General features: G+C 40.6%; 6 protein-coding genes across 9 annotated transcripts; 1 reads left to right on the forward strand and 5 right to left on the reverse strand.

Annotated features, from left to right (window-relative positions):
• Positions 1-3,005: 3,005 nt before the first annotated feature.
• zdhhc18a (zinc finger DHHC-type palmitoyltransferase 18a) lies at positions 3,006-15,483 on the reverse strand. 2 transcript variants are annotated; one of them, XM_047361777.1, is made up of 10 exons: positions 14,850-15,481; positions 14,594-14,754; positions 14,203-14,352; positions 12,029-12,166; positions 11,881-11,932; positions 11,182-11,284; positions 10,989-11,101; positions 10,804-10,909; positions 8,073-8,143; positions 5,662-5,799 (listed from the first exon to the last, which is right to left on the reverse strand). In XM_047361777.1, exons 1-9 carry the CDS (start codon positions 15,080-15,082, stop codon positions 8,102-8,104), a joined length of 1,098 nt encoding a protein of 365 aa, XP_047217733.1. In that variant the 5' UTR covers positions 15,083-15,481; the 3' UTR covers positions 5,662-5,799; positions 8,073-8,101. The 2 variants fall into 2 exon arrangements, with proteins under 2 accessions (XP_047217732.1, XP_047217733.1); XM_047361776.1 differs by lacking the exon at positions 8,073-8,143 and having other exon boundaries at positions 3,006-5,799; positions 14,850-15,483.
• A 2,029-nt stretch (positions 15,484-17,512) lies between these two features.
• Positions 17,513-21,219, forward strand: LOC124863724. 2 transcript variants are annotated; one of them, XM_047358178.1, is made up of 8 exons: positions 17,513-18,012; positions 18,124-18,194; positions 18,910-19,071; positions 19,163-19,227; positions 19,318-19,371; positions 19,461-19,520; positions 19,604-19,734; positions 19,819-21,219. In XM_047358178.1, exons 1-8 carry the CDS (start codon positions 17,753-17,755, stop codon positions 19,823-19,825), a joined length of 810 nt encoding a protein of 269 aa, XP_047214134.1. In that variant the 5' UTR covers positions 17,513-17,752; the 3' UTR covers positions 19,826-21,219. The 2 variants fall into 2 exon arrangements, with proteins under 2 accessions (XP_047214134.1, XP_047214143.1); XM_047358187.1 differs by lacking the exon at positions 18,124-18,194.
• An 82-nt stretch (positions 21,220-21,301) lies between these two features.
• Positions 21,302-24,664, reverse strand: pigv (phosphatidylinositol glycan anchor biosynthesis, class V). Its single transcript, XM_047358167.1, has 3 exons — positions 24,010-24,664; positions 22,336-23,490; positions 21,302-22,244 (listed from the first exon to the last, which is right to left on the reverse strand). Exons 1-3 carry the CDS (start codon positions 24,139-24,141, stop codon positions 21,957-21,959), a joined length of 1,575 nt encoding a protein of 524 aa, XP_047214123.1. The 5' UTR covers positions 24,142-24,664; the 3' UTR covers positions 21,302-21,956.
• A 563-nt stretch (positions 24,665-25,227) lies between these two features.
• Positions 25,228-52,610, reverse strand: arid1aa (AT rich interactive domain 1Aa (SWI-like)). Of its 2 annotated transcripts, none has more exons than XM_047358154.1 (20): positions 51,399-52,610; positions 47,503-47,721; positions 45,774-46,370; positions 45,596-45,691; positions 41,874-42,114; positions 38,291-38,380; positions 38,019-38,189; positions 35,103-35,424; positions 34,291-34,436; positions 34,109-34,194; positions 33,789-33,998; positions 33,477-33,681; positions 33,195-33,330; positions 32,933-33,102; positions 32,659-32,827; positions 30,902-31,018; positions 30,415-30,505; positions 29,468-30,305; positions 29,241-29,371; positions 25,228-28,418 (listed from the first exon to the last, which is right to left on the reverse strand). In XM_047358154.1, the coding sequence occupies exons 1-20, from the start codon at positions 52,314-52,316 to the stop codon at positions 26,538-26,540; spliced, it is 6,834 nt and encodes a 2,277-aa protein (XP_047214110.1). In that variant the 5' UTR covers positions 52,317-52,610; the 3' UTR covers positions 25,228-26,537. The 2 variants fall into 2 exon arrangements, with proteins under 2 accessions (XP_047214110.1, XP_047214102.1); XM_047358146.1 differs by having other exon boundaries at positions 33,195-33,348.
• A 7,216-nt stretch (positions 52,611-59,826) lies between these two features.
• Positions 59,827-63,254, reverse strand: gpn2 (GPN-loop GTPase 2). Its single transcript, XM_047361266.1, has 5 exons — positions 62,413-63,254; positions 61,591-61,747; positions 61,306-61,466; positions 60,261-60,391; positions 59,827-60,034 (listed from the first exon to the last, which is right to left on the reverse strand). The coding sequence occupies exons 1-5, from the start codon at positions 62,830-62,832 to the stop codon at positions 59,962-59,964; spliced, it is 942 nt and encodes a 313-aa protein (XP_047217222.1). The 5' UTR covers positions 62,833-63,254; the 3' UTR covers positions 59,827-59,961.
• Positions 63,255-63,668: 414 nt separating this feature from the next.
• gpatch3 (G patch domain containing 3) lies at positions 63,669-67,994 on the reverse strand. Its single transcript, XM_047361356.1, has 7 exons — positions 67,554-67,994; positions 66,310-66,767; positions 66,012-66,186; positions 64,484-64,543; positions 64,254-64,375; positions 64,038-64,165; positions 63,669-63,930 (listed from the first exon to the last, which is right to left on the reverse strand). Exons 1-7 carry the CDS (start codon positions 67,966-67,968, stop codon positions 63,747-63,749), a joined length of 1,542 nt encoding a protein of 513 aa, XP_047217312.1. The 5' UTR covers positions 67,969-67,994; the 3' UTR covers positions 63,669-63,746.
• Positions 67,995-69,608: the final 1,614 nt, after the last annotated feature.

Here is a 69,608-nt window from a genome sequence, read left to right on the forward strand (position 1 = left end):
TAACTGGCATTTTATGGGATAAACTAACTCAAAGAATTGAATAATTGTGAAGTGCAAGAAAAATGATTTTTGGTTTTCTAAATACTTTACAAATAAAAATCTAAAATGTGTGGCATGCAATTAGATTCAGCCTTTCCTGAGAATTCATTGTAAAACTACCTTTTTCTGCAATCACTGCTGCAAGTATTTTGAGGGCATGTCACTGACAATTTCACACATCTGGAGACAGACATGTTCACACAATGTTGCTTACAAAATGGCTCAGTTTCACTCAGATTGGATGGAGAGTTTCTGTGAACAACAATTTTTAGGTCTTGCCACAGATTCTCAACTGGATGAAGGTCTGGACTTTGCTAACATTGCTATTGAGACAAATGAAAAAGCTTTGTTCTCAGCCATTATTGTAGCTCTGGGGTATCTTTAGGATTTTGTCCTTCAATAAACCTCTGACAGCTTTTCTTCCAAGATTACCCTGAGTTTAGCTCTGTCCATCTTCACTCTAGCTGACCAGCTTCCCTGTGCCAGCTGATGAAAAGCATCCTCGTGTCATGATGTTGCCACCACCATGTTGTACAGTGATTACGTTTTTCTTTTTGCCAACTCTTCCAGTTAGGACAGATTTATAGAATTCATGATTAATAGCTGTCCTTTCAGCAGATTCCCCCACCTGAGCTGTGGATCTCTGCACCTCCTACAGAGTTACCGTGGGGCTGTTTAGCTGTGTCTCAGATTCCTAGCTTAGGTCGAGATAGCTGTGTTTTGGTAGGTTTTCAGTTGTGCCATACGGGTCCTATTTTCAGATGAAGGCTTGAAGATTGCTCAGTGAGATGTCCTGTTATAAACCACTCCACAGGATTAACGAGGACCAGAAACATGCCAAACCTTTCAGATTTGTTTTGTAAACAATTTTTAATCCATCTATCGCCTTTCATTCAGTGTACAGTTATATACTTTGTGTTGGTCTGTTACATAAAATCCCAACAAAATACAATACATTTTGTGACAAAGTTCAGGAACTATAAAATCTTTTGCCTGGCACTTCAGTTTCATTTCAGTATTTGGGTGGTAAATGTTTCAGTGTCGACAACCTGCACACTGGTTAATTATGCCCAGCCCCAATGCTCAGCAGAGAGACACAGTTTTAGCTCAGCAGTGATGCTGACAGCAAGCTCTGACTCTGAGTCACCTGTTTGGTTCAGTGAAGAGCTTCACTTCACTTCACTTCTGCTCTGCTCAGACCAGAGCCATGAGAAAAAGACTTGTGAGGGTGTGACACACAGCTGAACACATGACAGCACCGCCGAACGGGTGTCAGGCCAGAAGAAAGCAGTACAGTGAGTCATGTACGCAGCGGATGGCAGTCAGAGGTAAAGGGACGGTGTGTTATTTCTTTGAAGCGCTGGAACGTGTTAGTATTCTAAGAGATGGCTTTCCCCTGCAGTAGGGGTGCAGCTTCATGCATTCATGGGAAATCTGGATCTTTTATTGCAATAGCATAGCTCACACTGAACTTTCTGAAAAATCCAGTCTTTCATTTGAGTATTTATTCAGGTTTATTGAGGAAGGATATCAAATTTCAAGAAATATTTGTTTTGTACACAAAGTCTTGTGAACCAAACTGGTACCAGAACTTTGTAGAACCCTCTTTTGACAATAGGACATTGCTTAGTCTTCTCCTACAACATTTTCACAAGGCCGGGACATAAAAAGAAAGAGATCTTTGACCACACACCATTTGCAAAATCTTTCTGCACACTCCGATCAGTATAGCATAAATTAAACAGAAGCCTTGGTTTCCTCTGTTTTTTAGGAATCGAAGGCGGTGCCAATAAGTGTTGCACCAGTGATTCTGTGAGTTACTTTTAAAATAATCTTTCCATTCAATAAATGTGCTCAAATTAAAGTTTCTATGTAAAAGATTACATCTTTACCACGGGTGCTGCTCGCTGGATGTATTGACAACACAATGAGATCCTGCAAAGCTTAGCTTTTCTTTTTATTGATATATTATTTTCTTGTCTGGAAAATAACCTGGAGCAGCCAATAAGAACCTGATCTCCTTAAGTCAAGACTGCTTTCAAATAAACCCCACTTCAAAACACTTCTAACTGGGCTCTGTCCTTGTAAAACACAAGTCTTACACTCATCTTTTTCTCATTCCCCTTAAAAACAGTTCTGAGGTCCCTTGTGCGATGACTGGCTCTGTTTAAAATCCAACACATCTGCTGATGTTGTGACGCTTTGGCTTTCTTCTGTCGATGAGACGTTGAGCCAAAGGTTTGACCATCTGTGTTTTGCTCGTTTGGAATATACAGGTTGTCATGCTGACATGCTTCAGGCCTTTTAAGTTATAATGATTTAATATGTTCAGAGAAAAAGAGGAAATCCATTGTTCTTTTCATGTTTCAAAGCAGACTGAAATATGTTGAGTATGTACCTTGAAAGGTGGGCATCCTTTATCTCAATCCAACGCAAGACGTAATTTATACCAACATACATCTGTTTCTTTCTGTTCTTCTTGAATTCCTGTTCCATAAGCCCTGCTGATGAGTAAAAGCTAAGTGAAAATAGGTGTTATTAAAATGTCTGCAGGTACGCAACAGCTTTACAAATACAAGTAGCTTGGCATGAAAAAAACAGAGTTATCAGCAATACAAAGGAAAGAAATCATCCCTGTATGCAAGAGGGTATTTTGCATCCTGCAATTCTCCTTTGGAGCAGGTGGATGCATTTTTTATTTCCTGCACATGACTTGATGTTTTATGACCTTGTGGTGCATGATGCATTACTGATCTTTATTTCTGTCATGAATTTGGTGCATGACTGTTCTTCTTTACACTGTGCATATCCGATAAAAACACTTCTCGTACTATTTTTTATCACACAGACCTTGACAAGGGTGACCCTGATGAGTGAAAAAAATCAAGTCTATGACCCGGACGCTTGTCAATTGGTTTCCATCAGTGCATTTGTGATTGGGAACATGTTTGGGAAATGAATAAACGTTCAACAAAAACGGATGTTTATTGGTCACATGATACAATTTTACTGCTACACTGCAAAATACAAACAAGTCTGTTCCTACAAGCACTGCTTGTAATCGTATACACAACCTACAGACCTTGCTGCAGACTGATAAATGAGCTACACCAAAGAGAATCTTTACTAACTCACAAGAAATGAACACCTTCAAAGTTCAAATACAAAAAAATCAAAATAAATAAAACAAAAAAGGCATTCTGCTGGTGATGTCCACATGACTAAATTAAGACTGAAATAAATATGTTGTTCACATCCTGCCCCCTAGTGGTGCATTTCACTTCATGCCATTTACTGTAAGATGATACAGTTTGAGATTTCTGAGACAATGTTTATGTTCAAAATTTGGGTCGGGTCTGTGCTGCAGCCAAACTGATAAAAAAAAAAAACTGATAAAAAATACTCATCCCTGCAGAATACATTAAACATGTACTGTGTCAGAAATTATATTGCTATATGAGTTCCAAACAAAAAGTTGCAAACATGACTTAAATATTCTTGTTGTGATCTCCAAATTTTAGACACAGGGAACACAAAAAAATGCTGTACATTCCATCCTATTCCACATGGAAAATCTGAACAAACACAGTGTAGTTTAAATATTATTTTCTAGCCTTAGTTTCCTTATGTACTGAGCCCAGGGACACAGAAAGGAAAAATAAAATATAGTTTTAAAAGTAAAGTTTTGCAACAAACAGAGTTACATTTTGCGAGATGCTGCAGACGTTTTATTATTTAAGAGCAAAAGCAAAGTATAACATAAAAAGTACGAATAAAAAAAATGTCCCGGTTAGATTTTGGTCTTTTGCAACAGTAAACCATTAAGTTGAATAGTGAATGACTTTATAATTATTGCACAGGTGTAGTTTCACTAATATTTGTTCACATCTATCAGTGTATGATTCAGAACTAGATGTGCAACTTTTCCCAGTGTTTGCTATTTTAAGGCTCTTGTTATAAAAAACTGAGGTTAAGCTTAAGCTATGTCCGACAGATTACATCTGCTATAATTTAAAATGTCCTTCTTACTTACAGTTTTAAGCATTTGCCCTTTATTTGAACATTGCTAGAGTTGAGCATCTTTAACATACTATTAATCCCTGAAACAAACTACAAGAACTAAACTTCTAATGGTGGAGATCATGCATTTACACCCATGGTCTGCAGCTTGATGCTCTTGCGAGAAAACCTTTATGAGGTGTCATAAAAGTAACTCAGCATCTTGCAAAGATTTTGCGCTGTCCAATAAAAACACCTTGAGATCTCGCAAAAGTACTTCAGAATCCTGCAAAACCTTTGTGGGATCTGATGAAAGTAATCTGGAATCTTGTGAAAGCAACTTATCGCCTCACAAAAACAAGTTAGGATCCCTGAAAAAGTTGTATGATTAAAAACAAAATTAACTTGGGATCTTGCAGAAAACTTTTGGGGGTCTCAGAAAACGTCTGCAGGATCCTGCAAATAAAACTCTGACAAAAGTGACTCAGGATCTCGCAAATCTTCTGGAGGATCCTGCCAAAGTAACTTGGTACCTTAAAAAAATTTTGTACGGTCTTGCATAAGTAAATTAAAATCTTGGAAATCTTTTGCAGGATCTCGTAAAGCTTTTGCAGAGTCTCCAAAAAGTAACTCAGGATCTTGCAAAACTGTTGCAATATTTAGCCAAACCAACTCACAAAACGTTTGTTGAACCTCTTAAACATAATTTGGGATCTCACAAAGGCAGCTTGGGATCTCACAAATCCTTTTTGGGGATCTCACAAAAGTAACTCTGGATCTTGCAAAACATTAGCTTCCTTACAAAAGGATTTGCAAAATTCCAAGATCCAAATCTCAAACCCTGGTTACAAAACCTGAGCAGCAATCTCCTTCAAAATACTTCAATAATCAGTCCATCAAACATAGACAGGACAATGTAGATGATCAGAAACTTGGACAATGCTAGAGGCTCTTCGTGTTAAAATGGCTCACTATCCAAAGAATTTAACAAAGTCCAACTTTTGTTTTTGGCTTCTTACATTAACAACCAAAATCAAAAGTGTGTCCACATTTAAACCTTTGTTTGCATATGACATCAGCAGGAACTTAAACACTGAGGTGCTGCAGAAAAAGGTGGCGGGACATTTCCAGCGTCCTAAAAAAGATGTGAAAAAATATCTCTATATTGTGCTCTCAAGTGTTACTAAGATTCCCCTCCATTTTGAAGGATGTGTACAGCTGGACACTAGTGACTGAAATTAAGCATAATTCCCCACAAGGACATCTTTAGACACCAAAGTCCCACATGCTTCATGATCGCTAATCTGACAGATAGTCTGTGTGTCCAAAACCACTGCCTGATGACAAACAGCAGCAATGTGTGCAGCCTGAGCAGCCTATAGTCCACCATGTCTGCCTCTCTGCTCTGATGGTGACTGAGCAATATCAATGCTGTGGCATAAAACCAATGGCACGTCCATCGCCGAGAACCGGCATGCTGCGGCTAAACGTCGGCGAGGGAGAAGCCAGGCGGAAGGCCGGATTGATCGAGTGCAGCGAGTCTCTTCTGTTGCTTTTGCTGAACGGTGGGCATGGGTCAACCACAGCCTGATGGGCAAGCTGTCGTGAGCAGCCAGAAGAGAGTGAGGGCTCTGCGGTTGCTGGGGTTCTGGGAACCTCCTGGACCAGAGGGGTGGTCTTTTGGATCCCTGAAGGGCACAGGCCATGAAAGTCAGAGGAGTGGAGCATCCTCTCCAACACGTCCTTTGTGCTCTGAGTGCACTGTGTGAAGAAAAAAAAAAAAAAAAAAGAGCAAATCAAGAACAAAAATAGAATTTAAAGAGGAAAGTTGCAATTTAAGATTTAAAATCAAGCAGGATTAATTCTGAAGACATTTTCACAGTGAAAGCAATGAGAAGCCTCAGGACAGGACTGTGAAAAAAGGTGCACATGGAGAAGCAATGGAGGAAGGGAATTAGAAGGATAGAGTGACGTTAGAGGGCACCCTCAACACAAACCATAATCTTCGTGAAGTTGGGAAGTTATTTCAAATGCTAAAAACTTAACCTGAAATCGGTTTATTCACAGAAATATAAAGAAATTTCAGTTCCTTCCGACCAACTTGTTGAAGAGGCTTTTGACAAATCTAGAATTAGGCTTCCAAAATACAAAATTAATGTACAATCAATGTAAAATGACAAGTAATTTTTATATTTGAACATCCACACTGTAAGTTTGATTGAGTTAAATTTAAGAGTTCAAGCATTATTTAAATGTAAAACCTACATGAATCCTGAACAATGACTTAAAGTAATAGCTTTTTGAATTATTAACACTTGTATTTAACCTTAGTGTTTTATAACAGTATACAGTAAGCTTCATAGCAATCACCTAATATAGCTGCTAGCTAAATAATGAAGTCCCTGTTTTCAAGACTAACCTCACTAAATATTCAGCATTATGAGTTATTAGTGGATAATGGAACAAGAACACACAATAAACCAGTTCCAGCAGGAGGCGGATGCATCTCAATCAATTAGAAAAAACTTAATTTATTTCAGTAATTCAATTCAAAAAGTGAAACAGAAATATTTATAAATATATATTTATTGAACACAGTGATATTTGTTAGGACTTCTGTCTGTTAATGTATGAGATGATTTACAGCTAACGAAAGCCCAAAAATAGAATATTACATGAAACTATCAAAATTTGGCTTTTTTTTTACACAGAAATGTCATCCTAGTGAAATGTATGTCCATGTACTGTACAGTATATGCGCCCAGTGCTCATTCTGGATATAATTACTGCATAAATGCAGCATGGCATGGAGCCCGCCAGCCTGTTACTGCTGAGGTCTTAAGAAAGCCCAGCATTCTGTAAAAGCAGCCTTCAGCCTGTCTGCAGTGTTAGTTCCTGGTTCAGGAATGGCCTGAACGCACAAGGAGTGCGATAGCTGCAGCCCATGTCCTGGACGTGTCTGTCTGTGGTTAATCGTGTTGCTTGTGCACCTTTATCTACCAAACTTTTTTCTTCCACTCAAATTTCCATTAATTTGCTTGAATACAGCACTCTGTGAACCTTGTGACCTTACCCTCCTTGTGGAGAGTATCAATATCTGCTAGACTATCAAAACAACAACCTTCCTTGGGATTGTGAGGCTATAAAATAACATTTCTGTATCGAAAATCCTTTTTTTTTTTGGCTCCTATGGTGATATTCTAATTTATTGAGATGTACCTCTAATTAAAGAACTTGCATGCAAAATTGCTGACATATTTAATACTTTGAAGGTCTAAAAATAAGATCATCAAATTAAAGAGTTTTTAAGACCTCGCAGAAACACTGCTGAAGTGATAATATTCAGGGGGCTGAAGGGAAATCTCGGTTTCTAAAGTACAAGGCTGGAAACCCAAGCAACGCTTAAAACAAAAACAATACTCAACAGGAGTCACAGCTGCATTAATAAAGGTGACCTAAATCTATACTTTGAAGGGAGAGTGCTATATGGGACCGACAGATGGACATGAGCTCATTCAGATTGTTCGTATATTAGAAATAAATCAAGTTGGTCAGTGAAGAAGCTGAAAAACACGTTTTTCCTCATAAGGTAGGATTAAAACTAATTCTAAATATATGTTTATACAGATTTAAGCTTTGTTGCATTTTAAAAAACGTTCTTGGGAGATGTGGTTTGTGTTTATAAGCTGATTCAGGCAGTGCTTCTGGTTTAAAGAGTAGACGTGGTCGTACATCCACATGAGCAAGTATCATTCAACTAGATCAGCAGCCCTAAACAGCAGATTCATCCTGTAATGAGTGAGTGAGAAAACGTTAATGAGAGGAAACATGATTGGCTGTGATGATGCATGCAAACTCACATTTAGACAGTCATGAGTAATCCACACCAACATCCAAAGAGCAATCACAAAATCTGCACAAGCTGCATCCAGCACAGTTAGGTTGACAAATAGTGTAGGCAGTATGAAGAAACTAACAGTAAATGGAAAGGGTTGAGATGTAGTGATTGGTTTAACAATGACCCCTACTCTTACCATCGACTGTCTACCTGCAGCACTACCCTTCAGGCTGTGCAGGACAAAGAAAATTCCTGACAGTTCTCCTCCTGGCAGGGTGGAACGGATACAGTACACAACATAGTGTAAGAGGTTCATGTTTCACAGGTAGTCATGGTAAAAAAATAAAAACAAAAACGTACAGCCTCTGTCATGTCAGTGGTTTGCTTTACAAATGATCTGTTCCTACCAGCTCCTAAAATACATTTAAATCGAATTAAACAAAAGAATGGAAATGTTAGTGAAAAATAAGTACACCCAAAAAACCTGAATATATTGAGTTCTAGTAAGAAGTTTACATACACTCATCTGCATGAGATTCATAGTGATTTGGGGCTTTTAATGATGCATTTGCCCTATTCTTTTATCTGGAGAAATGACAACAGCATGCATCTTCAATGAGTTTTTAAAACAAAGAATCGGTGCACAAGTTTCAATACAGATTTGTTTTTCCAATCTACACGTGTAAAAATCATACAGATCTTAAAATCATGTGCTTTTTCTTTTCAGGGTCACCACGGCAAATCATCTGTCTCCATCTAAACCCGTCTTCTGCATCTCCTCTTTGGCCTTTCGATAGGTCTAATGTCTGGCAGTTCCAGCCTCAGCATCCTTTTACCTCATAATCTCTCCCCTTTACATCTCAGTCTGGCCTCTCTGGCTTTATCTCCGACACATCTCACATGGGCTGTCCCTCTGACGTACTCATTCCTAATCCTATCCATTTTCTTCTCTGCTACCTCCTGTCTCTTCTTCAGTGCCACCATCTCTTAACCATACATTGACACCTCTAAGTTTGGCTGAAATTTACAGCCAACCCCATGGAGATGCCAAACGTCCTCTGGAGAAATCTCTATGCTCATATGAGACAAAGATTGAGCTGTTTAGGAACAGCAACAAGAGGTTTTTGAAGAGTCCAGATAAAGCTTTCAAATGTAAGAGATTTCAAGCATAGTGAAGGTAGCATCATGCTGAGGGGCTGTTTTACTACCAGTGGTGAAAATGAGTTGAATAATTGGGTGGAATAGCAGCAGTAAATCTGATTACATCAGCCCTACTGAAAATGTATGAACTGTGCTCTGATTCAAAGCAAGGAAAACCACTTGAATGAGCCTTTGCCCTAACAAGTGCTCCCGTGTGTACTTACTCTGAAACCTGCTAAGGAAAATGTATCCAAATATAAGTGGGAGTGTATGTATATACTTGAGCCTGTGTGTGTAATTATGATCCTCTATGGATTAACAAAACTTATTCCACCCTGGGAAAAAACGGGCATAATTAAAAGCAGGGCTAAACAGCAAGACGAAAACGAGACATTGTAAATATCATAGCTCAATACTGTAACAAGATCAATTTGCAACTAACCCAAATTTTGTCTTTCACTTCCAACATTTAAATGTTTCCATGAATCTCCCTGACTTTTAGGATTTTGGTGACTAAGATCTAGACCAGATGTGGGCATAAAGTACATTAAAAGGCCCTCCAGCAGGTCAAACATATTATCTGCAAGCAGATATCAAATGCAAGGCACCCGAAATATAATAACCAATCAAATATTGCATCCAAGATGTGCTTTACGGTTGCGATTTTGTAAACATTGATTTGGCTAGGACTATAATTCAATTTATAACAACACTAATCAAAAGACTCAAAATGAATAAGACATGTATGTCAATGAGTGAATAAAAACGTCTGAGCCAAAGTATACGAAATATATAAAACCTTAGAATGTAAAAGGGGGGTGTACTTACTTTTTACCGTAACTGCGTTAAAGTTATACAAATGTTTACCACATCTAAAATCGGTAATCAATAACAGACTCCTGATGAAAGGTTAGAAACATACCTGCAGTTAAAATAGCTTTGAATGCAATGTGCAAAAAAAAGACTAAACTCAAAATACAAAAAATTACATTTATTCAACAAATAAAAGAATTCCTTTTTATGAAGATGATAATAATAAAGCAATGGTCACAGAACATAACAACATTTGTTTTGCTGAAAATACTCAAGACAAATGTATTCAAGGCATATGTAAAATGATTCCTGATAAAGTGCCGATAACCCAACAAATATCCACTTAAAGGGCCTGCTAATAAAAACTGATAATAGAATACTGCAGTGCATAAACTATCATCACAACATAACAAAAAACATCAGTAGTTAAGTAACATGGAGCATGGCAGAGAAATGTGCTAAAAACAAATAAATATGAACAGAAAGAGAATTAAGGTGTTTACTGTCCAGTTAACATCTTCAATGCTGTCTGACAGTCTGTCAGCTCACTCACTCTAATCTTAACAAATTATTACATTCCCAGCTGTAAAAAGCAAAACTTTAACTACTCTGCTCGTGTTCAGCTCCAGTAACCGGATAACCTCTACGCTGAAAACTTGACCTCATGCGGTGCCTTTTCGGAGCAATTTAAACTGAGCTCTGATGAAATTATTGAGTATTTCGTTGTGCATTAACCGAGAAAAAAAAAAAAACATCTCTTACACACAACAAAACATTATTGTGCAAAGTCCATAACAAAAACCAACAGATGGAACTGCTAGTGGTTAACTAGTCGAAGGAGGGACGCTGGAGGTCAGGAGGCTGAAGGGGGGGGGGACACAGGGTGGAAAAGGCACACAGTGGGAGGGCTAACAACCACACAGCAATATGGGGCATTCAGGACTTGGGAGGGACCACAAGTTGTTTCATCATACCATGTTTGCATCACTCTTGGGCGTGAATGGAGGCAGTTCCATCTCTAAGGCCGAAGCAACAGGGATCACCTCATCAGGTAGATGGAACCCCCTTCGATCAATCAGGCTGAAAACAAAACAGACGGTGATGCACGGCTTGAACGTCATGAGGGGAAAAAAAAAAGAGGGAAAAATTCATTACTCACCTTGGAGGCATAGGACCGCATAATGTTGCACAGCAGTTGGTTATAATGTTGTTATAACTGTAGGGGTTTCCAGACTCCTCTGCTCCCCGTTTACTTGACCAGGACCCCTTGATCTATTATTCAACACAGACCAATCAGCACCCAGTTCATTAATCACAACCCAATTCTGTCATATTGTACATTTAATACTCACATCTTCATTTGTGGTGAGGTTAGAGGCTACTAAGTAGGTATGGAAGCCTGAGAGGCCCAGAATAGACCAGATTGAGAAAAAACAAATGACCAATTCCACCACAGTGCACAGGGAGGAGTCAAGGCATAATTTATGATTTCATATTAATACAGGGCACAAGTAACAAAGGTTAGTTAGAAAGTCAGCTCATCTGTTTTTATCAATTTAAATAACACTGAAAAGTAACATTTAGTGACTCTATTCAAAAAGAAGAATAAATATAATATATAAAAACAATACATAGAGTTCACTCTCAGAATTGAATTACTGAAATAATATAACTTCTCAATGATATTCTAATATACTGCGATGCACCTAGAATGAAATTAGATCTTATTATTGTTTAAATACTGAATTTAATAGGACAAGCCCACCAACACAAACCTTCTTGCCCTGCATACTACATGTAAAATAATCTCAAAACCTAAACGCATTAAACTTCTCTGGAATTACTTATTGGACATTTACACTGAAATCATCTCAAAGGGTCATAAAACAGCAAATCCTTTGCACTTTTTGGTTCACACATGCTGTTCCTAATAGGTCAGAGTGTAGCCTAATGAGCTGTGAGGAATACCATATTGGTGCCAAATTTAAACAGATCTGATTTAGCCAATAAACATTCTTATAATTCAAAACATTTGCCGAAACAAAGGATATCTAGCAGGGCTCTCCTGAACAGCTTGTACGATGCTTTTACCCGTTTGAGAACCTGTAAAGAAAAATCAGAACATTTATCTTAAAACACGTCTAGATAAAATAACATAAGTGATAAACGCCCTGCTTTTTAAATGGTGAAACCACTTACGAAGGGTGATGTGTGTGATGACACAGCCAAATATAAAAGATGTCAGAAAAGACAGAGAGATGATGAAGCTGTAGAAATAGCGGTAGTTGCGTTTCCCAACACAGTTCCCCACCCATGGGCAGTGGTGATCAAACCGTTCTGATGGAGCAGAAAAATAGAGAATATATCAAAGATTTGCAGCGTGTCAATAGTAGGTTGTAAAATGGTTAACAGAAAGGAAAAATGCTTGGAAGTAAAACTCGTAAATGAATCATCGTCTGGTATAAAAGCTAATTCTATATTTGTTTTAGTCAGTAATAATTTTTGTTATTAATCTACTGACTAATTTTATTATAAACAGATGAACATGAAGATGATTTTTGGCAACCTGTTACCAAACTGCCAAAAGTTTGCACTGACAGCAACACTCTTCAATGCTAAATTTACTATTGAGGAAAGAAGACTCGGATGTATTCAATATCAGTGAGGTGTTTAAATTTGTAATATGATCCTAAAAAGAAAACTATTTTTTACAGAAGCATGCCAGCTGATGCTTCATGCTACCAGTCCTCTTAAGCAAGGAGGTAGATCTCAACAGATAACAGTGAGGGAGAATGTTTTACAAGAACGTTGCTCTGTTTTCTCCTTTTAAGGATTCCAATTTTATCTGCCATTGAATAAGGTGGTTTTGGGAAAGCTGGCTGTGTTTTGGAAATCTCTGACTTAAAGCTGCTTTAGAGTTCTGAGAAAGCCATGGAGCGATCTGCTAGGCTACAGCCCTCCCTCCACAGCGGAGCCTGCGGTGAACACACAGACTAGTAAGCAAGGCCACCGAATGGGGCTGATTGTTTCTGAACCAGAGCAGTGCATTGCTGCAAATATTCTACTGTCAGGACATAGTGACAGTTTTAACAAATATGTAAAACAAATTTTTAAAAAAATACATTTTCAAAACGTTACCTACTGCAGCTTCAAGGTGAGGTTCCACATTCTTTATAAAGTAGGGATCTAGCTGTGCTCTACAGAGGTTGTCGTTTACCATTATCAATGCTAATATAAAACACTAAAAGACAATTAAAAATGTCACCTCTGTATGTATGCTTTCTGTTAGGTATTATTTAGTCAACTCAGAGGCAAGAACGATACAGTCAGTTTTACTTGCAGCAAGGATAGCTCACTTTGCAGTGCAGACTACAAAGTTTTGACACCTTATCTCTTTATTTATATGCACAGTTCAACAGACAGTTCAGACAGTGTGTGTGTGTGTGTTTGAGGCTGAGAAGAGGCTGGTTCTCACAGAATGTGATTCAGCCTCTGGTGTGTGTGTGTGTGTGTGTGTGTGTGCGTGTGTACAAATAGATAACGGAGATCCCACACACACAGGGAGGACTGCATACCAGAGCATGATACAAAGCAGAGTGCAGCTGCACTACAGCACAAAGTTTTTACATGAGTGATAAGTTTTCGCACCCATCCAACACTTTCCATGCTTTAAAATGGTAAAACCCAGTCTAACTGCAGAGCTCTGTAACAGACTTGTCTCCTTGACTCACATACAGTGCTGTGTGTCACTTCTGGTCCCAACGTAAATAATTCATGATTGATCACAGGAAGGTTGTTCTGTCTAGTTACAATAAACGAATGAGTGATAAATCTAACACAAAGCAGTAAATCAGAGCTTTGTCCTCTCAAATCTTAAAAAGGTTCATTGATTTTGCAGAGAAACTTTGACCAGCGTCTGATAAGGTGCACTTCTGCTTTGTGGCACCTAGGTATAAAATACATAAAACATAATGGTGCAAATATCTGTTTTATATAGGAGTAAAGGTGATACCTTTTTAAATTGGGTTTCATCTGCATGAAGGCCTCGACCTCAATCTACAAATACAATCAAACTGTACAACAGCCTGAGAACAATTGAACTTCCTGTTACTTGGTCACAAAAAATAAAGAAATAACCTTGTGCAATGCCCAACAAAATATTCCCAAAACTGTTTGTTCTCTTTGGAGCAAGTTAGAAATCAGCAGCTAATCTGAAAAACAGGAACTAATAGGACATAATGAGAATGATCAAACTGCGATACAATTCTGACAAAACTTTTAAACAAAGACTGAAAGCTTTAAGCAACAAAATGAGTTAATTCAATAAGAGAAAAAAGCAAAAGAATAAGTGATTAGTCCAAAAATATTCTTACCGACACAATTGTCACACAGACTGCAGTGGGAGGTCCGAGGAGGCCGGAACATCTTACAAGTGAAGCAGTACTTGAGCTTTACCACCTGCTGGTTGATGAGGATCTCCTTGGTTCGAGGAGGGGGGCGATATGTTGAGGATCCTGAGGAATCTTTGAACAAGGATGTACAATAGGGAACTATTCATTTTAACAGGACATTTCCTTCAAGAAGCTAAAGATTGATCAGAAATAGTAACAGATAAGGGTACGTGTAGCTTTGCACCACTCCAGTCATGACACAGAGCAGTAAGCTGCTTAGATCTTGGTCTGTGTTTCCACAACAAACGTGTCATCCATATGGCAAAAGCTCTTTTGCTCCATCTGCCCTATTGTGTTCAAGCAAGGGTCTTACCTATCTGCCTTTCAATGTCTGCAGCTTCATCTGCAGTGGCCCTGGGTAAAATGCCTGGGTCTGTAAAGCTGGTTCTCAGCAGGGAGGTAACCACAAACACAAAGAGAACCCCTCCTATCACAGGTATAAAGACGGTCAGATGCGTCACCAGGAAGGGGCAACTGTTGAAAATAAAATACGTTCATATTTTAATTGTGTTAACATGAAACACGTCACGCTTTATGTAAGTCCGCCGAACCGTCTGCAAGTTACTCACTCGAAAACAAAGAAAAGGCCACTAGTGACGAGAATAAGGCCCAGTGTTAGAGGAAGGACGCCGTTCTGTCTGGCCAGGATGAGCCGCCCGTCGCAAAAAAACCTGTTCTTTCCCGGGAACACTTCCCATTTTCTTCGCGGGCGCTGCACTTTCTTCTCGGCGTGGTTCTGAACCGACAGCGGCGAAACGGACAGCGCCCGTGGGTCGATCTGCTGGTACTCGCAGTTCTTCATCGTCTACACGGTTCAGAGGTAGCTAAAGGCACTCACAAAACTCCCTTTACACTGAGGAGACGGTGCTCTCAAGATTCATTCACAGGACATGTATGTGTTACTCCTTCAATTAGCACTCAGCTGTCCATCCTGAAGCTGAGTCCAGCTAGCTAGCTAGCGTAGCAACAAAAGCATCCTATCCGTCGGTCAGTTTCAACAGCTGAATATACTCACGGCCTGACGACGAATAAACCAGCATGTTTGTTTGTTAAATTAGAACCGCGTATAACTGTCGACAAAACATTTTGCGAAGCAAACTCGAGTGTTATGAAGAACTAACACAAATAAGAGACGGCAGGTCAGGTTAACTGGACTGGTTCTCCTTTTTCTGTTACTACCCGTCGACGTACGTCACAGTGAGCATAGACATAGAAAAGTAGACGCAGCCGAAGCGTTTGGGTCGTACTCCGACGTGGCCGCCATATTGTGAGTGGCATTTTTTGTTGAAGTACCAATTGTTCTGTGGCTGGGTAACTTTGTGTGACTTGTGTCTTATAGACCAACATGAAGTAGTGCATATTTGTAAATTAGAAGGAAAATATGTTTTTATGTTTTGTTTTTACAAATGAAAATCGGAAAAGTGTGGCATGGATATAAATGCATATATACTGTATATATATATATATATATATATATATATATATATATACATATGTACTTGGTCAATAAATGCGGAACCATATACACATAGTAGATGGTTCCTCTACCAGCATGTACATTGAGATACAGGAATTTTTGCCAATCCGTATTTTATAACTTTTCTGGGCTTTGACTGTGCCATTCTAACATGAATATGCTTTGAGCTAAACCATGCCATTGTGGCTCTGCCTGATTGTTTAGGGCCGTTGGCATGCTGTTAGATGGAGCCCTGCCCCAGTCTCAAGTTTTTGCAACCTGTAACAGGTTTTTCTTCCAAGACTTGCATGTACATACCTCATTCATCTTCCTGTCAACACTAGACATCTTGATATTCCCAGGTGGAAAAAAGCATCATTACAGCATGATGCCATCAACACTATGTTTTACCATGATGATGATGCTTTCTGGATGAGGGTTGGAGTTAAGTTTGGCATTTTGCATGTAGGCCAAAATGTTAGATTTGCTGTCATTTAACCAAAGTGCCTTTTCCACATGTTTGCTACATTCCCTTTATAGCTTATGGCAAGTTGGGCACAGGACTTCTCAACAATGACTCACTTCCTCTGAGGCTGGACTGAACAGTTGTATTTATACTGAGATTAAATTATATCCAGGAGGACTCTGGATTTTATTTAGGAAAATGGGATTAAAGGGGTGGGCTGAATATAAATGCACACTGTACTTTTCAGTTTTTAGGTAGGAAAAATGTTTGAAATCCTTTGTGAATTTCCCTTCCACCTCACATGTATAGGCTACCAAGGTTTTTCTTTCACAAATAATCCCAGTAAAATCCATTAAAGTTTGTGGTTGTGGCTTTTATCAATTAAAATAGTGACGTCATGATTATAATCTCAACAAACAGGCAGTTGTTTTCTTTAATCAACTTCAATTAAAGCTATAAAGCCGCTTTTAGATCAACTAACAAATGGTTTGTTAGCTAAATGTAATATTTTCACCTTAAATTACAGTTTTAAGGCCATTGAAGGCCACTCCGCCTGAGCCTCTGCTGCACTTTAGTGTTCTTGTGTTTTCCAACATCTCACCTAATCTTTGCTCCAAATCACTACTGTAATAAATCTAGCAGAAAGCGAAGGGAGTCTGACATTAGTTTGAAATTCATTGCGTTACATTTTTAGTGGTATCAGAGTAAAAGAGGCTGAATCCAAACACATGTTGCACTTTTCAGTTTTTTGTAGGCTCAAAAAATTTCTGAAAACCATCCTTCATATTTTTCCTTCCATTAAATAAATTGTGCACTGTACTGTATTGGTCTATCATACAAAATCTAAATAAAATATATAGTGGTTTGTACTTCAAGATTTCAAGAGGTATGGATACTTTTTGCAAGGTACTGCATTAACGCACCTCTTTTATTCCAAACAAGAGTATTCCTAACAGGGTTGGCAACTGGATAATACAGTTTTGTAGTTCTTCTTCTTTTTATTGTTATTATTGTTATTGTTGTTGTCATCTTAAATAAGATTATATGTTCCACATCTACCGCTTTAATACTATTTTTATCAAAATAGAATAAATGAACTAGATATTTTTTGGTTTATAAAACAAACAGTCTAAACTAAATTGTTATGGCATATCCAAGGTAAATTAAAGAAAAATAGCATTTTTCCGAACATTTTGTTTCATAGTATCTTTTCTGTCATATTTAGATTTTCAGATTGTTCATTCTGTACCCATTATTTTCTTTATTAGAAAAATAACATGCATTTTTCTACCCATACTAGAACTGGTTTTCAAGACGAACCTGCCGCTCACAACATAACGGAAGCAACCAACGCAGCATCTACTGTTTTATATCTATGATGGCGAGAACGTAAAGATGACGCACGCCTTACGTACATTTGTAAGGACAATAGGGGTATTCCGAAAAGGAGGTTGCGATTCCACAAACTCTGGGTCAGTGTGTAAATTCTGAGTTAACTTACTCCGAGTTGGGGAAACCCGGGGTATCTGGGACAAGAACAGCTGATTTCAATGAGTTCAGTGGACTCGGAGTTTGTTCACCTGGAGGTAAGCGCTTGCACCAGCGCTATACGGAGCGTTCATGAGGATGCTTCCAGTGAACGCGACAACCACTGCAAAAAGAGATCCAGCTATTTCACGGCGCTGGAGCAACGGGTTCTCCTTCAAGCGTACGAAGATCATGCTCATATATTTCGTAAAAAGAGCAATAAGGCGGCAGCAGCTAAAGCGAGAGAGGCTGCATGGAAGAACATTGCTGCCCGAGTCAATGCGTGAGTTTGAATGCACCACACTGTTGATTTAATATTTTTTTTCTGCATTTTAAAATTGTGGCAGATAGGTGGAAAAAGTGGTGGGCTGGATAAAATCTGGTTTCCATTTAGGTGTAATTCATCAGGGGAAAAACGGACTTGGATCCAGCTGAAAATGAAGTATAAAAATATGATTCAGAAAGGTAAGACACGAATGCCTATAATAAATATTATTATTCATTCAGCAGTTGATTTAACATGGTATAGACTTTATTCAAACCACCACCAGAATACTTTATGGACACAGCTTCAGTGTGTAGCAGAAGTATTTGTAGCTCTTGAAACTTTTCATATTTTCTCAGGTTTCAAGCAAAAATCAATGCATTATACTGGGATCGTATGTGACAGATCAAGGGGTACTGGCTTTTCAAAGATTTTCTACAAATACAAATCTGAAAAGTGCGGTGTGTATTTATAGTCTTGGGTCCCTTTACTCTTATACCCCTTGATAAAATCCAGTGCACAAATTGCCTTCACAAGTCCTCTTAATATTTTCTGTTCCCCTACTCTTTGCAGCTTAATTTAGTTTGCAAAGAATTGGCAAAAACAAATTCAGTATCTGAATTCAAGGCACATTTTTATTTGTAAAAACATTTATCTCTTTCTTTCCACTTCACGATTATGCACTACTATGTGTTGGTCTGCCACATAATAGGCAGATAAAACACACTGAATTCTGTGGTTGCTGTGTGGCAGAATGTGAAAAAGGGGTATGAATACTTTTTTAAGGCATGGTAACATCCGATTTAGTAAATTACCATTTCACACAATTTTAACAAAATACATATTTATGTAGCAGTCACTGATTTGCAGATTACAATATAATTTAAAAAAAGATTAATTCTCTGTCGCACCCAGCCAACAGAAAACGAGCAAATGCCCGCAGAACCGACGGGGAGTTACTAATACCACCCCTGACAGAGGTTGAGGGGCTATCCATCAGCCAAATCTCCCCCAAACCTGTTTCTGAGGTCATCTCTGAGGACGCCTCACCTGAGCCAGGCACCATTCAGGATGCAAGTACGTATGTGTGAGGCGAGCATACACAACCGCCTATGTTTAGCTCTACATGGAGTATTATGTCATTCATCCACTTTTCTCATCCCAACAGTTACAGATGGCGTTGTTTATGTTGTTGAGCCTCCAGCCACCACAGCAGAGGAAAAGCTTGCCAATGTGAGTACTCTGTACTCTTTTTTTTTTTTTTTTTGCTTTATGGGGCACTTTAAAGGTTACTGAAACATGATTTCATCCTTTGCATCACAGGAGGAGGATGTTCTGCCTGTTGCCACCAGGAAGGATGCAGAGATTCATACTGAAGTAGATATTAGTAGTCTGTCTAGTTACTACCATCAGCTCTCTACTCATCTACATTCTTTTCCAACTTTTACATTGTTGTTCTTTGACAGAGAAAGGTTGGCCAGCACCAGGATGGGGTTCCTTCAGCCTCCACAGCACAGCTTCACACAGTAGGTTTTTTATTATCAGTAAGCACTCTGTTAATTCTGCATTTAAAGCTCCAAAAATCAATATTAATTGATTTGTTCCCCAGTTACCAGTAAATGAGTTATACAAACACCATCTCCTTAAGACTATTGAGAAAATGGATAAGGAAATGATGTATTTGGACCGCCAAATCAGGAAAGCGGACCTAGAAATTCTGTTACTCGAGCGCCAGTTAAGGTGGGTGCATTTTCTTCACAGGTCAAACACGTACATTATGGGAATAGTTGTAAAGATTCTAATATTAGTACATATTTTTTGTAGGGAATAAAGAAGACTGTGAATTATTAATATTTTGTGGTAAAACTTGCTTGGAGACCGTCTTTCCACCTGGGACGTCTGCAGGAGGTTCTCTATTCGTTGCAGCATAACGGAGAAATCGTGCCGTGTTGTCACATGATATATTGGTAGGTAGCCTGAGCTTAAAGTGGAACTGAAACAAGAATCTAGGGGCTGGTCATCTGAACCTGAGCTGTAGTGCTGCAGTGTTGAAGGCCCAGTTCACGGGCAGGCTGAGAGGATTGCTATTTGTCAAATCCTCCTGTGACTACAGTGAATACATTTGAGCATGGAGTAGCAGGAATAGCATGTACAAAGCTTTAGATTTCTTACTAAATGCAAATCTGTGGCTTAGACTATACATGCAAGTTATTTATTGTGTACTATTATTTAATGTCAACTCATTATGCACTCACCGGCCACTTTATTAGTTCAGTTGCTTAACGGAAATCCGCCAAACTCATGGCAGCAAAACTCTGCATTTAGTCATCCAGGTGTAGTTAAGAGGAAGAAAGGGGATTTAAATGACTTTGAAATTGGCATGGTTGTGTTATCATGTTTCAAAAATGTCTGATTCACTGGGATTTCCTTCTCTCTGGTTTACAGAGAACGGTACAGAAAAAGAGAAAATATCCAGTGAGCAACAGTTGAGTTCATAACAATAGCTTGTCAGAGGTCAAAAGAGACTGGGTATACTGGTTCAAGATGATAGAAAGGTAACAGAAGCTCAAATAACCCGTTGTTACAACTAGGATATGCAGAATACCACCTCTGAACACAACACGTTGAAGCTGAAAGCAGATGGCCAACAGCAACAGAAGACGACAACGAGGGGGGGGGGGGTATTCATGTCAGCTGAGAACAGGAAACTGAGGCAATACAATTGGAAGGCACAGGCTCATCAAATATGGACTATTCATTTAGTGCATCACTCAATGCATCAAAGGAAAATAACCAAGCCTAATTTTGTCAATTTAGACAAAAATCGTCAGAACAGAAATCTACAAAAAGGAATTGTATGATTAGGAGGTTCAAAAGAAGCAACATCTTCACTACAAGAAATATTTAAAACACAACCAAATGGTGCTTGAATCAGCCACTGCTGAAGATTGTTAATATTTACACTTGGGCTAAATTTATATTTGGAGTTCATGCAAGTTGTTTTTTTTTTCCTCAAAGGTTGGCTTTTTTTTTTTTTAAACTAAAAATGCGATTGATTTGCATATATAACACTATCAGAGCTGTAAGTACACGGTTCAGGTATATTAATGTGTGGATGGGAGTTAAAAATAGAAAGCTGGTTTGTTTATTGCTTGCAGACTGTGTTTTATTTACGAAAAAGTGATGGTTCAGCTTTCAGTATTAAAGAAATGCCTGTAAATGTCATATGATGCATCTCGATATGTTTACACTGTAGTCAAAAGTGAGTTTAACGGGTAAATTGTTCAAGGCAGACGAAATGTCAAGGTCATTTTTGGAAAAAATGTTTTAATAATCTAAAATTTAAAGCCAACTTGCCAGTGCAACTTTTGAAAACAAATATTTTCTCCCAACAAATCACATTTCAAAGATTTACATCAGTGCCTCAAAAAAAAAGTTAAAATTTAAATAAAAAAATATAAGCTGAGAAAAATAAAGCAAGCTTTTATTTTTGACATCATCAGCTAAGAAATAAATCATACGGGGTTAAGACTGAATATTTGTTTTAAACATGCAGTACAGGAGCAGAACAACAAATCATTTTAATTCTGGTGCAAGTTTCAATAATGTTTTTCAAGTAATAACCATGCAATCACACTCTACTATTTGCAAACCACATCTGCTCAGATTGCTAATAATGCAGAATATTTTTTTTTTTTTATCATGAAGCATCTCAAACTGGTTGACAACATAAATATGAGAAAGTATTTCCAGTTTGTTCTACAGTATTTTTTAATCAGACATTCATAAAAATATTTTCTTTCCGATGTCCATTTTTTCAAGGCAAACTGTACCATCATCATTTTATATTCAAAGTGAAAAATATTTCTATTGATGATGTTCCTCAGCAACATCCATCATAAATATCACAACCCAGTCCTAGACAGAAATATTGCATTTTACCTTCAGATTATTGCATTAAATCAAGTCCAAGGCAAAAAATTGCAATGCAAAGCGAGGCCCAGTATCCAGTAAGAGAGGAAGTAACCCAGGATGCTCTGAGTGGTGGGAGAGCAGGCTTTAAAATGTGGCAGCAGTGCAAGGAGGGGGTTCTGAGGCATGTGCTTGCAATAGTTTTTGGGGTCAGTCTGAAGCTGCATGTTGGGGTTGGAGGTTTTCCTTCGATGAAGAAGTGGCTCGTTGAGGAGGAGGAGGTGAGCGCTTATCCAGAAGGGCACAGGAGATGAGGAGGCCATGAATCTGGTGAGAACCTGCAAAGCCAATTAAAAAGTATTGGCATTATAAACGGCCATCATATAAAAAACGATTAAAAAGATGAACAAGACGTTCTGATTTTCTCACCTGCACGTGCATGCACAGGGTTCCAAATATGAGGAGTACTGTGGAATGAACAACATACACGAAGACCTTGGGGTTAAAGAAGCCTGGTGTAGGTTTCTCCAATGCAGTCCCCCAAAGTCCAAGCCTCAAACACAGCTCAGGATTAGCCTGGAAATATGCATAGGCAGCCATAATGGCGAGTGTAGCCATGGGCATAGCCAGAATAAAATTTGGTATCTGCCTCAGCTCAAAGTAACGGAGGAAGCCCACATCCCAGTACACATCCTGAATGTGCGAGTAAAGCAAGGGGAGGGGTCTCATGCACCAGAGTGGCGGTGGGCCGTTTTCATCTGGAACACGGTAGCCCCTCCGCTCACCCAGGGATAAAAGAGCCGGATGGATCTGCTCTAGGGAGGTGGACGGGGTGCAAAACGTCCGGTAGCCATAGTACTGGAAAGCACAGAAGGGGAGGGCAATGACTGCAGTTCCAAAGAGGGAAGTAAGCAGAAGACGGAGGATGACCCAGATATAGTGGAGGACTTTACTGTGACCTTTAGTTGTTGCACGATACACACGAATCTGTGAAATGGCATGCAGTGATGGGAGATACAAAAGAAAACCTATATTAACCAGCCCGTTTGACCGTGCCGCCGTGGCTATGCTGAGGGCTAAGCAGGCTCTGAGTGTGAAGCCTTTCTCTAGGAGGAACAGACCACCGAATGTGAGAGCCGCAAAGAGACTCTCTGAGTATCCGGCTGTCATGAACACGTTGGCAGGTGTAGAGCAGTACAGGAAGCTGGAGAGCAGAGCAAGGCGTCTGTCCTGAAGAACAGCTCTGCTGAGGGCATAAAAAGCAATCACACTCAGCAGGAAGAGGGCGCTGTTCCCCAGAGCAACAGCCAGAAGCAACCGGCCCCTCACACTGAGCCAGCTGCTGAGGGGCCACAGCAGAATCTCTGCAAAGCCCCGCAGCACAATGGGGAAAAGGGGGAAAAAGGCAAAGTTGTGCTCGTAGAGATATCCTTTCTCTGCAATGAAGAGGAAATGCTCAGCATCCCAGTGGGAGAGGCCACCAAATAACCAGTCCACCACATTGTCCAGGTACATGGCCTCTTCTGTCCGGGGGGGCCTGAAGGCATCGGCGTCATGATCGGGGATAGCAGCATTCAGGACAGCCTGAGGAGCAATAGTTCCACTGTATTAATACATGTACAGTCAGACACTGTAATTAGACGTAGACAGTGATGCCTTTTTTATCTGAGAACAAAGGTTCACCACCTGGGGCGCCACTACATCAGTGGTGGCTTGAGATTTTAATTATACAAAATGTTTAAATGTCAGTCGTGCATCAGACAAGTTTTCTACAAGTTCAGTCAATATGGAATGGATGCCTCCTTTTTTCACACAGTTTAACACCTGTCAAAAATGTAAATGGACTAAGTTGGTATCCGATTTGTAGTTTTTTTTTTTCTTAAATTTGGACTAAATTGGATCAACTCAAGCTAGTCGCACTGATGATACCAGAGGGAGGTCAATGTGATCTGAACAGTGATACTCTCTCTCCCGATCCCTCTGGACGCACTTTATGGAAAACCCGCCACTGTGTATTATTATACCTCGCAATAGTGATATACAATTACATTAAAACGTGACATAAATGTATTTAAATTGATCAGTTAATGACTTCAAACGTACCTGCAAAACCAGGGAGAGACCCCTAGTAACTGTGGCGAACCCTACAACTGCTTTGACATCCATAGTCATTGATGAAACGGACAAATTGTGGATAAACCGGTTCCGACATCCATCCGCACTGCTACAAACCATTCACTGTCCCCATGTTTTCTCGGAGACATCACTGAGGGCAACACAATGTCCGCTAAATAAACTAGTTATAGGTTTCAATTATTTATCCAAACAGACAGTCGGAACAAATTCAACCATTTCTGTATTCATGTAGGAGCTATTATTGTTTGTCGGTTAGCTGTAAATCTTTGTCCTCAGTCCCCACACTGCAGTAGGATGCTTTCTTTTCCAGTGTCATGTCGACTTCCGGAACGCAGCAAGAACCTCAAAATAAAAGCTTAGGAGATCGATATGAAAACTGTCAGAAAGGATTTTCCAGTTCATAAATTCTTCCAGATTATCGCTTTCACGCCCTAGCCTAAACACGAACTACAAAGGGTGGAATCGTGAACCAGAAGAAAACTACTCAAGCTTTTTCTCCCGTTTTTGTGTATGCGCCACCCGAATGCATGAACCGGAAGTTGTTTCGTACCGTAAGGGCCCTTAAGTGGGGTTAGAGTGGTGATTTTCTAGTTACCCATCTTAGCATAAGGTTGTTTTTGTTTTTTTTACACAACTACACTGAGCATACTGTTGATTTATTCGGTAGTTGTAAAACAACAAATATCACTCGGGCTGATTGACATACAATTTGCCAGCGTGTTAATAAAACCTGAGGATCATCTCCAGCAGGAGGCGCTAAAGGTTCATAGCGACTTATTGCTCCATTGTAAATAACATTTCTACACATTTTGCTTGTTTTGTACACCCATAATCAACCTTGCTTGAATAAATATATATATATATATATATATATATATATATTAGTATTTCCCTAGATTTTCATCCTTATATTGCCCTTTTTTCTGTAATCTGTTTTCTAAATTCACACATCTGTTGAACCCTGAGAAACACTAGTCTGCTAGTAGGTGAACAACAAAATGAATGAATAAACTGATCCAATTAGTATCGTTTTTGTGCTCTTCTGCAGCCATGTGCTTTAAATATATAATACAGGTACGACATACCATCTCATTTAGTTCAAACCATGACAGCACAAAAAAGATAAGAAAGTCTAAACTAATTTTGTGTGAAATTTTCAAAGAATAAAACCATGAAACAGCTTAAGAAGATTTGATGTACATTTATTCTTACCACGTGGAACATATAGTATAAAGATTTCATACTGAATAAATGATATTCCTTGAGCCAAAAAAGGGGAAAGGGAGAAATTTACATATTTGTCTGAGCTACATAGTCTGAAATACAAATGCATACATATGCAGAATTCATGACTGGAGAAAATTTGTCAAATGTGTACTTCATCTAGTTTATTCTCGTTTGTACCAGGATATAACAAGTTTGAGCCGTGTCAACCATACTATGGAGCTGTGGAGGAGACCAGGGGAGTGGGTCTAATTGGTGGGGGTTGGAGGTCACTGACAAACCTAAGTCTGCCTCCATCTTGCACCGGTAGTAAGTGTGAGAATAGTGACACAGAGACAGACAGAAAGGAAGGAAGTATAATGTACAACATTATATATACACCACAGCAAAGCTGTATCTGAAGTTGAAAACCAGTCCTAAGAGGTGATTTCTTTTCAAAAGGGCATTCATACAATCAAGGGATTAGAGGAGGTAAGGGTGTTGTAGGTTCTTGATACTTTGGGGAAGAAAGTCATTTTCTGTTCAACACCAAACTAAAATGACCTCAAAACTCTAGCTCATCAGCTTCTGTGTGAAACATAGTTTACAGAATGCTTACACTCACAGAGCAGTACAGCACAGAAAATGTCCTACAATCTACTGCACACTGCACAGGCCTCCCCGGTGAAGGTGTTTATTGACAGCACAGTCTACTGTCGGGCAGACTGGTGAGGATCCAACTACAGCAATTACAACCAGTAGGTCACTTATCAGTCTGTTTCACTTGTTACAGACTCACTGTGCCCTCAAGGGGAGAGCTAGGGCACACTGCGTCCCCCAAACTTACTGTAAACGAGACAGCAACTTTGGTTACAGTTTTTGTTTTTCAGCTATTTATTTATTTAATCATTTATTTATCTTTATTAAAAAGTACTCTCACCCAAACCCCCCTCCCCAAGTGCAGAACAGTCTCCCAACAATGGCGCTCTCGGCTCCGTGTCGTCCATTTGGCATTTGGACTGCGAGTAATGACCCCCTTGTCGGCACCTCTGGTTTGCAGTCCACAGCAGCTCCGTGATACCCTCTCTTAAGGAGGGTTGGCCTGTGGAGGGCACGCTGAATGGAATCTGAAGGATTTTTTTTTTTTTTTTATAAATTAAAGCCAGTGACATGAACTGTCCTTGCCCAGTTTTACACGCACAAGCCAGGTTGTTTTCTTTTTTTTCCCCAGGGAGGAGGTGGATTGGAGAAGAAACCCCTCAAAGAACTGGAGCCACAGCTCCCTACAGCTGTCATGACTGGCCGATCAAAAAGAGTACATCACAGATAACATGAGAAACCAGCGAGTTCATTAGGGGAGACACAGAAAGGTCGAGGAGTCGCGACTCGTGTAGTGTAAACTCCGAGTGGTTCTCCTCCACCTTGGCTAAGGCATGCAGAGCCCGGGCTGCTCGCCGCATCATGTCCGGGCTGGTTGGCTCGAAGGGCATCCCTTGTAGGTGTAGCAGAGAGCTCTGGCTTTGTTGTAGCTGGGTGGCAGCGAGAGAGTCCTCCAGGAAGCTGAGCAAGTTGCCCACACTTCCCTTCTGGACAGCGATTGCTCGGGCTGCAAGACTGTCACCCTGGGCCAGGTTGGCCAGTAACACGACAGCCATCTCCCTGCAGACCGCAACCTTCCTGTCTCCGATTAACCGCACCAGGTTCCCGTACAGCTTCTCCAACCGACTGAAAGGGGGAGTGGCCAAGATTAGGTCCACGTTGTTATCTTGAATGCTTAGTTTGCTTAGAGTCTCCAGAACCAGTCTCTGAGGTGACAAAGCACTATGGGGGCCCAGGGTAGGGAAGGGGTCCTGGGCCTCTGCTGAGGGGCACACCGCCCAGTGGAGAAGACCATCCAGCAGGGGCAGGCAAATGCTCTCAGGGTACGTAGAGAGGTCCAGTTGACCTGAAATGTTTGCCATGGTGACCAGCGTGTTCTCTCTGAGGATTTCCAAGCAGTCCCACCACCACTCATCTTTCTGGCCCACTCCCTCGTCTGAATCCTCATCCTTCTCGTAGGTGAGGGGGGCCTGCTTGCGCTCAGGGTGCCAGTGGTGGAGCAGGATGAGGCGCCCCAGTAAGAGCAGCAATCCGGGATGCTTGGACATCTCGTGGTCATTTCCCGGCACAAAGGAGAAGCTGCGAACAATATTAGAGACACAAATGCAGCGACGCGCCAACGAATCCTGCCAATCGGACAGCGTGACGAGCGGCCCTTCGTCTTTACTGTGAGGCTCATCTTCGAGGATGGTCCCGGTCTGCTGTGCCTGTTGGGTAAAAAGACTTCCAGAAGCCAGAACGGGTCTATTGTTCTCTTGGTGACTTTTAGGCCCTCTCTCAGCCGTCTTTATCTTTGTCTCTGAATCAGACTGCCGCTCCTCGTCATCGCCAACTGTTAAGCCAGCTTTCTCTGAGTCTGTTGATTTTTCTGACAAACCACTTTGTTTTGACCTTTCTTCTTCATCTTGATGCTTCATTCTCTCTTCTTCAGTTGGCAAACAGCTCCCTCGTATGTCTTCGTCCAGCAGCCGTCGCTTCAATAGAGCTGAAGGCACAGGTATCCGTTGTCGTTGCTCCAAGAAGTTTTTCCGAGGCTCAAAGAGGGTCTGGATGTGTTCTGTTGAGTCTCCGCCTCCAGCGCTCCAGTGAAGTAGCCCACTGTCAAACTCTTGTACGCTGCCATGATTACTCAACTGGGCAGCCACAAATGGGTCTCTCTTTCGTACCACCTTAACTGGAAACTTATCAAACTTGCTGGCCTGTTTAGGTCTCTCATTGGCAGGCAGAGATTGCATCGAGCCTGTCTGTTCAGACGAAGAACCCTTGCTCTTCTTCTCTTCTTGCGTCTTATCATCCCTACTTTGCAAGCACGGCTCTTGGTCTTCCTCCTCCTTCACGGAAACAGACCGCTCTATTTCATGTTCCTCCTCGTCTTCGTCATCTGTTTCCTCTTGTTCCATATCCTCAAAACGCGGTTGCTCTTCTTCCAGGTTGTCCAGGTCTCGTTTCAAGGCATCAGGATCAAGCAGAATCCTCTGACCAGGGTCCCCAATTTCATATTCCCGCAGAATACCAAAGATTTCGATGAGGCAGCGCCTGAAATACTCCACCACTAATTCTAGCAGCCCAGGTAACTGCATTGAAAACACAAAGATGGATAATTAGAGTAGATGGTCACATAGCCAAGGAAACAATTCCTAAGTAGAACAAGGTATGGGTTTCAAAACCAGAGCCACTACACCCACATTTTGTGGGTATTTATTCTATATTTATGCTTTTCTACTTATTGAAATGAAAATAACACCGAATGTTATTAGATCTGTAACTGTCAAAATGAAAACCATATTTTAGCAGCAATAGGAACAATTGTTGCTTTTTTGTTTCTAATTAAAGAAATTGGATAACTTTTCACAAATATATTGAATATTATTGTATAAATACTGTAAAATCACGATGTTTTCACTTAAGGTTATTATACTATGAGGATTTCTAGTGTTCTTCACATTTTACATGTAAAAATTCGGTCCTTTATGTTCATTTTCAAATATACAACTTCGGGTATTTTCATAGTTGTCAGGCTTTAAATATGAAACCTGGAAAAGCAAACTGGAAGAAGGGCGTGAGGAAGAACTGGAGGTGTAACAAGGAAGGAGAGAGGATAGAGAGAAGTGAGGTAGAACACAAGGATGGAAGGAAGGAGTGGCAAGTGGAAGGGAGGATGGGTACAAGGAATAAAGAACGGAAGGATGTAAGAAAGGAAGGATAGAGGGAAACAAAGAACAACATATAGACAATGACATAGTGATTCAATTCTGGAAATACAAACGTCTTTCCATAATCTTGAATTTCTTTAATCAGTTATCTAGACCAGATATCAAATTCCCTAAGAATTGCGTAAGAATCGAGAATTTCACCTGACCCATGCCTATCTATAAGAGATTGATGATAAGTCTCACCGTGTTGAGATCGAAGGTTGCTATACTGTTGTCATCGTACAGCAGAATATTGATGGTATCTAAAGCCCATGTACTTTCAGCCAATAAACCAGATTTCAAAGACATCATGACTCTCCAGGCCTCTGGGGTTCCTGAAAAGTTTGGAAAAAAGTTTTATAAAAAAATTTTTTTTAAGAAAAACTTTAAAGCAAAGTGGTTGAACTGTGTTTTGGCAATCATTGTCGTACCGATATCTTTCATGGTGAGTCTCCGTCGTGTTTTAAGGACAGGTAGTGTTGCTTCAACAGAGCCCGGGGGGAAAGGCATATCTCGCCTTATTAGAGGCGACTGCACCGGAGGTGGCACTATGTGGGATGCAGGTACCGGGGGGCCGGCCTTTTGCATCTTCATTACTCCGTGCATGTAAGGAGATTTGCTCTGTGATGTCCCGGCCTCCATGGGGCGGGGTATAGAGGCGGGGCTCGACACCTGTGGAATGTGGTTCTGCACGCCCTGAGGGGGCTGGTAGTTGGACTGGACTGAACGAGACATGGGCTGTCCAGGCCCGGCTGAAACGTATGGAGGCTGCCGAGGGGCTATCTGGCCCCCCCACTGGCCATCGTGATTCATCCGCTGGTCTGATTGCATCATATCGTCAGGGCGGTTCATGCCATGGTAACCGGGTCCCTGCGTTGGCCCCCCAGGACCACCCTGTCTAGGGTAATTCTGATAGTTAATTTCTCGAGGTCCTTGCCACATGCCCCCTTGAGGACCCTCAGGCCCTGACTGCATAATCTGAGGAGGCATGTTAGGCTGAGAATTGGGCCCAGTTGGTCCCTGCATCCGTTCTCGACCAAAGGGAAATGGGAATTGATTGCTGGGGCCAGGTGGACGGCGGTCAGGGCCAGGGTAGGGCCCACTACCGCTGTACTGATTGTACGGCTCCTGTTGTCCTGATGATGGAACAGAGGTTCCACCCTGCTGCTGTTGCTGTGGTGCTTGCTGTCCACCAGGGAAAGAACTGCTGTACTCTGCCTCGTGACGTTTTGATGGGGGGTACCCTCCTTCTACAGGACGCTTATAACCCTAGATATGAGGATATTTTAAAATAAGCTTTGGTACTGTACATTTAATTTATTTGCTTATAGCATATTGACAATAGTCAGAGTTTGTGTAGTGCAGATGGACAATTTACCTGTTGTGGGTACATTCCAGGCTGCTGATTTGGGTAGGAACCAGTAGGGGGCGTTCCTTGTCCAGGATACTGATTTCCATAGGAATCATGCCTGTAAACATCAGTGCTTTGTCAACATCTTTTATAAAAGACATTCAAATCCAAAGTCCAAATCCAATTAAATATTTAATATTAAATTATATCCAAGAATGACTACTGAAAAATGTTGATTAATATTGGCAGTATTAATAATATAATAGTTTTTTTTTTTTCAATTAAAGAAAAACAAATATTTAAATGAAAGAGAAATAGGCTAAAATAATAAACAACAAACAATAACATTTTATATTTCTATAATATTTCCCTACATTTCTAAATCCACTTCGGAAGAGTCAATGTATTGCATTTCAAAAGTCTTTTGCATACAAAAAGGTCAGCTTTCAATAAGTGCTTGTTTGAGGCCAGAAAGTCTGCCAAGCATCCCGCCTCAAGTGTTCTTTAAATTTACCGTGGTGGGAAGCGATTTGGAGAATACATCCCCGTGTCGGCGTTGGCAGGCATCATTGGGTTTGGCTGAGGAGGTCCAGATCCCATGTTGCCCTCTGGGCCCATTCCTTGCTCCGGTCTGGGAAAAGCAGGACAACATGGTAGATTTTTGCTTTCTCCAAATAATTGTTTGTGCACGTATTAAATGGTCAGCGGTAGCAGTAGGGAAACTAAATGTTAGCCTGGATACTTATCCTGAAACAAACACCAGGTCTAGACTACGGCTATTGTATGTTTAGAGCTGCTCTGATAAATGTCAACCCAGTAATTGGTTTCAATTCAACAGGTCTTTGGGAAACGACAAAACTGGTCAACAGCAACAAAATACGGAAAAAGGAATCTAATTCGAAATAAGGACAGAAATTACAGATTAGTCAATTTCTCCCTGTCAGTAATGTTCTCTTAAGTTGTGAGTAGAGCTGCTCAATCTTACAAGATCATGAAAAAGTACTATTTCTGTTAAATATTGCAATATAAAAATGTCTTTTGCTTTTGTTCAGGGGTGGACCGCATGTTTCGTACCAAAACATAATCACCTCTGGAACACAGAAGCCATCTCTGGACTTTCACATGCGATTTATACTTTCATATCATTCTTTGAACAGATGAACGTGGCACTTCCAGGCATCTGGAATTTGTACCCAAGGATGAAGCAGACTTGTTTAGGTTCACAATTCTCTTTCATATCATGGCACACACAAAAGAACAACGTGTCGGAGGTGTTTTCTTGAAATATATTCACAGATGTTCCTCCAGTTAATCAGAACCTTTCAAAGCCATGAAATCATCATCCGGGTTTCCCAAATTGACAGTGTTCTTAGTGTATGAAGTAATGTTACATAAAATGAATACATCTTTTACAATAACTCTCTTTATTCTGTATTTAAAGAACAGAAAAAGTTTTGTCAATTTGTAAAAAAAAAAAAGGAGGTGTGTCCATTGCTGTTTTCAACTGCAAGTACTACCAGGTCTCACCAACACTACTCTTCCGTGTAAATACTGTACCTGAAGCATAAAGACTCAAAGTTAGCTATTTTCAGTGTTAGTGAAGTGACCACAGAGGTGTAAGAAACCATTTCAAAAAGGAACATTTTCTAGATAGGCATGTCAAGAAGTGTTTGCAGTTCAATCAGGCTGTGAGAGAGCAACATCTTCAACAGATAACAGGAAGGCTAAATGAGTAAAGCAAACTTGTCTGTCTGCAAATCATCCTGGATTTGGAAATACTGGCAGCCCTTTGGAGATTTCATAATTGAAGGAAGGGAACCTTCAGGGAATACAAACTGACACTTAAGCTAGCCGTGCTAATCGCTAATTTATAATGTTAATGCCAGTTTAAAATGTGAACTTAATCATTCTGTCTGATTAAAACGGTAAAATCTCTCTTTCAGTTTCCGCTCTCACAGACACACACACACATGTATGGTCTCTGTCAAATTAAACCATTACCCCCCAATACCAAGAGGGCTAGAAAATAATATTTTGGAGGCTGTTATTATTTATAAAAATCAAATAGAAACAGCCAAAATTGGCATCAGCAGGTTAAAGCTTTGCAAAAGCAAAATTCTTATCTGTCAGAAATGAGATCTCTTAAATAAATTAAGAAAGTGGAATATATTTACTTAGTTTTTATGACCCAAAGTGTTAAATTTTCTTTATCATGAATAATGGTCAACATTCAACAACATTCCCAAAAATTCCATCTTTAAAGATTCCTACCTCCTGTCGTAGCCTGGTCCATAGGGATACTGTTGTCTGGGACCCATTGGCATTGTGCCCATGGCCCCAGGCGGTCCTCTGTTGAATGGAGGCTGTTGTTGCGGTGGCTGCTGCTGGTCACCCACAACGTTGTTAGGGCCCTGGTTAGCAGGCAGAAACTGCTCCCCAACTAAAAGTACAGTCACAATTACAGCACATTAAAACCTGATGACTGGTAAATTACCTATGCTTAATTATATATATAAAAAAAAAAAAGGCTAATGAGGGCTCCCACCTTTCCGCATGTTACTAAATGGGTCCTTGTTGGGTTCGTAGGGACCCATTCGGCCTTGCATGTCAGGTGTATTCATGCCGGGCTGATAGGTGGAGTTGGGAGTCATGTTCTTTCTAGGAAAAGCTGGATCGCTTCCGTCGGAGAAGGGGTCTTGCAAGTTTACACTGCTCCTAAGAATTAGAGAAAACAGTGGCACAGCATCAGAAATTAGCCCAACTGATCTAATGTTACGAGTTCGGATCAACTGTTAAACGATACTGACCTAGGACCAGGTGGCATTGGTGGCATTTGGGTATGAGGAGTGGAGGCTGGAGTGGGGGGTTTAAGGTCACCCCCCTCAGCCATGGAGCTGCTGGTGGACTGGGGTGTTTGTGGACCCTGAAGAGAGCCTGACCCAGCTGTGGAGCAGAGGGATGCTTCAGTTTGAAAGAAGAGAAAGGAGCAGACAGATACGATACAAGGCTTTAATTAAGAAAAGAGGTTTTCTTTTAAGGTGGGTCACTGAGTCACATGTTTTGTTTGAAAAGAAAAGAGAGCTTCTAACCTGGAGAGGGTGGCTGGACTTTTGCAGCTTGGTTCTTTTTGTTGTCTGTGAAGATCTCAGGAGGAGGATCTTCACCCCGCTCGATTTTACACTCGAAGGCATACAGACATTGGATGTACTGTTTTTTCAAAGAACTAGCAGCACTGCTGGATGTACCCACATTTAAGGTGGTGGCTAAATCACGCCACTTTTTATTTTTATTCACCTATCACAAACAAATTACAAACAATAATTAGGAAAAAGAAAAAGACCATAAATAGAAAAGCAACGTGAGGGTTTTAGTAGATTGGGGTTTCTGAATACAGTATTTACCTGCATCATTCCTCCAATCTCTTTAACAGACACATACAGCCTGAAGAGGTCGAGAGGTTTGCGCCCCACGGCAGGAAGGTTGGCCATGCCCATGGCTTTCTCTTCTACAAAGGCCAAGTAACGGTCCACCCAAAGCTTCCTGTCTGGTTCTGGTCCCAGCTCATAGAGACGTGTTATCTTTTCACAAGTGGTTGTGGATGAGTTTGACTTCTGTTTGATGACCCACAGAGAAGTTAAACAATTTAATCAGGGCAAAACCCTTGCACAAGTCCAGCAGCTACCAATATACTTTAAAATGCACAACATTGCAAACTTAATACCTTAGATTTTGACTCTGGTTTCGGCGTTCCACTGCCATCTACTTTGTTATTCATCTTGTTGTTCATTTCTGGACTAGGAGCCATACCTGTATGAGGAAAAAAAAAGATTTCCAATTAGCCATAAAGTAGCCCCATTAATATAAATGTCTATATAAAGCCACATTCATCTCTGTATGTATTACCGCTTGTGTTATTGGCCATGTTTGGCCCCATGGGAAAAGGTGATCCACCTGGAGTGTTCATCATTCCAGGCATGTTGTTGATCGGTGGGCCATACGGTGGACCGGAGCCCATCATGCCTTGTGACATGTTGGGGTACCCGGGCATTCTGCCAATAGAAAAACAGGGAGGATTTAGAATGAACTGTATAAGTGTGAGTGCAGTAACAGTTTATGATGGGGGTAATCTGGTTCACCACGCAGGGCAGCACAGTCATGTGCATGAGTAATACAGTAAAAAAGGTTAAGTCAGTTGCATTTAGACTTAAATCAGAAGAAATCTCATTTCTGAGTTTTTTTCCACATATGAAAAAGTAAAATAACTATTGAAGGATTTGTATTTCCAGTAAGTTTTTCCTACCCAACTGGTAAAATGCTGCATCCCTCCCTTGAAATACAGATTTTTCTGTAATGTGACCTCTGGAGAAGACAATTTTCATTCAAACATTTCACAATTTTTTTCCAGATCGAATTTATTTTTCAGTCAATCTATAGTCAATGAGATGCCAGTGGCCCCTGTATTGTGTATACCTTAGGCAATGTAGGAAAATATGGCTGCATACTGTTGGTGGCTAATTACACCACGTTGGCACAACATTCAAGGCCTAAGTCTGTCTGTGAGAAATCTCCATTGTACCTGTATATCTAAAATGCTTAGGTTGTTTAAACCTCAATTGTTCTACACTAGAGATTTTTTTTTAAAAGGTGGCTGGGGAGGGAGGGGAAAAGTAGAGAGTGTACAAAGGTGTCCACATGAGCATCGACTGTAGACCAACCTGTTGAGAATGGAATTGTTGGAGGGGTGCTGCATGGCTGTTGGATCCTGGGGCTTTCTGTTCAATCCTGGAGGTGGGCACATTCCTGAAGTGACCTGGGGTGGCATGTTGCTCATGGTAGGAGGCATGTTTGGACCCATGCTGGGACCCATGTTGGGGCTATAGGGACGAGCCCCCATTTGATTCGTAGCCATTCTTCCTGGAGGCATGCCGGCATATGGCGGGCCTCCCCCCTGTCCCGCCATGGGGTTGATGGAGCCCATGCCTGGTCCAGGGTAGTTGGCGTTGGGCATGTTCCCATAGGTGGGTTGGCGGGGATAACCTACAGATAATAATAGTAAAAAAATAATCATCCAAACATGTTTTAAGTAATTAGCTTGAATTCTACAATTACCAAAAATTACAGTGTTTTGCAAAAGCATCCATGCCCCTTGAACCACAGACTTTAATGATATTCAACTTGTTACTTAATGGGACAAACCGACAGTCATGCATATTTGTGAAGTGAAAGGAAAATCATACATGATATTCACAATTTTAACATAAATTAATCTGATAAGTGTGGAATGCATATCATCAGCCGTCCTGGTTCAATATTTTGTAAGAACCACTTATTAAGCTGCAGGTATTTTGGTATCTTTCTCCCAGCTTTGCAGATCTAGAGACATTTTGCCCATTCTTCTCTGTAACATAACCCAAGCTCAATCAGAGTAGATGGAGAGCCACTCAGAACAGCAATTCTCATTTCTTGCAGATTCTCAACCCAATTTAGGTCAGGAATTGCTTGGATCATCCTAACAAGATGAATATACTTTGATAAAAACATTTTATTGTAACTCTGGTTGTATGTTTAGGGTCATTCCTGCTGAAATGTAAAGCTTTCTTCTACAGAAACAAGGCCCGATTCTTTCAACAAGTCTGAGATTACTTAATCTCAGCAACATTCCTTCCTCTTCTGGACCGTGGTGACTTCTTGTTCATGATCTCAACCAAGCAAAATCTCAAGAGAATGGACTCCATCTTTGCGTTCTACATTTTATTACTGGTTGTGGATATCATGTTTAGTATTGTCATCTGTATGCATCTGCAGGTCACCCTTTCCTTTCTGCTCACAGACAGACACACATGCTCCGTTTTATGTAGAAGTGTATCTGGGGCTACTCCCCCTAAACCTGACTGCTTTTATGACCAGGCCCCACACCCAGTATGGACTGCACCCCAAGGCTCATCTCATGTTTGCTCCCAGTTAGAACAGAACTGGGTAAAAGGGTGTTTAAATACGCTGTTCCCTCAACCTGGAATGATCTTCAGCAAGAGTCCAAATTGACAGAGCTAATGACACTTGATGAGCTAAAAGCACTACTGAAAGACCATGAAGAAGAACGCTTTATTAACTGCAATCGCTTTTATGCTTTTAAAACGATATGAATGTATGTCACTGTGAGAATCTAACGGACAAAACTTATAGTGATGCTGTCCTGTGTCCTTTGTGGGAAAGAGATTTCAATGAGGTTTTATTTGGATAAATGAAGTTTTATTATATCAGGATTGTCCTGTATTCAGCTCCGAACATTTCCCCATTAAATAAGAGTAATCAACTTTCCTGTCCCTGCCGAAAGAAAAAAAAACATTCCCCACAGCATCCTGCTGCCACCATCATGTTTCAAGGTGGAGATTGTGTATTCCGGGTGATGTGAAGTCTTCTGCCACTCACAGGAAATTTCCATGGCCAATAAGTTCAGTTTAAGTCTCATCTGAGAAATCATCGATGTCAACTATCAGCAACACATTCTCCTACCCGAGTTGTGGATCTATGCAGCTGGAAGGCAATGTCCTACTCTTTCCATTTTCAGATGTACACGAGATGTTCACAGCTATAAATACTGTTTCATAATCTAGCCCTGCTTTAAACATCTCTGCAACCTTATCCCAGACCTGTGTAATGTGTTTCTTGGTCTTCACGTTGCTGCTTGTTCACCAATATTCTGTAATAAAACACTTAGGCCTTCACAGACTAGCTGCTTTTGAGGAACCACACATAAAAAAACTGTTTTTTTTAGATTCAAACATCTTAAAATTTCAGATTTCAAATCGAGTGGAAAACAAATGCATCGAGTCTGTTCCACAGATCAAATAACGTTGAAGCTCAGATTCTTTAGTACGGTTCCCCAGTTAAGCATCTTCAAAAACTGATATTGTATAGATTTCTTGACTCCACATGGCAGATTCTTTGAAGCAAAGTCTAAACACATTTTAGTAAAGCTATTGCTTGGTTAAAGAACCACATGTCCATATTAGAAATGTGACCTGGCCTAGAGGCAATGAAATTAACCCTGTTTTTAATGGTTTAACAAGGGTGCATTTAGCTCATATGTACATCCCACTTGAGTTATGCACTAATTTGTGTCGGTCTACCACATAACACCCCAATAAAATATTTTATAAAAGGTGAAAAGATGTGAAAAAGTTCAAATGGTTTAAAGTGAATAAAAACAAATCATTTAATGCAACACATGGATGTTTAACTATATGACTGGACGCTGTTTAGTGTAGCAAAAAAAGAAAAAAAAAAAGAAACTGCTTATTTAATAATCTGCAAACAGAGCAACAAGCCTTCGTCACAGTTTCAGCTCTACTGACAGGAGGCTGTGCAACATCAGCTGACTCTCTGCTTCACAGCTATAAATAGCTGCCATCGAGTCAGAGCAAAGGAGCAGCAACAGCATGATTTTGGACATGGAGACAAGAAAATATTTTCTTTAGGTCAGCCTAATGCGATATTTAGCCAATTTCACCAGCAAGCGTTAAAATATGAAGAATTGTATAAAGATACTTTATACTATGAAACCAGTCCAATATCTGCAATCTCAAAAGGCTGTTACAGTTAAAGCCTGACAGAGAATTTAAAGTACAAACCTTGGGGACCGTACTGTCCTCCCTGCTGCCCATAGCCACCCATGGAGTTGTTCTGCTGATAAGGCGCCATCCCAGGATGCATCTGTCCTGCAGAGGACTGGCGAGGTGACAGTGCAGAGGCTGACTGGGGGGAGCCGTAGGGAGGCATCTGAGGGTTTCTCTGCATGAACCCTGAACCCAACAAGGAAGAGGGAAAGATGCTGGTGAAAACTTTAAGCCACAAAAACTCTTTTTGGCATGTTCATTTAAATGCAAATAAGACAGTAACAAACCTCTGTCCTGCGCCATTGGAGACTGGCTCATAGCAGGGTGCAGACTGCCATCCGAGTGCACACTTGATGGCCTGGGAGGCATCTGGGTCCCTGAACAATAATCGTTAAGTTGAGTCACTTTCAGCTCAGGCAAGGTGCAATAAGTTGATTCACATGGTTGTTCTCATATAATCCAAAAGCAAAGAATATGACATTGTTCAAAATATTTTTATTAATGATGTAAATTGTCTAGGAGAATTATTATTATTTTTTTTTTTTTAGAGATGCACAAAGATATCGGCTTGTGATGGAACCCATAACTGGCCCTGACTGACGAAAAATCCAATCTCTTTCTAAACAATTAATGCATCATAAATGCTACACGGTCAGGATAACTACAACACTGCTCTGTGTGGAAGTTGCTGCTGAGTAAAGAAGAAAGTTGACCTGTTTCAGAATCAGTGAGCTGCTTACAAATAAAGTTAAAGGAAGCACAGATGTAAAACTGAGGGGAACTATATTTTCAACAGCATGTTGAGACAGGCTGAGTGTATTAAAGCAAAGTTGCTCAGCTCTATCCTTTCCATCGCAGAACAAAATGGATTCGGAACTGTTTGCAGCCTTTTGGAAATCCCAGAGTTAAGGTAAGGATCCGCATGGTCTGGTAATACACTCAGAGACCCTGTTTTAGTTGCTGCCTCACAAAATATTTTCACAAGAAACCTGCAAAGATGACCTCTGATCTGCCTCTGGCCATTCTGAAATTACAAGGTGAGACTGCAATATGCTGCACAGCTTTTAGAAATGACGACAGACGCAGTGCAGGACAACATACTACCCAGAAAATGTGCATTGGAAGACTCCCCAAGCTGTTCTTTTCAAAACAATAATGGCAGATAAACATAGCGTAGCCATCCTGTTGTTGACCGAACAAATGCTTACAATTTTTATGTAAATCTCGTCTTCTTACTCTTGTCTATGCAGATGATTTCTGGGTCTTGTTTACTCTTAAATCCTGTGGCTGGTAGGTCTTGCACACGTACCTCACCAATACATCACTTCTTAGACCAAAAAAGCCGGATGGGCCTTACATGTCAGCTGATAACCTTGCTTGGATAGTCAGATGTGTGACAGAGAAAGGTTGGCTTTAACCCCCCTAGCCGCATCACGCCTTTCACAAAACACAGGGCGGCAGCAAAAAGATGGCTTTACCTTTGAGAGTTTTTGTAAAGGGAGCTAATGCTAAACAAGCTAATTGTGAATGTAACATACTAAAGAGAGGTCAAAGTGTAAACCAGTCCTTTTGTCCTTGTTTTACAGCAGCTACTCTTTCACACATGTGCTTTAGCATCTCTGCTCTTAACACAAATAAACTGTTCAAAGCAAAAACATTTTTTATAGCTGTTCTTATTTTTTCCCACAATTTCCAAAGACAGGGAAAATAAATGTGCATTGGCAGGTCAAAGCTTTACAAAACCCAGAGATTCAAAATTAGTCACAAATTGTTATAAAAGATGTGACAAAAGCCTGTTCCCATGTTAAGTCCCACATAAACATCAGCTTTTCATATCACTTAAGTAATATACAGCCAAATGAGGACTTAGATACCTTAAATGTTACTTTGCTCAGCCCAGGAATGTAAAACCCTGCCTTCATCGGTCAAACAGAGCGGGATGTGTGCTACTTTCCCAGACAGCTAGCTGTTACTCTGCTATTCAGCAACAAAGTAAAATGTACATCTATGTATGACACATCAGCCACAAAATAACGTCGCTCACTGTTTTTCCACCAACAGAAGAAGCATAGCAGTCGTGTTCATTTCTCATCGCATGTTCTCTGTGCTTTTAGTTTTACGTAAGTATAAAAAAAATCAGTCCTTTTAAAACAGACTGAAATATAAAACAGTGTTGTGCAACAAACTTAAACTCCTAATGTCTGCATGCTTGTTTTCCCAGACTGTTTCGAGGATTTTTTTAAAACGTTCTCCAGCTTAACGTCTTTCAAACGTTTTCTTTGGGCTTCCAGCTTCCAATCGTTTTCTGCCCAGTCCTTGTACCCGACTGGCAGAATTCAGCTCAAAGTGCGTCCTTGAGAAAGTGAAAACAACTGTAACCATCTACAGCAGATGAAGATTATCTGAAAATATATTTAGGAAAAACAGAACCCGGCAAAGGGCTGAAACAGAGCCTGAACACTTTGGTCAGTTTCCCAACGCTTCAGCTAAAGTAATGGGACCAAAGTTTTCATTCGCATCCAAAGTCAGATCTCAGATATGGGAATTATGTAATTCCCAAACAAATAATGTTCCTGTTTCGAGTTGAAAAACTAGTAGGATCGGCCAATTGTTGGGCTACGAGACCAGACTAAATACTTTTAGTAACAGGCACAAATAACTGGTTTTATTTATATAAACAATAATGTAGGTGTCCAAAGTGTGGCTAGTGAGCCATTTGTGGCACTCAAAAGATTTTCTATGGTCCAGGACCAAGGCTGGTACAAATACAGCCCACGTGAGCAGGCGGTTAATCCAGATCAACATTTAAAATACATTTTAGAGCAGGATTTTCACAGATGTGAGGCCTATAAAAAAAAAAAATGCAACCAAATTAAAATCGTATTAAAATGGGAAATGTTAGGTACAGTAGGTTGTCTTTTTTTAACAGTGTTTTTTTTACTTTTATTTAAACTTCATGGTAAAATAACAAAAAACATGAAACCGATGCTGGTCACACTGATTCATTGAACTTGGCTGTAAGGTAAAGTGTTTTAGTAGAAAGAGTGACCCATTTCTCATTCTTGTTGTTCAGAATAGACAAACATTTTTAAGACAAACAACAAAGAAGTTAAAACTGTATATACATATATATTTGGGAAATTGTGGGCATTTCTATTAATTGAAATGAGTGACCCCCCTTATGGTTTGCATCTAAAATGATTTACAGATGCCTTTTCTACAAAAATCTGACTGCTTTGTTCATTTCATTGAAATATTGAGAGTTGTAAATGTTGTACAGTAAGACTGATTTAACTATAGTGTCAAAGGTGTAAAGAAAATACGTTTCACTGCATTTTACACGTGAAGCAGCCATATTTATATATGAGGTCAGTGAAGCCCTGAGACCTCAAGACTTTCCAACTCTGAGTTTTGATGTTCCAGTTGATTTTTTTAACCTGAGACTTGCAAATTAAAAACTTGATCCTTGGTCTTTTTTATGTGTGAGTGACTCACAGGTCAGAGTTAAGTTGCTAGAAAACAAGTTCCTCTGAAAGTGGTCTGGTGCTGGAGTGAAAAAGCAGTTAATAAAGAAAAACAGAAACCTTCAGAAAACTCAAAGAACGTTTGCTACAATCAGTTTACAAAATTACTAAAAAGTGTGGCAACTTGTTAGCAAATAATAACAAAAATCTCTTTAAAAAGCTAGAAAACAACAAACAGGTTGCCTTAAAACTCATAATTAAAGCCCAAAGAACGACAGCATTACTCAGAAACACTTTTTTGGCAATCACTACCATGTGACTGTAAAATTTAAATTCAATCAGAAGAGGTAAGACATCAGGAATCAGGTAAATATATTCCTCATCTGCCTGCAAGCTATCAGCTCACCTGGCAAGTTGGCGGGTGACAGTGGGCCTGTGCGGGGTGTGCTTGCGCTGGCAGGGGAGCCAGCTGGAGAAGGCGAGGGGCCTCGGATGCCTGGCAGGTGGGGGGAGGTATGAGGAGAGAAGGGCGACTGAGCAGGGTTACTCTGCTCTCCCTGGCTGCTCGACACACCTGAGGTGCTCACGCCAGGACTCAGTGCGCCCTCTGTGCCAGTCGGCAGGTCGTCGATCGACCCGGACAAGTCCTGAAAACAACAAGACTGTTGATAAAAGAGAACAAAAGCACACAAAAATGTCTGAGTTGTTCTGATTTACAGTTAGCACTGCAGTGGTTTCTTTGTGTATCAGCTGTGATAAGGTGATGCAACTCCTCCTGTGTGTTAACACATGAGTGGCATTGATTCAGATACTACACATGCTCACACAACTATCCCTGGAGGTCTTGGTCCTTGTTTATCTTGTTCAGAGAGAAAGTGAGTGTGCATTTCTGCCAGCGGTTGTCATGGTTACTAAGGTTTGTAGGATGTGAGCAAGCAGAGTCAGCATGTAGCGGCAGCCTCATCACCACGTGATTTAAATAAACAAGAGATTTCCTAAAAATGTCAAATCATATGGAGGGTTTCTGTAACTTGTTTTAATAAAAACACAAACTACAAATAAATACACATATCTCTAAAGAAACAATAACATTAAGTATTTTCTCTGACAGTTAACTTAGTGATGAAATTGCCCTTCATCTAGCCTCCAGGTCAAAGATTACTGGTTGACATCAGGTCAGTCTGTCTCTGATACTCTCATGTATATTTATGTTCTCCAGCAGCACAAACAGCTCAAAGAAAAAAGATGAGTATTAAATAAAAAATAGGTTCTCAGAACTGACAGCAAACTGATAGCATGTTCTGAATATTAGGACAGAGAGACAGATAGGACCAAAGAGAGACGTCAGTAAGTCAAAAATATTTAGGAAACATGATTGCAGGGTCACTGTGTCTTTTTATGGTCGCGTATGAGTAAACGGAAAGATACAAGCAGTGGGCAGCAGCTTTAACTTTTTCTGCTTCTATGACATCATTTCTATGACGAAATCAGATGCACGGATTTAACCACTTAAATGACAAACGATAAACTAATGCCAACTGCTAAAATATCCCCGTAAACACTCATTGACAGCATATACAGGTCCTTCTCAAAATATCAGCATATTCTGATAAAGTTCATTATTTTCCATAATGTCATGATGAAAATTTAACATTCCTATATTTTAGATTCATTGCACACTAACTGAAATATTTCAGGTCTTTTATTGTCTTAATACGGATGATTTTGGCATACAGCTCATGAAAACCCAAAATTCCTATCTCACAAAATTAGCATATCATTAAAAGGGTCTCTAAACGAGCTATGAACCTAATCATCTGAATCAACGAGTTAACTCTAAACACCTGCAAAAGATTCCTGAGGCCTTTAAAACTCCCAGCCTGGTTCATCACTCAAAACCCCAATCATGGGTAAGACTGCCGACCTGACTGCTGTCCAGAAGGCCACTATTGACACCCTCAAGCAAGAGGGTAAGACACAGAAAGACATTTCTGAACGAATAGGCTGTTCCCAGAGTGCTGTATCAAGGCACCTCAGTGGGAAGTCTGTGGGAAGGAAAAAGTGTGGCAGAAAACGCTGCACAACGAGAAGAGGTGACCGGACCCTGAGGAAGATTGTGGAGAAGGGCCGATTCCAGACCTTGGGGGACCTGCGGAAGCAGTGGACTGAGTCTGGAGTAGAAACATCCAGAGCCACCGTGCACAGGCGTGTGCAGGAAATGGGCTACAGGTGCCGCATTCCCCAGGTCAAGCCACTTTTGAACCAGAAACAGCGGCAGAAGCGCCTGACCTGGGCTACAGAGAAGCAGCACTGGACTGTTGCTCAGTGGTCCAAAGTACTTTTTTCGGATGAAAGCAAATTCTGCATGTCATTCGGAAATCAAGGTGCCAGAGTCTGGAGGAAGACTGGGGAGAAGGAAATGCCAAAATGCCAGAAGTCCAGTGTCAAGTACTCACAGTCAGTGATGGTCTGGGGTGCCGTGTCAGCTGCTGGTGTTGGTCCACTGTGTTTTATCAAGGGCAGGGTCAATGCAGCTAGCTATCAGGAGATTTTGGAGCACTTCATGCTTCCATCTGCTGAAAAGCTTTATGGAGATGAAGATTTCATTTTTCAGGCACGACCATGGCACCTGCTCACAGTGCCAAAACCACTGGTAAATGGTTTACTGACCATGGTATCACTGTGCTCAATTGGCCTGCCAACTCTCCTGACCTGAACCCCATAGAGAATCTGTGGGATATTGTGAAGAGAACTCAAGACCCAACACTCTGGATGAGCTAAAGGCCGCTATCGAAGCATCCTGGGCCTCCATAAGACCTCAGCAGTGCCACAGGCTGATTGCCTCCATGCCACGCCGCATTGAAGCAGTCATTTCTGCAAAAGGATTCCCGACCAAGTATTGAGTGCATAACTGTACATGATTATTTGAAGGTTGACGTTTTTTGTATTAAAAACACTTTTCTTTTATTGGTCGGATGAAATATGCTAATTTTGTGAGATAGGAATTTTGGGTTTTCATGAGCTGTATGCCAACATCATCCGTATTAAGACAATAAAAGACCTGAAATATTTCAGTTAGTGTGCAATGAATCTAAAATATATGAATGTTAAATTTTCATCATTACATTATGGAAAATAATGAACTTTATCACAATATGCTAATATTTTGAGAAGGACCTGTATGTAGAGAAAACTGCTGTTGACCAGAATCAGACTATTCTCAACTTGATCCTCCTCGAGTGATCACCGGACAGCCGAAACCTCAAAATATATTACTAATTTCTGGACACACAATGCCCAAGCACCATCAGGCTGCAGGACGGTGAGAGAAAGCAAAACTTTCCCAACACCTGGGTGGTCTGTTTTATCTTAGTGAGCTTTCAACTTCTGTTGCATTTGGAAATGTTGGCAGATTTTAGAGATCGCAGAGTTAAGCTAAGGGACTGTCAACCCAGTTTTCATAATGCTAACCATTCTAAAAACTTATAACTCACTGAATTCTGGAGTCATTTTGTTTTTAAGATATTAGTAAAACTCTGTTTTACAGCAACTGCTTTCGCTAACACGCACAGTGATGTCACCTCTGTACCTAAAATAAATAAATAGTCCCAGCACCAATAGAAAAAAGAATTCAAAAAAATCTGTATTATCCACAAAATCATCCATGAAGTTTGGATCGGTGCATATCGCTTTGTGACACATACACAGATTTCAGCCTCTACAGTCTGGGGGAAAAAATGCTTTGAATAAAAACTACATCAATCTGCAGTAAAAAAAAGTCTCTGCTCTGTTGTTTTGTGCATCCCCGTGTTGAAATATTCAAACAGAATACCTCATTTCACTGCAGAATTTCCAGCAGGAAACCAGACATAAATGCTATTTTACAGAATAAAGCAGATCAGCAGTAATACAAGAAATCTATATAGCAACGCTTTTAAAACAAATCCCATCCATTTAAAGATAAAAAGCTTTTGATGCAGCCAGTTTCATGCAATTCTTGAAAACTAGTCAAATTTAACAGTATAAAAAAAAAGCTGCATTTACACAGCTACAACCTGGTTTTAGTAAATGCACAGTGAGAAAATGCCTTTTTTATGCCCCAGTGCTGATATAACAAGCATTACTGACCGGAAGGCTGGATGGGCGGCCTTGACTGTCCTCTGGACCAGATTTAGGCTGAGCGGATGCAGGGGCATTGGACTGAAATGAGTCCTGGGATATCTCCTAACACACACAAACAAAAAAACACTGGCTTAATAGAAGCACATAAACAGAGAAAGATCACCTTAATCCAGAGGGTCTGTACCTGCTGTTGTGGAGGAGGAAAGCGCTGATAAGGTGACTGCTGTGCTTGCTGCTGCTGAGCGTTTGGTGGGTAAGCTACAGGCTGCCCCTGTGGATGTTGGCTGTGTCCTTGTGTCTGCTGCGGGTGGGACTGTGCCTGCTGTTGCTGCGAAGGGGTTTGCTGGGGGCCTTGTGAGGATCCTGGGTAGCTGGGTTGGCCTTGTGATCCAGGAGGAGCCTGGGAACTTGGCTGCTGGGGGGTCTGAGTGGGAGGCCCCTGCTGCTGGGCGTATGGAGACTGGCTAGGCTGCGTAGCAGACGCTTGAGAATACGGTGGCTGAGACTGGGGGGCACCTTGGGATGGGCCTGGCAGGGGACCCTGGGATTGTGGGGGCATGTGGGGCTGTTGATAGGATGGTCCCCCTTGGTTGTGTGGAGTTGAAGATGGAGGGTGGGGCTGCCCAGCGTATGGCGACTGCCTTCCAGGCTGACCAGGTTGGGACTGAGAGTAAAGGGATTGTTGCTGACCTGAATGAGGAGCCTGACCTGGCTGGTTGTAATATGGAGCCTGGCCCTGAGAGCCATAACCTCCTGGTCCCTGCTGGCCATAAGATCCCATCTAAAAAAAAAAAAAAAAAACCATTTCAGACACCATGAAACTCTACAGGAAACTATTTTAGGTCCAATGATATACAAGTGATCTATTCACAAACTTCCAGAGGTAAGTCCTGATATTAGCCTTCGGCTGTATGCTGATGACACAGTTCTGCGTCACTAATAATAACAGAGACTGCTGCAAAAAAGCTTAAAATTTAAAAGAAAATGTTAGCATGGCTGGACGCCTCGTGATCATCTCCAAATACAAAGCCAGGAATTATTCTTTTAAAAATTTGCTCTAGAATCATTGAGTCAGAATTCGGTGCGACCTCATTGAACGGGTAACAGGAGAAAAATCTGCTGCTTATATTAGATTTTCAATAAAATTTGAAACACCATTAAAACGACCGCTTACATGCCAAAATGTACCTTCTTAATATAATAAAAACCTCTCATTTAAATGAGCGGTGTAATTTTTAAATTCCATATTTCCACATTTGTCATATGCTCAAAGTGGCCGATCTCAAGCTAACAAGTCTACAATCAAATCTGTGGATTCACTTTATAATTAGGCAATAGTGACTCTCGGGGAAAAAAAACGAGAGATAGTTTTTGCACAAATTTAGATATATTTTGGAGTTTTGTTAAATGTATTGATCCTTGAGTTTGAATGTTATTGTGTAAACAGACTTGCACTTTGACCTCTGTGAATATAAGATTTGTTAGAGATGCCTCGAATGGTAATTTTTCCCGACGGTTTCTCTGTTAAAAGGAGGAAAGCTTTGGAAGACATTATAGATCGTTTGAACCTATTCTCTAACCCTTGACTGGTTCAGAAACAAACTGCACTCACATCTAGTTTTATTTTTTCTTTTGTATGCGTGTTTTTTAAGTATCAGATGATTTCCTCTTAAAACTATTATCAGATAATTTTGTGCCATAGTACTTTTTACATTTAAATCGATTCTTCTTATTTTAATCGATTTAAATGTAAACAGGGACTATGTCTGCAAACTGGCCAGTGGCTAGAAGGCCAATTGTACAGGGCCGGGTTACTTTGTAACCAACTATGTACTGCTCTTTATCAAATAAACACGAATGAACAATGATGAGATGATTAAGAAAAATATGCAACTCAGAATAAAATCCATTACCTGTGGACCATAGGGGATTGCACCAATGCCTCCTGGTGTACGTGTTTGTATGCCTACTGGGTATCGTTGTGGTCCTGGAGGCCCATAACCCTGACCAGGGTACCCTGGCCCAGACTGAGGACCTGTAGGAGGCACCTGCTGAGACTGCTGACTGTACGGACTGCCTGCTCCATATGGCTGACCTCTAATTTTTCCCATAGGATCCATAGGACCAGGTGGCTGAGAATGTCAAAAATAATAATAAAGCGGATTAATTACACAAAACTGGAAATAACAAACACCACAACTTACAAGCAACCCATCTTACATTTGTGTAATTATGCTATTAAATAATTATGGGCAAATTCTCCCTTTCTTCACCTTTTTTCCCACAGTCATTATCCTGATTTTTTTCTGCTTCACTCTGCCATAGTTTCGGAAGTCAACAGAGCTATATATATCTGCTTTCGAATGGAGGGCAGTCTGCCCAAAACTAAACATATCCCAGCTGTGCTTCTGTTTTGAGCCTGGTCCAAGTAGGGCTTTTTTCCCCCCCAAAAGAAGGCAGTTTGGCTTCGGATGAATGACATCAAAAATGAGGAAAGTTCTTTAACAGCAAAGGAGAGTGAAAACCATGCAAAAGCGCACACACCACCATAGCCCAGCAAATCTGAAATGTTTCCCCACTAACTAAAAATGACCCTTAATGCTGTATTGATTAGCGTGTTGTGCCGAGAGTACTGTGCTCACCCTACATCACTCTCTGTAAAAAGAATACAAGCTTCCCTGTGTGACAAACTGTAAATCCACATTAATGAGGTGGAATAAATAAGAATAGCACATGGCTAATCTACATAAAGCAGACAGGAAACTCCCTTGGTGGGTGAGAGATGGTGGACTGCTTTCTGATTGGCCTGAGGTGGAGAGGTCCGGGGGGGAATTTTGCAGACACACCAAGTCAAACTTGTGCGCCATGCCAGACTTAGCAGTCGCATAGTTTCCAAAACAAGGTTTGGGACTGGACTCGTCTGGAGATGGATCGATCACTCTTTACAATGTCAAACCTGATTTAAGGTTTTCTTTGAGGTCTGACCTGCCAATTCTGGCTGTGACAGATTCATTTTTTTCCCTTGTAAGGACTGTAACACAAAAGAGGGGGGAAAAAAAGGTTTGAAGTTTTCCTGAAGAAAGAGTTTTGGATCCAGCATTACAAGATCACTCCCATTTCATATACCCCTAAAAGGCATGACCCAGTTACTGATATCAAAGTGTACCAAGGCTTTAAAAGGTTAAAAACCACTTAAATGTCCCATCATATCGCCAATATTGTGTAAACTCTTTTTAAAAAGATGCATGAAAAAGTTATTAGCGCTGCATAGGCTATTCAGCAATGCAGCGCTGTCCCTTCCCCACCTGCTGCTGCAAATTACCAGTAAAGCTGGCTGAAAGAAGCCCACTTCACAACAAATGTGGCTCTTTCGAAAAATGTTGGGTCGAAAAAACCCCCCAGAAATCAGCGTGTGAATTAAAGGAACAACATCCAACAACTACAGTCACGAAGATACAAGCTGATCTAATGAGCAATTTTGCACAAAACTAATCAGATCGCGCCATGTATACCAGCGATGCACAATAACGTATCAGAACAGGGTTTGACCATATGGTATTTGTTTTGGCATGTGACATTGATATTGCAATATCAGAAATGTCAACAAGCAATGTCAGCAATGTGGACACTTTTTCACAGTGTAAAAAGGATAGAGCAATTCCCATAGCCAACCTAAATGTACCCTGAATGAAGGGGTAGGCATTTATTGTGTGGTTTACTGTTATCGAGAAAAATGTCTCATTGTGATAAGAGTTTTAATTAATCATGTTTGAAAACTCCAAAAGCTGACTGTACTATTGGAATTGTAATCTTTACTATATTTTCCATTGTTCATTCCATAAGTACATCAATAAATATACATAAAATCAAAAATATGATTAAATGCAGTAACTGTGTGCAGTCCAGTGATAAAACTCATACTTCCTTCTGTAAGCGGTGTCCTGAAGCAGCATATTTTATATGGATATATTTTTCAAAAGCAGTATTCGTGTTTGTGGGGCTATATCTGCTGTGTCATGCAGTCACAGCCATACAGTTGCATTAAAAAGACTGCAAATAAGTAATTTGTGGGACTATCGCAATAGTCCCACAAATTATCGAGTTAAAATTCTAAGTTCATATCGCCCACCCCTACCTGAATGTCTTTCCGTATCCGTTTTTTTTCCCCAGTTGTTAAGAACATAGTTTTGGTTCACCTGATGATAGTTATCATTTCTCTTAGACATTCAAATAGCCTAATGTATTTAAACACGTACATCAAAATTACAGATTTAATACATGAGCATCTGCATCATATTCTGTCAAACACTGAAAATCTCAATTTTAGCATTTTACTCATTTTTAACAAGAAAAGGAATACAAGTAAATGTCCTCTTCTATGGCAGGTCTTTAATGGCAAAAAAAAAATCTATCCTAATTCTACAGTAATCACCTTTAAGCTGAGTAAATGGACTACGACTCAACTAACCCATGTTTATTCTAACCACTAAAAAAGCAGGGTGTTCATCAAAGACAGTTGAACGTTTCGTGAGTGTTTTAACATTTTTTGTGACTTTGGGTCACAACTTTTTAAAGGTTTCAATCAGATGCACATAAATTATGTCAGATATTACATTTTTGTATCCCGCTGTCCTAATTTTTTAACCTACACACATGATCGTTTGCAGTTTCTTCTGTTGCGTTTTCAGATTAAATTGTGTTCACAGACAACTAAAAAAAACCGTCATACATTCTTTAATATATAGGTACATTGTTATGTAGACTGCAGTCTCCATGACAGTTCTGGGAACAACTGAACAGCTTTGAACAAAATACCATTTTCTGTGCCTCCAGCTGCTTTAACATTTGCCAATATTTATTGAAAGCAAAAAGTGGAACTGAGGGAGAGGAGTGAACCAATGCCTCCGATGACCCAGCGATGAGCTAACGCTGTGTGTTCTTATCAGCAACTGTTGCCTCGCACCACATGTAATTATAAATGGCCATGAGCAGCCAATCAGATTTCAGCTCGCATGTCAACCCAAGACCAACTATCTCCTGGCTTTGACAGTAGGATTTTACCTCCACAATTCAAATCCCACTGCTAACTGCAATCTGGAAAAGGCTGCTCTCAGTCATTCATGAAGGCAAGAGCTGCCTGATTACAGAAAGAACAGCAGCTCCACAGTAGAAGGAAACGCACCCAATCTATATATGATCAAAAACAAAAGCCAAGAGTTTACAGCCTTCCGTTATATCCGCGGGGACAAATAAACATTTTAAACAGGACATTTAACTGACCGTGAAGGGCTCATTCGGCACGCAATGCATTCCTTCCGTCATGGCCACAAAATAACAGCTCAACGGGCGAAAAAGACACAGCGCAAACATAAGATTGTTAGCAACTATATTACACTAATGTGTAAGTGTAAGTTAGAGTTGGGTGGGGATAACTATACTTGCAGCAAATGTATAATAAATTTGACGTATAAAAGGAGAAGCAAAGCACGGGAGGAAAAACGAGCCGTTGATCCTATTTTCGCCCTCTTTTCAAAGTCGGGCCTTCTTAGCTCCCTTAACATAATTTCCTCAACTTACAACCAAACCAAGCACCGCTCTGCTCTTAAAACATGCCTTTAGAAATACGATGAATGTGTAATTTATTAAATGGTGTGTTGTAAAGAGTGAAAAAATACACACGAGAGGCAGCCATTTTAGAGTCTTTGCGAACTACTATCAGACAATGGCTGGCCTGCTACGTTGTGAACTAGCTCAGAGGAGGGAAGCAGGCTTGCTAAAGCCCTTGTAGCAGTTAAACGGTCGGGTTTACCTGGTTTCTTACGAGAGGCTGCCCGGCACTCCCTGGGCTCATGGGCGACGGGTGATGGGTTCTTTGTTGCCAGCCCGGGTTGCTCCCTGCGTACTGACCGCTGCTGCCCATATCTGCTGGTCCCTTACTAGCTCCTTCCTGGCTGCTGTAGTCGCTACCAGATGTGTAGTTTGGATACCCCCGCGTTGAGCTAGGGGAGGTCAGGAGCTTGTTGAGCGTCGGTGTGGATGTTGGTTGGGGGGTTCCGATGTTATATCTCTGGTTACTGTAAGATCCAGCCATCGCAGTGGGTCCTCCCGGCGGTGGCTGCTGCTTAGCTGGCTGGCCCCCAGCTGTCGGCGCCTGAGCGCTGCGAGGAGAGTTCATACCGTACGACTGGCCCGGGTGTGGAGTCCTGTTCGGGAATGGGTTGTAATTGTTAAACTGGTGGTTCGAGAAGCCATGGTCGTGTGAATTGGGTTGATACGGGTCCATTATGTTGCTCGACTGCACACCCGGACCCGCAGCAGCTGCCATGCCAGGGCTTTGTTGTCCGCCATATTGATGAAAAGCGGCCCGACCGTAGTGCTGACTGTATCCGTACGAAGGTGGAGGGAAAGTGGGACCGTGGTGATGCACGAACCCGGGGTGGTTGTTTCCCTCCGGTCCCACAGAGTCGTTCGAGGTATTATTATTAACCCTGGGCGGGTTCCCATTCCCGTTCTTCATCTCTGGTTCCCCTCCTCCCCCTGCATTTCCACCGTCGGCCCCGTCCTGCAGATCCCCCCGGCCCGGCGACCCGCTGTCCAAACACGGCTGCTTTTTGTCGGGCTGCTTCTCTCCCTGAACCGTATCTTCCTTTGCGTCTCGATCCGGCTTTTTAAGTTCAGAAGGCGGACTAGTGTTAAGAGTGGCGGCGCTGGCGACCTGAGCGGCCATGATATACCCCCACAACTCTCTCTCCCTCTCTCTCGCCGAGTCAGTCACAATCAAAAGCTAGCATTGAATATAAATAATTGTTTAAAACCATCAATCCTTGTGTCGATTCATTCCCATCCCTTCATTCCGGACCGAATCCGGCTGCCATCTCCCCCGGTTTCGGCTCCGTAAATAGGGTTAGAGAGGTGATGGAGGCTCCATACAATGCGTAGAGAAGCGACAGAAATTGTTGTGGGAGTTGTGTTACCGAGCCCGGGTAGAGGCAGGGAGCTAACCCAACCAACACGAGGCTCAGCTACATACAGCCATTTTACTGAGCCGCACGAATGGCTGCAAAACACGGAGCGGATTATCTTACCGGCCGGATAGGATTTTTTTTTTCACCTATGAAAACATCACGTAAACTATAGGATAAATATTTTCTACCCAGGACGAGCTTCATGTTTGCTCAAATGAAACACAAATTTGACTCATAATTCAAGAAGGCTTTCTGCAACGAAAGTGTTGCTCGTTATAAGAGTGACCAATAAAGGAAGGAAACTAATGAAATATCACTGTTCAATTGAGTACCTGTAAGTAATAATCTCCAGAGAACATTAGATGTGTAATAATCCCAAAACAGCTCAAACAACTGCAGATTCAGTGTAAGAGTATCTGTCTGTCTTCCCCTTTTTTCATTGCATGGCTTTTGTAGCTCCCTGTGTGGCTATTTATGCACCGTTTGGTTGCTGGTTGGGCCACACAATAATAGGAAAACACAAAATTGCATCATCATAGTGGATATTTGATGAAAGTCATTGTGGTCAAACCAGATTTTTCTCACTTTTCTTCTTCTTATCTATCATCAAAATGTCCCCACCCCTATCCTTGAGGTCCACCATCCCTCTGACATAAAATCTTTATCAGGTGCGGGCGTCGAGGGCATTGACGTTCCATCCAACTGGAAAAATATATTATTAGGATGCAGAGCATAAATGCATAGAACTTGAAACACAGTAATGCACCAGATATTGCCTCCAAATAGTCCTCTTCGTTGCAATTTTGCATACATTGATATTATGAGCAGGGCCACATTTAGGAGGTTGTGGGCCCATGGGTAAGAGCCACAAGGTGCCCAACGCACGAGTTTCTTTTTATGTATGTCAAATACAATGGTTCAGTAGCTAAGCACACATCAACTTGTCCACATGAAAAGTTGTTTTTCTGAAACAACCCATGTATTTGCCCCTTCTGATAAGTTCCTTATAAACACAGTATTATTTAGTAGTAGTATTATTTTGCATCTAAATCTGTTCATTTTTCATGTCCCAGTGTGAGTTTTCTCTTAAAGTGAAGTCATGTTGTATTTTTGTTCAGTTTTTTTTTTTCAGGTCGAAACACCTTAAATAAATACAAATAGACTCATGTTAATTGTTGGAGTCGTCCACAAGACTTTTAATATCACAACCTGCAGAGAACATTCAAATTCTGGGGTGTCATTTTGAATGTCTTTATTGTCAATGTGTAACTCTTTGTGTCCAAGTAGGTCATTTTTCTATGTTTTACATTGTCAGTCATTTTGTACCCCTTCTTCCATAGTGGGTCGCGGGGGAGCTGGTGCCTATCTCCAGCAGTCTATGGGCGAGAGGCAGGGTACACCCTGGACAGGTCGCCAGTCCATCACAGGGCAACACACAAACAACCACACACACTCATTCACACACCTAAGGGCAATTTAGAGAGACCAATTAACCTAACAGGCATGTCTTTGGACTGTGGGAGGAAGCCAGAGTACCCGGTAAAACCCACGGATACACGGGGTGAACATGCAAACTCCATGCAGAAAGACCCCCAGCCGGAAGTCGAACCCAGGACCCTCTTGTTGCAAGGCAACAGTGCTACCACCATGCTGCCACCTTGCTGCCCTGTTTTACATTGTATTTCTTGTAAATTTGTGTGTTTCTCTGTTTTTTTATCTATATCATGCAGGTTGCATCTGATGTTGAGGTCTATTTTGGTTGTTGTGCTTCATTTTTTTTATTATTATTTTGCCTAAATGTAGACAATCAATTCTAATAATCTATATTCGTACAAATGTTAAGGAATGATCAGTCGAGGGGGAAACTAATATTGGATTAAACCTTTCAGTGGTACAAATGTTGATGGCAAAGCTCACTATTAAATACATGTGTGTGACGTGTCAAAAATCTTAAATGGCCTGAAACACTTCGATTCATACAGATTCAGTGTATGAGTATCAGCCTGTCTTACACATGTTTTCATCATCTCACGTCAGTTGCATCTGTTCACTTTGCATGTCCCTCTACTGGCTTCTTCTGACAGTGAACTCGTTTTGCATCACATTATTTTTTAAGAGGAAAACAGGATTCTCCAAAATGTTTAGATGAAACCTGTGTTGGTTGTTGGAGTCATCGAGAATACGTTTTATGATTGTATCACAACCCGTGTAAGACTGTAACATTATAATGCTATATTATCATTTTGAATGCTGTTATAGGTGATGTGTAACTCCTTGATATGACTTGTGTAACATTTTGTCATATTTGTGTTTCATTTTGCATGTGTTTGAGTTCAGTTTGTATGTTTTGAGGTCTTTTTGTGTTTCATCTTATTTTGGATGTCTAAGTCTCTTTTAGGAATGGGTTGCTATGAGATTCGCAAGGTATGATATGCTTGACCATAACTTATAAGGTTTCACTGTATAACAATATTAACAAAAACATTTTCTAATTGTTTTTATTTCAAGCAAAGAAGCAGAAGTATTCATATTACTGCTTAAATAGAATGACATATAGATTATTATAAGCATAATATTGTTATCTATGAAATCTAATGACTGTCAATGGCTTCTGTGACTGGAAATATTTCCATACAACCATACCAATGGTGGTGCTTGATATGGCTTTCTGCTCTGGGCATCACAACCTAGGGGGAACCATGAGCCAGAAAAAAGTATTGGTATAACAAGCATTAGTCATTCTCAAATCCAACTTAACTGACTGAAAATATTGCTGTACACCACATATGACCCGATGACACTGAACGTTGTGTCTGATTTTCAGCAAATTATTTACTGCTAAATTAAAGGGCTGTTTCAGTGGGGGAGGGGTTTCTAAAGAAGTCTGGACTGCATTTGGCAATTTCTAGTTGAAAATCATACATATTTAGACTGGTCGGTGCTCAGTTGGTTTCATCTTCATTGGACAGGGATTTTGTTGTACTTTGGATTGAGACAAGTCTGAAAACTATATATCTGTCTCGATTTAATAACATGAGATGAATGTTTTTAAGGTTTTCACGTTAATTATAAGTCACATGGTAACATGATGTTTTGCAGAACAGGTTTTGCCAGGGGAGTAGGTGTGTCTTTGGTCCTGTGTGCAGCGGCAGAGGGAAAGTGTAACTGCATACAGCCAAAAATTGGTCTTTGTCATAAGCGAGGGAGAATTGTAGTAGTCCTCTTTCAGCCAGCTGACTGACCATGCACAGTAACAGGTGGGGGAGGGGCAGCTTTCTTACTTCATGCTCTATACAGCTAGAGAAAATTTGGTTCTCTTTGTCGCATTCTCTAGAAACTCATTACAAGGACTTTAAACTGCACAAACAGTACAGGTCCTTCTCAAAATATTAGCATATTGTGATAAAGTTCATTATTTTCCATAATGTCATGATGAAAATTTAACATTCATATATTTTAGATTCATTGCACACTAACTGAAATATTTCAGGTCTTTTATTATCTTAATATGGATGATTTTGGCATACAGCTCATGAAAACCCAAAATTCCTATCTCACAAAATTAGCATATTTCATCCGACCAATAAAAGAAAAGTGTTTTTAATACAAAAACGTCAACCTTCAAATAATCATGTACAGTTATGCACTCAATACTTGGTCGGGAATCCTTTGGCAGAAATGACTGCTTCAATGCGGCGTGGCATGGAGGTAATCAGCCTGTGGCACTGCTGAGGTCTTATGGAGGCCCAGGATGCTTCGATAGCGGCCTTTAGCTCATCCAGAGTGTTGGGTCTTGAGTCTCTCAACGTTCTCTTCACAATATCCCACAGATTCTCTATGGGGTTCAGGTCAGGAGAGTTGGCAGGCCAATTGAGCACAGTGATACCATGGTCAGTAAACTATTTACCAGTGGCTTTGGCACTGTGAGCAGGTGCCAGGTCGTGCTGAAAAATGAAATCTTCATCTCCATAAAGCTTTTCAGCAGATGGAAGCATGAAGTGCTCCAAAATCTCCTGATAGCTAGCTGCATTGACCCTGCCCTTGATAAAACACAGTGGACCAACACCAGCAGCTGACACGGCACCCCAGACCATCACTGACTGTGGGTACTTGACACTGGACTTCTGGCATTTTGGCATTTCCTTCTCCCCAGTCTTCCTCCAGACTCTGGCACCTTGATTTCCGAATGACATGCAGAATTTGCTTTCATCCGAAAAATGTACTTTGGACCATTGAGCAACAGTCCAGTGCTGCTTCTCTGTAGCCCTGGTCAGGCGCTTCTGCCGCTGTTTCTGGTTCAAAAGTGGCTTGACCTGGGGAATGCGGCACCTGTAGCCCATTTCCTGCACACGCCTGTGCACGGTGGCTCTGGATGTTTCTACTCCAGACTCAGTCCACTGCTTCCGCAGGTCCCCCAAGGTCTGGAATCGGCCCTTCTCCACAATCTTCCTCAGGGTCCGGTCACCTCTTCTCGTTGTGCAGCGTTTTCTGCCACACTTTTTCCTTCCCACAGACTTCCCACTGAGGTGCCTTGATACAGCACTCTGGGAACAGCCTATTCGTTCAGAAATGTCTTTCTGTGTCTTACCCTCTTGCTTGAGGGTGTCAATAGTGGCCTTCTGGACAGCAGTCAGGTCGGCAGTCTTACCCATGATTGGGGTTTTGAGTGATGAACCAGGCTGGGAGTTTTAAAGGCCTCAGGAATCTTTAGCAGGTGTTTAGAGTTAACTCATTGATTCAGATGATTAGGTTCATAGCTCGTTTAGAGACCCTTTTAATGATATGCTAATTTTGTGAGATAGGAATTTTGGGTTTTCATGAGCTGTATGCCAAAATCATCCGTATTAAGACAATAAAAGACCTGAAATATTTCAGTTAGTGTGCAATGAATCTAAAATATATGAATGTTAAATTTTCATCATGACATTATGGAAAATAATAAACTTTATCACAATATGCTAATATTTTGAGAAGGACCTGTATGATTTAAGTTTTGAAACCATGAGATTTTCAAAAGCTTGGTATACCTTCATGCCGGTAGCCAGCCCATGATTAGTCCCTGTAAGGTTGTTTTTTTTAAACATTTTGGTCATGTTTTTGACAGAGGAGTACTGTAAGAGATTTGTTCAATAATCTTTAATTCTGCATGAAAATACTCAAAGCAATATGTCATCAAGCAGCTTGGTTTGTCATAGTGGTTTTTTTTTATATTGAGAAAAAGAAAATAAATGTAAATTTTTTAAAACACCTAATCAAACCTGTTCATTTGGTAAATCTGACTTTTTTTTTTGGTTCTTTATCGGCACTGTTTCCAAGAGTATTTTGTAAAGAAAGGCAACACGCACAGGTTTTTCCACAGCAGAAGGAGGAAGCCTTGCAGCAAGCGAGACTGCCAATGCACATTCCCTCCTGTTCCCTCCCCTGCCTGTCTGCCTGTTCTGCTCTCCTCCACCACCCCCTCTCCTCTCTTCTCTCTGTATCTCACTCCAGCAGAAACACACTCTCTGCTGAGCATGGGGGGATGGGCGCACAGGCTCCTGCTCTCTCTCTCAGCCTGCTGCCATTGAACTGAACCAAACAGAACATTAAAACAGACTTTATCTAACTGAAATAAGACACGTAGGCAACTTCAAAGTCTCGCAAAGACGAAGAAGAATGAACCATTAGAGCTCCTTTCTCTACAGGCGAATGAAGCAGACTTTTTTTTTTTTTTTTTTGCAACACTGGGTGTGTGCTGTGCATTGAGCAGGGGTTGAATGGTAATGAAAAGTGTGAGCTATAAAGAAATAAAAGGGTGTTTTTTTGAGGAATAATTAAAAAATAAGTCATGAGGCGTTTCATTCGATTGGGTTTTGCAATAAATTCTGATTTGGCATGTAAGTGGGACAGGAGTGCCTTTCGGTTTCTTTTCTCACTCTAGACACACACATACACACACACACACACACACATACACACGCACACAAACTGTCTCTCTTGCTCTTTTCACACACAAACACACCACACATCTACCTCTAGGGGGCTTATAGAGGGAAAAAAGGCAGGAAGTACCAATGAGGTGGCATACTTGATCACATGTACAAACAGTGAAACACAATTTAACATTCTGCCTGACACACCCCCCTAATGCACACAGAGCTTTACAGGCAGGAAGCTGCCCAGAGATAATTTGCAGCCACATCACACCACAGAGGGTTAATGTGATTTCCCACATTGGTGCGAGGCTCGCGAAGTGGATCACGCTTTATTTTAGTCTGACTGCAACAGAACAGGAAGACACACAAACACACACACACTCTAAACCCTGTGATTAATATGCGTCTTAGACTCTTATGTTTTATTGGTGGTGCAAAAAACAGACATGGCATTATTAAAATAGGCTATTTTGTAAAGAAAGAACACAACTGAAACTTGTGCTAACAGTACAGAGTTTACGCCAAATGTAAAAAATAGGGAATATCTTCCACCCCAAAGACCCAGACACAGGGCCAGTTGTGCAGAAACACAGATTTAATGTGGCTTCCTCTCCCCGCCTGGCTTAATTTTTCTGCTTCGGCAAAAGGAAAGACTTGGAGCAGATTTGTCCGGATCTGGGAGGAGGTTTTTACAAGCACATGCGCCATCTGCCGGCCAGAACACGCCAGCACACGCCGCAAACTTTGAGTTGCTGCTGTTTATCTGATGCGCTGTTGAAGGCTTTTATTCGCAGTCTGTGTTAACCAGTAGTGTGCACAAAACTGATTACCTAATCTGAGAGTATTAAAATTCATTTGGATAAAAAGCAAAAATGTCGGTGTATTCTATTAAACCTAATCTAAAAAATGCTTGTTAGAAGTCATATAAATTACTAACTTCCCCATCATCTCTGACCAGCTTCCTCGTCCCCGCTGAAGAAAAGTATCCCCACAGCATGATAATACAACTCGTTTCACCATAGGAATGGTGTGTTCATTCATGGTGATTTGTGGTGTTATATTTATGCCACAGAGAGCCAAATCCAAATTTGGTCTCATCTAACCAAAGCATCTCCACAGTATGATGCTGCCACTACCATGTTTCACCATGGTGATGATGTGTTTATGGTGATTTGCAATTTTATGCCATGAACAGCATTTTGAATGTAGGCCAAAAAGTTATGTATATGTTTGGTCTCATCAGACCAAAGCACCTTCTTCCCTATTTTTCACAATTATGCACTACTTTGTGACTTTAATGTGGTGCTACAATACATCCAGCAAGCACAAAAACAAAAACAAGAAAATGAGAAACAACTTTTTTGAAATTTCAAAATCATATAGTTTTTTATTATTTGTTTACATTACAAAAACCAACACAAATGGTGCCAATACTCCACTGTTTTACTGGGGCTAAAAACACATTTTTGTCCCTTTTTTTCAGTTTTCCATTTTACAGCTCCATCATTTCATCCTCCACGGACTTGCCACTGGTTTCAACATACCTCTCTTGCACTCCAAGAGTTCTAGTGGGTAAAATATAAAGGAAAACAAATGGAAGTCCTACATATGTTCTGTGGATTCTATCATATATCTATATCTATATATTTATATATATCTATCTATATATATTAAACAGAAGTGATCACTCTGCTAAGGTAAAACGTAACAACAAGAGTCTTTTAAACTTAAAAGTGTGTTCAGTTTTGATCTGAGCCCAGTTGAGTCGCCACAGTGACTATGAAAGGATACGAGCTGAACTGGAAGTCTGCCCCCACAGCAGCTGACATCATCGCCTGCAGATTTCTCTCCTCCAGGTCTCCAAAGCAGTACCCATTGGCCTTGTCCACCGCCCGTAGGACCTGAATCATGCTGTCTTTGTCCTGCAGAGAGGAAAAGAAGAAACATGTGATCTGGGGACTTCCCCGTAGAAATTCAGAGAAAGCACTCACTGACAAAATGTTAGCCTAAAAATATTCTCAGTGAAAACCTTGATCATGCACTGTGGTATTCTTTGGGGGTTGTGACACGGCACATTGTGATCAGTCCTCCTCAGCCTTGAGTTTTGTTTAAGGTTCGGCTTTGTGAGATAAGCAAAGATACATCGGAAGCAGCAAAACAGACTGGGATAAAGTTTTGTTCCTCTCTCTCCTAGGGTCAAATGTTTAGTTTTGCTTTTTAAACATCGACAACATCAGGTGTAAGAGTTTAAAAAGCCCTAGTATTAATAAAAAGGAAAAGGAAAGTTTGCAGTCCATACGCTAAGATCCTGTGTCAGGAATAAAATAATCAGATCATTCTTCATTTTTAAATCATGACTTTTTAGGCCAAAAAGTTGCCTAAAAAAAGTTGCTTGGCAAGAAAATCCTAAACTCTAGATTACTATTCAATTAAGACTCTTTAAAGATCACAAAAGCTACAAATTAATCAACACTTTGAATTTCAGTAAATAATAATGAGAGCGCACCAACTGTCTTTTCTTTGTTGTTTGATATTCTTTTATGTACTTTTAATCTTTTGAAGGATTATATTATTTTTTAGAGTAAAACAACATTTTTCATTTGAATCTTTTTGCAATAAACCGAAATATATCGAATTAAAGTTCTCATCACAATATCTGGGTGTGGACTATCGAGACCACAGAAGATTGCTTAGAAGCAATATTCAGCAGGATATTTTTAATTTGTGGGTCATGAATTCATGCTCTGGATTTTGATAACTGATCTGACCCATTGGATGGACTCTAACTGCCCTTCCTCTGCTACATTTGTGAAACGACAGAAAGCTGCAGAGATACCTGTACATTGAGAGGCACAAAGGACACGAGGCTGTAATCCTGTATAACCTCTGCTAGTTTTTCGTTAAGATGGCGAAACTTTTTAAAGAAGGGGTCAGCAGCCAAGTGATCGAGAAGATAGGTCAGGTCCATGACCTCTGTGTAGAAGTCAAGGTTGAATGCTGTAAGTAAAAAAAAAAAAAAAAAAACAAGTATAGAGAATAGGATGGAGATTAAATCCTTTAGACATCTGACAGAGAAATCAATCTTGCTTGGCATACATGAAGTTCCAAACTCTTTACTTACCTAGGCTTCCATATTGTTCAATCAAGTCTAGCTTGGAAAGGACGTTGACGTGGGGAAGCTCCACGTGCAGCATGGTGGAAAGAGAAGTGCAGAGCACAGAGATGAACTTGGCTGGGTCAGCGCAGTAATGAGAGTCTACAAGGTGCACTGCTGTGAGCTGGAAATAAAAAACAATGTGACAGAATGCTGTCATTGTACCTACATTTCATCTACTGTTGAATATGTTAAATTAGTATACTGGAGACATTGCCTTGCAAAAGTATTTCTATTCCTTGAACATTTTCACTTTGTCACAATGGGCTGCTTTGCGTATCTAGAGACTGGTATTTCTGCCCGTTCTTCGTCACAAAATAATTCCACCTCAGTCTTTTGCAGCTTGTAAAATCTGTTCTGCCAGGATCACCCTGTATCGAGTTCCACCCACCTTTCCACTAACTCTGACCAGTTTCCATGTCCCTGCTAAGCAAAAACATCCCCACCATATGATGCCGTCACCTCCATGTTTTGTCATGTTGATGGTTTTATTTTCATGATGTGTTAGATTTCCACCAAACACATTATTATTTAGCTTGTAGGCCAAATACTTCAGTGTTTGGCTGATCAAACCAGATCACTTTCTTCTTCAAAGTGTTTGCTTGTAACAAACTACAAATGAAACTTCGTTGCTGCTTTCTTCTGGTCACTCTTCCACAAAGGCCAGATTTGAAGAGCACAATAGTAATGTGAACACATTCTGCAGCTCCTCCAGAGCTACCAAGACGCACTGTATTACTTAAAGAATCATGGACCAGATTATTATTTATTAAAGGTAAAGAGCCTTACTCTGAAATTCCACTTGGCCAGCTGTGAGAATATATTCTTCACTGAACTCTGGTGGGTGTAAAGCTCCACCTGTCCAGGGCAGTCAAACAAGAAGTAACAGTCGCTGTATTGTGTCAGCTTGCTCTCCAGCCAGTCTAGATTTGCTTCCACATACTCCATACAGTAAAGAAGTCCACCATTAGGCCCGAGCTTCAGGTTCTCCATAACATCATCCAGGGTGACCAGCTCCGCGATATCCACGGCGCAGTTATAAGGTATCCCCTCGTTGGCTGGGTCCATGTTCACCACCACCACCTTGCGCCCCAGGCTGGTCAGGAACTCTTGCATCCCCTGGCAGTAAGTGGTTTTACCTGAGCCCGGTGGGCCGATGACCACCTGACCGAAGCGCACAGCGGGTTTGACCCTTGGCTGAGCGGACATGGTGTCCAATTATTTCAAACTGGGTGCAGACGTTCACATTAACTGGGACCAGTCTGTCAGAGGGAGCAGATGGGGCAGCATCAGAGTGTGGCGTTACCGAGCAGAGTTAGCCATTTCTGATAACAAAAAGTCCGCTTAATGCCTTTAACAACTAAATTAAAAAGCACGGAAAAGTAGAAATCCTGAACCTTACTCACGAAGATGGGTTAAGGAACTCTTTAAATAATGTAAATATGGCGGCAAGTGTATGAAAAAAAACCACGAATCAAACGTTGATTAAATTACCGATGTAGATTTCAGACAACTTTATGATCTATACCTAAACAATAACAAATACTGACCGCACGTCACGCAAGTATTAACATGCAAACTTTAACTAGCCACCAGGCTAAAGCTAAGAATTACATCCGGGTTATTTCAATTGCGTTTCAAAATAAAAGCCGCTGTTTCTAAATTCACAATTCCTACGCACATTTTATTTTAAAACGTAATATATTAGCATACTTTTTTTCAATATTTGTCTTTCAATTTCCCACCACATTTCAATTAGATTAACAAAGAAAGTTCACCATAAACCTAAGGCAGGTATTTCTACACTGCCCTGTAGATAAAAATTATTCCAAATTATGGGAAACAATTGGAAGGTCATAGTTGTATGTAAAGAGGAGAGGAATGTTATCTTCAAAGATCATGTACTCTGTTGTATTGTTAAAACTACTTCCTCTACTACACTATCTCTTTCTGAACTTCCCTAAATGATTTATATTTAACTAATATTTTGTGAAAAATATTTTGCAATCATTACGAGGAATACAAAGGAATATACGCACACAAAATTAAATGATTAAAAAAGGTTTTATTATAAAAATACAATAAATAAAACGGAGGTAGATGTTTTGCGATGGAGCAAGATGTCATCTTTTTAATCCTATGCTGCCACCTGGCTGCCAGCCTCGGTACTTCATGCTGGTGTTGGGTTGCCGTCTCAGTAAGGTGTCACCTTTATCTATGTCTTTGGGTTTATCGTACACTGTACTGATAAAAAAATCGGTTCTGGCCCTCTTTACAGGGTGTAACACCAGCTTTTCTCCATGATACCTGCAAAAAAGTAATGCATTAGCAATGAAATTCAATTTCTTCCTCAATAAGGCAATACTTGCATTCAGTCTTGGCTGTTTGTTGATTCTGTTTCAAACCACACTTACCCAAAGCCTCTTTTACAGCGTGGATGTTGACCCTCATTCTCCAGAGCTTCAAACATCCCAACCTGGCTGCTTCCCAGGCCTTCGCCATCCCTCCAGCCCTGCTTCTCCATAACGCGTCGGCCAAAGCCCTAAATCACATAAAAGAAATGTGAGGAATATTCTCACACAAGAGGGCAGAAGAGTACAGGAACATATGAGCTGCATAGGCCTGCTTACTTTAGTAAACCTCTCAAAGCTGCCAATAGACTGATTGTGGCCTGATCCATCTTCAATACCATCCCTTAACCTCCTTTCGTAGCGCATTTTTATGTAGTCACGAGCGTCCATGTCGCCTCCATCTGTGAGAGGAAGAATCAGAGTCAGTCTGACAATCAGGACAAAAAAGTGCTGTTTAATTCATTACTTAATCAAATTATGATTACAGAGGGTAAAAATAGCTCAGATACCTTTATCATAGTAAACACTCATATCAACATCCCAGTCGTCCGCTGTTTGCTCATCAAAATCTACAAAAGGAGCAGAACCAGATTCATTTACAAGCAAAGTAGCGATGAAATGCAGAAATATGTCCACCCAAAATGTGTTAACATGAATTTTCTGTTATACAGCATCTTGCAAAGGATTTTGTCACATTTTGTCACATTACAACCACAAAACTTTAATATTTTGCAGATATTTTTTTTAATGTCTGAATTGGATTTAGGTTTGGACTTTGAATATTACTTTAGCTAGACCATGCCGATGTCATTCATGCTGCGTTGTTGTTCTGCTGGAAGGTGAACCTCCACACAAGTCTCATGTTGTGCAGCCTCTCACATATTTCCTACTGGGAATACCTTCTTTCTAGCTCCATCTATCTTTCCATCATCCCCAACCGGTTTCACTGTCCTCAGCTGGTACAGGAATGCCAACCCCATCTTTCCAGTGGGTATGTGTTCGGCATGATGTGCAGTTTTCCCCAACTTGTAGCATTTCATTTTTTTTTTTACACATTTGCAGCGTCCGCTGTGTCATTGCTTTTCAACCGTGGTTCTCAAGGCACACTGCCCTGCATGTTCTAGATGTCTCCCTCCTTTAGAACACCTGATTTTAACTGATGGCTGACTATCAGGCTTTTGCTGAACTGCAGTCATCTGAATCAGGTGTGTTAGAGCTGGGATACCTCTTAAATATGCAGGGAAGAGTGCCTTGGATTGAAAAACACTGGCCAACATGGCCTATGAAAAGCTTTAAACTGGACTTCTTATTGCTTTCTTTAAATAACAGCTTTCTAGTTACAACTGTTCCATAAAGGTCTGATTTGTGGGGCACTCAACTAATAGTTATCTTGTCAAAGGATTCTCCTACCTGAGTTGTGGATGTCTGCAGCTTCTCCAGAGTCAACATGGCGCTCTTGGCTGCTTCTCTGATTACTTTTCTCCTACCCAGGCCATCATTTTAGGTGGACGACCATATGCTGGTTAGTTTACTCTTGTGTCATACCCGTGTACATTTTCAGGAGATGGATTGAATGGTGTTGTTTGAGAGGACATCTCTACAACTTTCTCCCTGATCTGTCTGCTGTGTCCCTTTCCCTTCATGATACTGTTTGGTCACTAATGTTCTCTAACAAATCTTTCAGGGCTTCACAGAATGACTGGATTTATAAATTACACACAGGTTGCTTCTATTCTACTCTAATTTAGGGGTATCAGAATAAAGTGTGGGGGGGGGGGGGGTTAACATGAAATAAGGGCAAACTTCAGATTTTTATTTGACAAAAACTTTAAAACCCACGTATCCTTTTCCACTCCACAGCTATGCATTGCTTTGTATTGGCGTAGCTCATAAACTACCAATAAAACAAACGGTTGTAACGGGACAGAATGTGGGAATGTTCAAGGAGTATGAATACTTTTGCAAACTACGATATATTTCCTATTTCTCAAAAACATGCCAAGAAATGGCAACATATTTGCTGTTTTTCCATCTTACCTCCTTCTTCCTCCTGCCAGTACTGAGCATCAGTGTAGAAAACCAGACCAGAACCTCCTTTTTCCCACTTTAACTCAATCTCTTCCTCATAAAGCCTCTCTTTGCTCCGCTCCTGGCTTGTCACATCATCATGCAGGGCCTCGTGGCGTTCCCACTCTTCACAGCGGTCATCATCCTGCAACCAGGCACACGCGTCATTTAGAAACCCAAATGAAAAGTTGATAGATAATTATCTACATCAACAGCCACATGATTGTTAAAAACTCGAAACGTGCAGACGGATCGTAATTAAACCTACATCATCCGCATTTGACTGCGCATCCTCCCCTTCTTCTTCATTCTGAGTGTCATCAGCCTCTGTTGTGTGTGCATCATCAGCTAGCAGCCTCGTTCTTGAAGACGGAGCAGTCAAAGAGCCTGGGCCCGATATCTCGTGTCCAGCAGCTGTTAACACGGTCTCCTCTGTGGCTGGAAGGATGCACGTATTGTGGTACTGGAAAGGTACGTTTCCGTAACGACGGCTGGAGCCGGTCTTTGGGAAAGTAAGGCCCAGCTTCCGGATAAGGCGCGGAGGTAGGCGACAGGATTGGATGAGTTGGAGGAAGACTTTGATGGGCGTGCCCACGTTCCCATTCTGCATCAGAGCAGGTGGGTTCAGCTCTGGAAGGCTATCAAGGTCAGCTTCAGTGAACTGTTCAGCTAAGGAGACATGGTGACGTTGCTCATACTTGGTTTTATAAGGGAAGGAACCTTCGCCTGAAAGGAAAAGAATAATATTGACCAGACTCTATTAATAGATCTTGTTAGTCACAGTAGCATTTTCCTACAAAAGTTCCAAGGTATTTCTAACATGCTGGGCATTTTAGTACAAACCATTTGGCAAGATTAATCATCTGCATGGATTGCAACATATAAAGCAGAACATACATTTATTTGTGTGATACAGGGCTATATTGCTGTTTTTCGGTTTGTTTTTTTCAGCATCTCGACAAACTGAGATCAGCTCTATTTTTAAATCCTTATCATTTGTAAAACCTCTCAGGGATCCATTGGATGCATATTCTTGAAAATCCAGTTTGCGATCCACGATTGCTTTATTACAAATAAAATTCCAAAATGAAAAATAGAAATACAGATGCATTGCCATCTAAACAAGACTCACTTAAGGAATCACAGATCCAATGTAAAATTCTGGTCCAAGAGTTTACGGCAAGAAGACAAAACAGCGAAATTGCCTTTTATTTTTTTATTTATATGAATGTGGATTTATCTATGGATTATATCAGCAACTGAATCCCACACAGTCCAAAACAATAGACAAAAACTTATATTGTGATATATCATCCGATCAATTATAAACCCCTTTTATTTATTTAGTCAAATTGAATACATTACCAGCGTAGGACCCTGTAACACCTGCTACAGTGGCGAGATCATCATGTAATTCATTTACTGTTTTATGAATTTAATGCTTGTTTCCTGTCATAAGACAATGAGTAATACTCCTTCATACATATCTATTATATTATATTACTCACTAACCTTTGTCATGGGAGACTCTTATTCTTCTGATAACACAGCGTCTGGCCAGCCAGTTGCCCTTCGACTCGATCCAGTGGTTCCCAGCATACATCCCGATGAACCGGTCCGCATGTTTAGCACGGACCGAAACGACACAACAGCACGACTTCACCGCCGTCTTTGACACGCAGCTGCTCGGCGTTGATTCGCGGGGTTCTGGGGATGCGGAGCTAGCATTCTCTCCGTCTTCGCCCACTGTGGGTTCGGAGCCCTCGGGGTCCCTCAGAACTTCCGGTCGGTGTCGGTAGTGAAAACAGTGAAAACCACCGCTTTCTATAAACTGACTAAAGTAATTCCTCAGGTCCGCTGAGTGGAAGGCTGCGGGGACGTTGCTGATAGCTAGATACACAGGACGTTCAGTTTCGCAGTCCGCCATGATTGTTTACGTTCTCGAACAAAGTCGGAGACGTCACTTCCGTTCTTGAAACGCTCGCGCAAACGAACCAATGGGAATGGCAAGCCCATGTGACATATAATGAAACCGAAAATGATGCACTTTTTCCAAATAAAAATATCTGTCTCTGCCAGCTGTGGGCATCAAGAAACTGAGATCTGTACCCTTTCTTCTTTGCAAAACAGCTCAGGTTCAGTCAACTTGGATGAGAGCGGCTGTGAACAATATATTTTAGTGTCTGGCTACATATTCTCGATCCGATTAATGTCTGGACTTTGACTGGATAGTTAAGGAATTCATATATTTTGATCTTAACCAACCTCTGGCTTTATGTTTTAGATCGCTGGTCTGCTCTCTCGTGTTTTTTTCAGGCTCTAACAGGTTTTTATTCAGGACTGTCCTGTATTTAACTCCACCCATCTTCTCATCAGCTCTAACTGTTTTGCCCAGTATCCTCACAGCATGATGCTGCCACCACAATATGTCTAATATGTCCTGTGGTAAATTAATATGGACTTCTTAAGGCTTTCTTTTAACATCATCTTTCTTCTTGCTACTCTTTGATAAAGGCCAGTTTTGTAGAAAGCACAACTAATAGTTGTCCTGTCAACATGGCGTGTGAATCTCTGCAGTTCCTCCACATATGCAATAGGTTTTTTGGCTACTTATGAAGTTGACTGGTTGCACTGGATTTTATTTGGAGATGTTAGATTAAAACAGGCTGGATACCTATGAGGCGCACATTTTTCTGATTTCTATTAATTATGCATACTTTTCCAACTACTTCACAGATAGGTGTGACTCTGTGTTGGTGTATCATATAAAATCCCAATAAAACATACTGAAGGTTGAGGTTGTAATGTGAAAAAAATGTGTAGGAACACTTTTGCAAAGCACAGTATCTCTTACTGCTTTTTGTGAAATCGATGATTGGAGCTGGTACAAATTGCATTATTTCTAGGCAGCATTTATTTATCCAGGTCTAAAATAGCATTCTTAATTGACTAAAATTTCAAGGTCGGGGTTCAGATATTTATAGTCTAAAAATATTTCAGATATCCAGAAGGACATTCCTGTTACGTTCTTCCTAAAGGGGGTTTGGGATTTCTATCAGGACTTTCTTCTGTTTACATTTCAGATATCTCTAAGATCGTAGAATGAAGGTTGTCACTTTTATCACTCATAGGTATTTTGCTTTCTCAGATGTCAAGATTCATCCTATCTAGAATAAAAACTGTCAATATCTGAAATAGGTTCTACACATCCAAGATATCTAGAATATAACTGTAAATTGCTGAAATGTTTATTTAACCTGTTCCTATAAAGTGGTTGTACATATTAAAATGTCTGTGTAGTTGCCAGTCATTATTCCATTTACTGATAATTGTAACAGCTTCTAAGTTGATCATATTATGTATAAATGTAGGATAAACCTTATGGCATTTTAAAATAAAACTATACAGTGTCACTCATCATTATTTCTGTCTTTTCATATGTGAAATAAACATGATAATTAATAACAGTATGGTTTTAGATATCTGAAATGGCATATCTTCTTTGTAACAATTCACTTTCAAAGAGCCACAATGTCCATTTTACATAACAAGAAATATATTTGAGGT

The sequence above is a fragment of the Girardinichthys multiradiatus genome, chromosome 3, assembly GCF_021462225.1.
Source record: "Girardinichthys multiradiatus isolate DD_20200921_A chromosome 3, DD_fGirMul_XY1, whole genome shotgun sequence".
In the NCBI taxonomy this organism is placed as follows: domain Eukaryota; kingdom Metazoa; phylum Chordata; class Actinopteri; order Cyprinodontiformes; family Goodeidae; genus Girardinichthys; species Girardinichthys multiradiatus.

Excerpts from the sequence above, each read along its gene's own strand:
- zdhhc18a (XM_047361776.1), bottom strand. The coding sequence starts at position 15,082 with ATGAAGAACTGCGAGTACCAGCAGATCGACCCACGGGCGCTGTCCGTT. Across the intron at positions 11,285-11,880 it reads GTTCAGGAGAGCCCTGCTAG|TGTGGTGGAATTGGTCATTT; the intron begins ATATCCTTTGTT and ends CTCCCTGTGCAC. Across the intron at positions 11,102-11,181 it reads ACCTCACCACAAATGAAGAT|ATCAAGGGGTCCTGGTCAAG; the intron begins GTGAGTATTAAA and ends GTTGAATAATAG.
- LOC124863724 (XM_047358178.1), top strand. The coding sequence starts at position 17,753 with ATGAGTTCAGTGGACTCGGAGTTTGTTCACCTGGAGGTAAGCGCTTGC. Across the intron at positions 18,195-18,909 it reads TAAAAATATGATTCAGAAAG|CCAACAGAAAACGAGCAAAT; the intron begins GTAAGACACGAA and ends TGTCGCACCCAG. Across the intron at positions 19,228-19,317 it reads CAGAGGAAAAGCTTGCCAAT|GAGGAGGATGTTCTGCCTGT; the intron begins GTGAGTACTCTG and ends TTTGCATCACAG.
- pigv (XM_047358167.1), bottom strand. The coding sequence starts at position 24,141 with ATGGTTTGTAGCAGTGCGGATGGATGTCGGAACCGGTTTATCCACAAT. Across the intron at positions 23,491-24,009 it reads GTCTCTCCCTGGTTTTGCAG|GCTGTCCTGAATGCTGCTAT; the intron begins GTACGTTTGAAG and ends ATTGCTCCTCAG. Across the intron at positions 22,245-22,335 it reads CCCTGTGCATGCACGTGCAG|GTTCTCACCAGATTCATGGC; the intron begins GTGAGAAAATCA and ends TTGGCTTTGCAG.
- arid1aa (XM_047358146.1), bottom strand. The coding sequence starts at position 52,316 with ATGGCCGCTCAGGTCGCCAGCGCCGCCACTCTTAACACTAGTCCGCCT. Across the intron at positions 33,349-33,476 it reads AGTCCAGCCACCCTCTCCAG|CATCCCTCTGCTCCACAGCT; the intron begins GTTAGAAGCTCT and ends TTCAAACTGAAG. Across the intron at positions 30,506-30,901 it reads CCAAATCGCTTCCCACCACG|GCATGATTCCTATGGAAATC; the intron begins GTAAATTTAAAG and ends TGATGTTTACAG.
- gpn2 (XM_047361266.1), bottom strand. The coding sequence starts at position 62,832 with ATGTCCGCTCAGCCAAGGGTCAAACCCGCTGTGCGCTTCGGTCAGGTG. Across the intron at positions 61,467-61,590 it reads TGAACAATATGGAAGCCTAG|CATTCAACCTTGACTTCTAC; the intron begins GTAAGTAAAGAG and ends TTTTACTTACAG. Across the intron at positions 60,392-61,305 it reads TTGTGCCTCTCAATGTACAG|GACAAAGACAGCATGATTCA; the intron begins GTATCTCTGCAG and ends TCCTCTCTGCAG.
- gpatch3 (XM_047361356.1), bottom strand. The coding sequence starts at position 67,968 with ATGGCGGACTGCGAAACTGAACGTCCTGTGTATCTAGCTATCAGCAAC. Across the intron at positions 66,768-67,553 it reads AAGAGTCTCCCATGACAAAG|GCGAAGGTTCCTTCCCTTAT; the intron begins GTTAGTGAGTAA and ends TTTTCCTTTCAG. Across the intron at positions 64,376-64,483 it reads GAGTGTTTACTATGATAAAG|ATGGAGGCGACATGGACGCT; the intron begins GTATCTGAGCTA and ends TTCCTCTCACAG.